The 70,641-nt window shown below is 38.6% G+C and overlaps 1 pseudogene and 2 gene segments (V, D, J or C); all 3 read left to right on the forward strand.

The window, feature by feature from the left end:
- The first annotated feature begins 31,994 nt into the window (after positions 1-31,994).
- LOC130882862 (Ig heavy chain V region MC101-like) lies at positions 31,995-32,528 on the forward strand. The segment is given in 2 exon segments: positions 31,995-32,040; positions 32,125-32,528. Coding segments are annotated over 2 exon segments (450 nt in total).
- Positions 32,529-40,602: 8,074 nt separating this feature from the next.
- LOC130882863 (immunoglobulin heavy variable 3-23-like) lies at positions 40,603-45,508 on the forward strand (annotated as a pseudogene).
- Positions 45,509-50,982: 5,474 nt separating this feature from the next.
- Positions 50,983-54,987, forward strand: LOC130882377 (immunoglobulin heavy variable 3-48-like; the record flags this gene model as incomplete). The annotated part of the segment is given in 3 exon segments: positions 50,983-51,049; positions 51,151-51,461; positions 54,979-54,987. Coding segments are annotated over 3 exon segments (366 nt in total), but the record flags the coding sequence as incomplete, so codon positions are not given.
- Between the last annotated feature and the right edge of the window lie 15,654 nt (positions 54,988-70,641).

The following is a 70,641-nucleotide window of genomic DNA, read 5'->3' on the forward strand; positions in this document are numbered from 1 at the left end:
TATGGAAACCATGAAATCCAGAAAGTCCTGGAAAGATGTACTGCAGAAAGTAAGACACCATGGATGCAAGCCTAGACTACTATACCCAGAAAAGCTTTCATTCATTATAAATGGAGAAAACAAAATTTTCCAGGATTAAAACAAATTTAAACAATACGTAGACACAAATCCAGTCTTATAGAAAGTAATAGAAGGAAAATCACAAACCAAGTAGTCTAATAATGCCGACGATAACTCAGACATCTACCAACCCTTCACCAGAACAACTCAAAGAGAAATGCACAAACGTTACTATCAAAAAAAAAAAAATGACCGGAGTTAACAACCACTGATCATTAATATCACTTAATATCAATGGAATAAACTCACCTATAAAATGGCACAGGCTAAGAGATTGGATATGAAAACAAGATCCAGCATTATTTTACAAGAAACACACCTCAACAACAAAGACAGACCTCTACTCAGAGTAAAGGGTTGGGAAAAGTTTTATCAAGCAAATGGACCTAAGAAACAAGTGGTTGTGGCCATACTAATTTCTAACAAAGTTGACTTCAAACTAAAATCAATCAGAAGTGATAGAGAGGAACATTTTATACTCATAGCAGGAAAAATTCATCAGGATGAAGACTCAATTATGAATATCTATGCCCCTAAAACAAAAGCACCAACTTATGCAAAAGAAACATTACTAGAACACAAGGTAGTCATCAAACCACACACATTAATAGTAGGAGACTTCAACACTCCTCTATCACCAATGGACAGGTCAATCAGACAGAAACCTAACAGAGAAATAAGAGAATTAATGGAGGTAATGAATCAAATGGACTTAACAGACATCTATAGAACATTACACCCAAATAGGAAAGAATATACCTTCTTCTCTGCAGCTCATGGAACCTTCTCAAAATTGACCACATACTCGGTAATGAAGCAAACTTCCACAATTACAAAAAAATATTAGTAACCACCTGTGTCTTATCGGATCACCATGGATTAAAGTTAGAATTCAACAACAATGCTACCCCCAGAAAGCCTACAAACTCATGGAAACTGAACAGTGAAATACTGAACCACACCTGGGTCAAGGAAGAAATAAAGAAAGAAATTAAAGTCTTCCTTGAATTAAATGAAAAGAAAGACACAACACACTCAAACCTATAAAACACTATAAAAGCAGTGCTAAGAGGAAATTTCATAACACTAAGTGCCCACTTAAAGAAAACAGAGGAAGAACACATTGGAGACTTAACAGCCCACCTGAAAGCTCTAGAAAAAAAAAAGAAGCAGACTCAACTAGGAGGAGTAGAAGACTGGAAGTAATCAAACTGAGGGCTAAAATCAACAAAATAGAAACACAGAAAACAATCCAAAGAAGCAATGAAACCAAAAGCTGCTTCTTGGAGAAAATCAACAAGAATGACAAAGCCCTATCCAAACTAATCAAACGGCAGAGAGAGAACATGCAAATTATTAAGATCAGAAACAAAAAGGGGGACATAACCACAGACACAGAGGAAATTCAGAGAATTATTATATCTTAATACAAAAGCATGTATGCCACAAAACTGGAAAATGTAAATGAAATGGACATTTTTTTAGATGAGTACCATATACCAAAGTTAAACCAGGACCAGGTGAACAATCTAAATAGACCTGTTAGTTGAAAAATTAGAAGCTGTTATCAAAAACCTCCCACCAAAAAAAAAAAAAAGACCAGGATCAGATTATTTAAATGCAGAATTCCACCAGAACTTCCAAGAAGATCTAATACCTATTCTCCTTAATGTATTACACAATATAGAAATAGAAGAATCATTGCCAAATTCCTTTTATGAAGCTACAGTTACCCAGATACCAAAGCCACACAAAGAATCAACTAAGAAAGAGAATTGCAGGCCAGTCTCACTCATGAACATCGATGCAAAAATTATCAATAAAATACTAGGAAACTGAATACAAGAACACATTAGAAAAAATTATACATTATGTTCAAGTAGGCTTCATCCATGAGATGCAGGGCTGGTTCAACATATGAAAATCTATCAATGTAATCCATTATATAAATAAACTTAAAGAAAAAAACATATGATCATTTCTTTAGATGTTGAAAAAGCATTTGACAAAATACAACACCCCTTTATGATAAAGGTCTTAGAGAGATTAGGGATACAAGGGTTATACCTAAATATAATAAAAGGTATTTACAGTAAGCCGACAGCTAACATCAAATTAAATGGATAGAACCTCAAAGCCATCCCACTAAAATCAGGAACACAAAAAGGTTGTCCACTCTCTCCATACCTCTTCAATATAGTGCTTGAAGTTCTAGCAATAGCAATTAGACAACATAAGGGGATCAAGGGGATTCGAATTGGAAAGCAAGAAGTTAAACTTTTGTTATTTGCAGATGATATGATAGTGTACATAAGCGACCCCAAAAACTCCACCAAAGAACTCCTACAGCTGATAAACACCTTTAGTAACGTTGCAGGATACAAGTCAACTCAAAAAAATCAGTTGCCCTCCTATACACACAGGATAAAGAAGCAGAGAGGGAAATCAGAGAGGCATCAGCTTTTACGATAGCCACGAATAGCATAAAATATCTTTGGGTAAATCTAACCAAGGAAGTGAAAGACCTATTTGACAAGAACGTTAAGTCTTTGAAGAAAGAAATTGAAGAGGATACCCGAAAATGGAAGGATCTCCCTTGCTCTTGGATTGGCAGGATCAACTTAGTAAAAACGGCAATTCTACCAAAGGCAATTTATAGATTCAGTGCAATCCCCATCAAGGTCCCAACAAAATTCTTCACAGATCCTGAGAGGACATTAATCAACTTTATATGGAAAAACAAAAAACCCAGGATAGCCAAAACAATCTTATACAATGAAGGAACTTCTGGAGGCATTAACATCCCTGACTTCAAACTCTATTACAGAGCTACAGTATTGAAAACAGCTTGGTACTGGCATAAAATAGAGAAGTCGACCAATGGAATCGAATAGAAGACCCGAATTTTAACCCACAATCCTATGAACATCTGATTTTCAATAAAAGAGCTAAAAGTATACAATGGAAGAAAGAAAGCATCTTCAACAATTGGTGCTGGCATAACTGGATGTAAACTTGTAGAAGAATGAAAATAGATCCATTTCTATCACCATGTACAAAACTCAAGTCCAAATGGATTAAAGATCTCACTATCAATCTGAACACACAGAACCTGATAGAAAAGAAAGTGGGAAGTACCCTACAACATATGGGCACAGGAGACCACTTCGTATGTATTACCCCAGGAACACAGACATTAAGGGCAACATTGAATAAATGAGACCTCCTGAAACTGAGAAGCTTCTCTAAAGCAAAGGACACTGTCACTAAGACAAAAGGACAACTATTGACTGGGAGGAGATCTTCACCAACCCTGCAACAGACAAAGGTCTGATCTCCAAAATATATAAAGAACTCAAGAAACTAGACTTTAAAATGCTAATTAAAAAATGGGGCACTGAACTGAACAGAGAATTCTCTACAGAATAAGTTCAAATGGCCAAAAGACACTTAAGGTCATGCTCAACCTCCTTAGCGATCAGGGAAATGCAAATCAAAACAACTCTGAGATAATGTAATCTTACACCTGTCAGAATGGCTAAAATCAAAAACACCAATGATAGCCTTTGCTGGAGAGGATGTGGAGTAAGGGGTACACTCATTCATTGCTGGTGTGAATGCAAACTTGTGCAACCACTTTGTAAATCAGTGTGGTGGTTTCTCATTATTCTGGATCAACCTACCCCAGGATCTAGCAATACCACTCTTGGGAATATACCCATAGATGCCCTATCATATTACAAAAGAATTTGTTCAACTATGTTCATAGTAGCTTTATTTGTAATTGCCAGAATCTGAAAATAACCTAGATTCCCTTCAATGGAAGAATGGATGAATAAAGTATGGAATATACACATTACAGTACTACTCAGCAGTAAAAAACAATGATGTCTTGAATTTTGCATGCGAATGGATGGAAATAGAAAACACTATCCTGAGGGAGTTAACCCAGACCCAAAAAAGATGAACATGGTATGTACTCACTCATTACTGGTTTCTAGCCATAAATAAAGGACATTGAGCCTATAATTCATTATCCTAGAGAAGCTAAATAAGAAGGTGAACCCAAAGACAATCATATAGTTATCCTCCTGGATATTAGAAGTAGACAAGATTGCCGGGCAAGAATTGGGAACTTAGGGGTGGGGTGGGATGGGGGTGAGGGATAATGGGGAGATAAAAGTGAGAGGGGGAGAATGGGGAGAGCTTGGGGGAATGGGATAATGGTATAAAGGAATGGTGGATATGGGAATAGGGAAGTATACATTTTAGTTAAGGGAGCCATCTTAGGGTTGGCAAGAGACTTGACTCTAGAGGGGCTTCCAGGTGTCCAGGGAAATGTCCCCAGTTAGTTTCTTGGGCAGCTGAGGAGAGGGAACCTAAAATGGCCCTATCCTATAGCCATACTGATGAATATCTTGCATATCACCCTAGAACCTTAATCTGGCGATGGATGGAGATAGAGACAGAGACCCACCCGGAGCACCGGAATGAGTTCCCAAGGTCCAAATGAGGAGCAGAAGGAGGGAGAACATGAGCAAGGAAGTCAGGTCCGTGAGGGGTTGACCAGCCACTGAGACAATGGGGCTGATTTATTGGGAGGTCACCAAGGCCAGCTTAACTGGGGCTGAAAAAGTATGGGATAAAACCGGACTCTCTGAACATGACAGACAATGGCACTGGGTTTTGATCTTACTGCATGTCCTGGCTTTGTGGTAGCCTAGCCCATTTGGATGTTCACCTTCCTAGACCTGGATGGAGGGGGGAGGACCTTGGACTTTCTACAGGGCAGGGAACCCTTACTGCTCTTCGGACTGGAGAGGGAGGGGGACGGGAGTCGGGGGAGGGGGAGAGAAATGGAAGGCAGGGAGGTAAGGCAGAAATTTTTAATAAAAATAAATAAATAAAACAACAAAAGAAGTGAGTAGCAGAGTAAAGAGGGAAAAGGAATGACCAATTCATTGATTAGCTTGAATACGTTTTATTCTGTTTAAATCTACATAAAATTTCTCCTTCTGTAACAAATTCCCTTTTCTTGTTTCAAATGAAATATTTTCCAGTTCCTTCCTCAACAATATAAAAGAAATTGTGCCATTCTAATGTCAATAAAATGACACTAGAGACCTGCCTACAGGCCATTCTTGTGGGAGCATTTTCATCTAACTGAGGTTTGCAGCTCCTAGATAATCGTAGATATTTTCTACAATGATAAATTCTAACCACATATAAACATAATATATTGTGCTGTCATTGTAACAGGAGCCAATAACTGAACGTTTGTGAAATCTAAGAGATATGACAGAATAAATGACTAAACAAACTCAAGTATAAGGATGCACCTCTCAAATAGAAAATAATTGTAAGTAATGTGCATCTTTACACTGAAGGCATTCCATTTGAACACTTTTTCTTAGTGATTCCTCCTAGAGCGTTTCATGGAGAACTGGAGCCCTAGAAGCATTAGACAACAAAATGTGGACACAAATACTGTCTGATGTAACAAAAGAAAAAATTCTTGAGTCAGGGTTCACATACTAGTTCTCCAAAATGTTATGAAAAAAATGTGCAGTTATTCTTTGATCTTTTGCAAGATCCAAAAAGAACAATGAAAAATCAGACAAAGCAAAGATGAGATACACTGAGCATAATGTCTGAAAACGTTCTAACAAATAGTGCATCCTGAACTAGGTTGAAAAAGCACTTACAGGGGTAGATGCACATCAGAGGTTGCAGAGGATTGTTGGACCCCAATGTTAAGACCTGTCTCCACCACTGATACTCACATACAGAATATACTCAAAGGAATAAGGGACACAGCATATGGGGTGTCCAATGTGAAAGAATTAATGGGTAAACTCGGATTTACTGAAAATATTGTTTTGAGCTATTCTCTGTCATTCCCTGATTATTTACATTACCGAGGCATGGAGAAAATTCCTAAATCACTTTTCTCTATGGTGATCTTCACCACAAGACAATCAGTTCCCATTGTTCAAGCATGTCCTCCTTTTCTTCTTGTCATCACTTGTGGTTCACTGTCTTTTTATTGCTTCAGGTAACATAACTCTGAATACTGGTACCATGCAACTGCTTTTTATGAGGTGTCATGAAGAGGTGACCTTCCATCCCTCGCCAATGCAGCAATCATAATTAGGAACGTGCTTTTGCAATGTGCTTCAAGTGATAAAGAGACAAGAAAGGAAATGCAAAAGTACACAGTGACAGAGAAACAGACAAGCAGAAAATAGGAACTAGGAAATATCCAGGTGTGGTGTCCCTGAGTGGGCAGGTGAATACTCTGAGACCACTTATGTGTATGTAAATCAATCCTTTGAATCTTCTCTCAGATAAAAAATTAAAATGACATGCCCCTAGGGAGTTCTTATCTCTACCAATGCTCAGACTAAATGGGGAAGATCCTGTCTCTACAAATGTTCTGACTGAATGCTTTTTCTCCAAAACCTCAGACAGCCTCTCTTACTGTATCTTCAGACTACATCTGAGCTCTTGTCTCCTCCTGTCTTATATTCCTCTTCTGCCCATCCATGTCACTCCTGTCTCTGCCTCCCTATTGCTAGGACTAAAGGCGTATGATCCCTGGTGCTGGGATAACCTTTGTCTGAACTCTGTTTCTGTTTTGTGCAGATTCAGTCTCTTGTAGCCTAGGTTAAGGTTGCACTCACAGAGATCCATTCACCTCTTTCTTCCTAGTGCTGGGATTAAAGGTGTGTGCTACCATTTCCTGGCCTCTACGGCTAACTAGTGTCTTAGTTCTGCAGTCTGATCTTCAGGAAGCTTTATTTGTAAGATCAAATACAAAATATCATTACACCCGCAGGAGCTATGTTTTCATAAACCTGAACAATCTGCATACTTCAGACACAGCCGTGTATTACTGTTCCAGAAGCAAAGTGAGAGAACTCCAGCGTGAGGTTGGACAGAAACCTCACTACTCAGACCAGCATGGGATTTTGAGGACAATCAGAAACTCCAAGAAAGAGTGGTGGTCACTTAAGAAACTAGGAAGTTCTGTAATATGCTTCATTTACACCTGTTTGATGTCATATTCTTCCTTTTCACACAAGGAAATCTTCTAGAGTACCCTTTACTTGTAATAACATATTAATCTTGCTTTTTAATTACACACTAAACATCTTTGTTCCCCCACAATACTCTAAGATGTCAAATTGCTTCTTATCAGATGAATCGGCACATTATATAGTCCACATATGAAGAGGATATATATATATATATCAACAGATGTCTGAAATTATGAAATTTGTTTACTGTAAATTTTGTAAGACCGCCTGGGAATTTTGAATAATATTTAAGTCATCCTCATTATTTTTAGACTTGTGGTAGAGAAACCAGTTACCCTGAACTGATGTTAATTTCCACAGTTATCTTAGAAAAATGACACATCCACAGTTTTCTACTTCTAAACTAATAGGACCATTAAAAAGTGTACAGTTGTTAAAATTCTTGCAAGATTCTATTTTTGGCCGGGCGGTGGTGGCACACGCCTTTAATCCCAGCACTTGGGAGGCAGAAGCAGGTGGATCTCTGTGAGTTCGAGACCAGCCTGGTCTACAAGAGTTAGTTCCAGGACAAGCTCCAAAACCACAGAGAAACCCTGTCTCGAAAAACCAAAAAAAAAAAAAAAAAAAAAAAAAAAAAAAAAGATTCTATTTTTGAGCCTTTGTATTTTGGTAAAAATCAGCATGCACCTTGAAGTCCAAGCTAATGATTCCTCTGTAGACTAATTGTGCAATCAGACCACAAAATTCTCAGCCTCAAATATGCACATCCCAGCAGACAACGGCTCCGGTCCCTGGTTCATCTCTCTTCAGCCCTTCCCATAGACAACTGAGTTCTATGATTTTCACAGTTTGTGCTTTTGTTGGTAATTTTGTTGCTCTCAGAATTACTCCTCTGCACTATATGCTTTTGACTAGAAGGGCCTGGTGTCTCATGTTTGAGCTAGAGAAGTGTCCTTCAGAGAAAATGTGTAGACTGTGGGCTCCATGTCAATGGATCATAGACTTTGGGCAGGTATAAACGGAATAAAGAATCTTTCCATCTGAGGCTGAGGTTTATCTGTAAATTTATGCATTGACACAAATAGCATGAGACGAAGCTTTGGAAACTGCATTGACTATATTATTAGAATCCTGACAGCATAACACATAACAGTGAATTGACTAACTCCACACTATGTTGAACTCAAAGGTTCCACTGTCGCATTTTCCAGGGTCAGTGTGAGGATCAGCTTACAATGTTGCTTCTGAAATGGATGAACAGGGTAAAACTTTTAATGAGTTTCTTGGACATAAAATATATCAGAACCAATACCTTTATTTTAATAACAAGAATTTTACAATTGACCAAGAATATCTAGAATTTTTATGGAGAGCCTACCAGTATAAATTAAAAGACTTCACATATCTATATAATCCACATAAATCATTGAACAAGTAGGCACAGGCAAAGTTGTCCCTCTGGAGTAGAAAAGAAGTAACAATTGTTTATAGAGATGCCCTTGAAATTCTCTTCTCTTCAGTATGTCCTCTGATTTGTTCTAGATAATTTTAAAGAAAGGAGGATACCTAGATAACACACACACACACACACACACACACACACACACACACACATATATATATATAATATAGCACCAGAATAACTATTATTGCAGCATGAGCCCTGAAAAGGTAGCAAAAATTATATGTATTTCTCCTAATTCTGATTGATGATGAGATGTTAGAGTAAAGTAACAGCTAAACAAATGTGAAAAGATATTTTACAAATAATGTATAGGATTATCTGAAAATGCATTTTTTTTTCTTTTTTTGTATTTTTTTTATTCTTTTTTACTTAAAATTTCCAACTGCTCCCCGTTTCCCATTTCCCTCCCCCTCCTCCCACATATTGCCCCCTCCCCCCGCTCCCCTCCCCCTATCCCCACTTTTTAAGAAATAAGTAAAGGACACCACCAGCTCTTAGTTGGATGGGAAGATGGTCCCAGATAAAGTTTCCTACCAAGTTATTTGATATTTAGCAATGTTCCTTAATCATTTGCTTTCTGAATTTATTGTTTTGAGCCTCAGCTATATAGGTTTTACTATTTTTCTTTATTCTTTAGGGTCTCTACGTGTGGTATTTTTCCATCAAGCTCCTCCTGTATATTCCAAACATGGGGCCCTACCAACCTTATACATATTTAAGCACAATTAGTGCATGAGTGTGAATATACCAGTGACCATACCCTCAAACATACCAGTGACCATACCCTCAAAAAAGACTGACTATATCCCTTGTCCAGAAAAAATACATTTCCAACTGCTCCTCAGTAAGAAGTTGGGACAAGGAACTATCAGCTCTATCTATGTCAGGGTTTTGGCTGGCTTGGCCCTACTTACATAATACAGACAACAGCAGCCATTATGAGACCATGATTGTCATATCCAGAAAACAGCATTTCACAGCTGTCTCCCTGTGCTCCACTCCTTGGATTCTTCTCGACTCCTCTTCATCAATCTTCTCTGAGCCTTGGAGGAACGTGAATGATACTGGATATCTGATATCGCACAACATATTGAAGATTCTGGAAGACAGTTTCTGCTTTATAGAGAATCCAGAGTGTGTTTTTGAGACTCTTTGTATGTGGTGTTTTGGCTTCTGTTTTGTAGGCTTGGATCTCGAATGGAAGTCAAGACAGGAAAAGACACACTAAATGAAGAACAAGAGGGAAATAACACTGGATAATACAGAGGTTTTGAAAGGAAAACTTGGGTGTAGTGAGAGAAAAGGTCTGAATGGGTAGAAAGCATGAAAATTTGGAAAAATAAAAACAGTCTTCTGCAAATACCAAAGTGATGCCAAATTTCTGTCTTATGTTATAAAAATTTATTAAATTCTCCATTATGCTGACTATATAAATATGCAGAAATAAAAACTGACCTAAGTCAACATGAAGGCAGCCATGTGTTGCCTGGTATCAGGTTTGGAAAAGGAAAGGCACAGTGAGGAGTAAAAGTGATCATAGGGAAATCTTCAAGATGAAAACAATGGAGTGCTGCACATATAAATATGTCTCCATAGCAATCACTGAGAGGAAGACAAACAGCAACAAGAAATGTCTCATTTGCAAACATCCTGGGTCCATAGGACAGGATCTCTCAGAACTGAGGAAAATTCAGAAAAATCTCATGTGTTCCTGTCACAAAAATGGAGTTCCACTTAGAAGCAGATGTCACCCTACCCAAAATCCACCTCAGTATGAAGCCAAGTCCAGTAGAGACAAAGGGACAGAGAGTGATAATCATATCTAGGAACACAGCTATGTAGAGCTTTTAAATTTCACATTGATCCTAAAAAGACATGATGTGTGAGAACACAACATTTACTACGCATGTTGGTAAAGGGAAGAAAATACAGTGTGGAGAATCCCTAACAAGGATAATGTGTACTCAGAGCTATGTTATTGCTTCAATTTCCATAACTGTCATCAGTGTATATGATGTCTTATATATGCTCTGAGTACTGCCTTCTGCCCATGTCAAACTACAGAGCCTGCTATAACAGGAAGGTAAGCAAATAAGGCTTCTTTGTACCCATAAAAACTAGGCCTGCCCTGACCCTGCAGCTTTGGTTGAAGAGACCAGCCCAGGATTCCCAAATCCTCCCAGTCAGGGTTCAGCACTGAACACAGGCCACTCACCATGGACTTAGGGCTCATATTGGTTTTCTCTGCCCTTATTTTAAAAGGTAGTTCATAAAGATGAGATGCTGTGTGTTGTGTGGACATGAGAAACAGAAAAAATGTCTTCTGTGTCAGTTTTCTAACCATAATTCTTTCGGTTTACAGGTGTCCAGTGTGGGGTGCAGTTGGTGGAGTATGGGGGAGACTTCGTGAAGACTGGAAAGTCCCTGAAACTCTCCTGTGCAGTCTCTGGATTCACCTTCAGTGGTTATTATATGAGCTGGGTCCACCAGGCTCCCGGGAAGTGGGTGGAGTGGGTCGCAGCCATTAGTAATGTTGGTACCACCTACTATGCAAACTCTGTGAAGGGCCAATTCACAATCTCCAGAGACAATGACAAGAACATTCTGTACCTGTTAATGAGCAGTGTGAGGTTTGAGGACACAGCAGTGTACTTCTCTGCAAGAGACAGAGTGAATGAATGTTACTGTGAGCTCAGACAAAAACACCACTGTGGGATTCACGGACCAGTAGGGAGCGCTGAGAGCGCTTAGAAAACTGGGTCAGAGACTTAAAGTTCTTGTCAAATAGATCCTTCACTTCCTTGGTTAGGGTTACCCCAAGATATTTTATGCTATTTGTGACTATCGTGAAGGGTGATGCTTCTCTGATTTCACTCTCTGCTTCCTTATCCTTTGTGTATAGGAGGGCAACTGATTTTTTGGAATTGATCTTGTATCCTGCCATGCTACTAAAGGCACAGATCTTGAGAGGACATTAATCAACTTTATAAGGAAAAACAAAAAACCCAGGATAGCCAAAACAATCTTATATAATAAAGGATCGTCTGGAGGCTTTACCATCCCTGACTTCAAACTCTATTACAGAGCTTCAGTATTGAAAACAGCTTGGTATTGGCATAAAAACAGAGAAGTGGATCAATGGAACCGAGTACAAGTCCCTGATTTTAACCCACAAACATATGAACACCTGATTTTTGATAAAGGAGCTAAAAGTATTCAATGGAAAAAAGAGAGCATCTTCAACAAATGGTGCTGGCAGAACTGGTTGTCAACGTGTAGAAGAATGAAAATAGATTCATATCTATCGCCGTGCACAAAACTCAAGTCCAAATGGATTAAAGACCTCAATATCAGTCTGAACACACTGAACCTGATAGAAGAAAAAGTGGGAAGTAGTCTACAACATATGGGTACAGGAAATCACTTCCTACGTTTATCCCCAGCAGCACAGACATTAAGGACAACATTGAATAAATGGGACCTCCTGAAAATGAGTAGCTTCTGTAAAGCAAAGGACACTGTCACTAAGACAAAAAGGCAACCCACTGACTGGGAGAAGATCTTCACCAATCCTGCAACAGACAAAGTTCTGACCTCCAAAATATATAAAGAACTCAAGAAACTGGACTTTAAAATGCTAATTAACCCAATTAAAAAATGGGGCACTGAACTGAACAGAGAATTCTCAACAAAAGAAATTCAAATGGCCAAAAGACACTTAAGGTCATGCTCAACCTCCTTAGCCATAAGGGAAATGCAAATTAAAACAACATTGAGATACCATCTTACATCTGTCAGAATGGCTAAAATCAAAAACATCAATGATAGCCTTTGCATGCAAATGGATGGAAATAGAAAATACTATCCTGAGTGAGGTATCCCAGACCCAAAGAGAGGAACATGGGATGTACTCACTCATAATTGGTTTCTAGCCATAAATAAAGGACATTGAGCCTATAATTTGTGATCCTAGAGAAGCTAAATAAGAAAGTGAACCCAAAGAAAATCGTATAGTCATCCGCCTGGATAGGGGAAGTAGACAAGATTGCCAGGCAAAAACTGGGAACTTGCGGGTGAGGTGGCATGGGGCTAAGGGGAAATGGGATGAGAAACGTGAGAAGTGGAGGATGGGAGGAGCTTGAGGGATTGGGATGGTTAGGATATAGGAAGGGTGGATACGGGAGCAGCGAAGTATATATAATAACTAAGGGAGCCATCTTAGGGTTGGCAAGAGACTTGACTCTAGAAGGGCTTGCAGGTGTCCAGGGAGATGTCCCCAGCTGGTACCTTGGGCAACTGAGGAGAGGGAACCTGAAATGATCCTATCCTATACTGATGAATATCTTACATATCACCTTAGAACCTTCATCTGGCGATGGATCGAAATAGAGACAGAGACTCAATTTGGAGCAATGGTCTGAGCTCTTAAGGTCCATTTGAGGAGCAGAAGGAGGGAGAACATGAGTAAGGAAGTCAAGACCACGAGGGGTGCACCCACCCACTGTGACAGTCGAACTGATTTATTGGGAGCCCACCAAGGCCAGCGGGACTGGGACTGAATAAGCATGGGTTGAAACTGGACTCTCTGAACATGGCGGACAATGAAGGCTGATGAGAAGCCAAGGATAATGGCACTAGGTTTTGTTTTTTTTTGTTTGTTTGTTTTATTTATTTATTATTATTAATTTATTTATTTAATTATTAAAGATTTCTGCCTCTTCCCCACCACCACCTCCCATTCCCTCCTCCTCCCCCAATCAAGTCTTCCTCCCTCCTCAGCCCAAAGAGCAAGCAGGTTTCTCTGTCCTGTGGGAGGTCCAAGTACCACCCACCTCTATCCAGGTCTATTAAGGTGAGCATCCAAACTACCTGGGCTCCCACAAAGCTATTACGTGCAATAGGATCAAGAACCCATTGCCATTGTTCTTCAGTTCTCAGTAGTCCTCATTGTCCATTATGTTCAGCGAGACCGGTTTTGTCCCATGCTTTTTCAGACCCCGGCCAGCTGGCCTTGGTGAGTTCCCGATAGAACATCCCCTTTGCCTCAGTGTGCGGGTGCACCCCTCGCGGTCCTGAGTTTTTTGCTCCTGCTCACTCTCCTTCTGCTCCTCCTTTGGATCGTGAGACTTCAAACATACAACAAAAGTATACGCTCGACTATGTTCATAGCAGCATTGTTTGTAATAGCCAGAACCTGGAAACAACCTAGATGTCCTTCAATGGAAGAATGGATGAAGAAAGTATGGAACATATACATATTAGAGTACTACTCAGCAGTAAAAAGGAATGACTTCTTGAACTTTGCATACAAATGGACGGAAATAGAAAACACTATCCTGAGTGAGGTAAGCCAGACCCAAAGAGAGGAACATGGGATGTACTCACTCATATTTGGTTTCTAGCCATAAATAAAGGACATTGAGACTATAATTCGTGATTCTAGAGAAGCTAAATAAGAAGGTGAACCCAAAGAAAAACATATAAGCATCCTCCTGAATATTAACCTTCATCAGGCGATGAAAGAAGACAGAGACAGAGACCAACATTGGAGCACTGGCACTAGGTTTTGATCCTAATACATGAACTGGCTTTGTGGGAGCTTAGCCTGTTTGAAGGATCACCTTCCTGGACCTAGATAGAAGTGGGAGGACCTTGGTCTTCCCTCTGTGGAGGGAATTTGTACTGCTCTTCAGTAGGGAGAGGGAGGGGGAATGGAATGGGGGGAGGAGAAGAGGAGTGGGGATAGGGAAAGGGGAGTGGGGGGAGGGGCAATATTTGGGAGGAGGGGGAGGGAAATGGGAAACGGGGACAGGTGGAAACTTTAATTTAAAAAGAATACAAATAATGGACAATGAGGACTACTGAGTACTCAAGAACAATGGCAATGGGTTTTTGATCCTACTGCATGTACTGGCTTTGTGGGAGCCTAGGCAGTTTGGATGCTCACCTTACTAGACCTGGATGGAGGTGGGTGGTCCTTGGACTTCCCACAGGGCAGGGAACCCGGATTACTCTTAGGGATGATGAGGGAGGGAAACTTGATGGGGGAGGGGGAGGGAAATGGGAGGTGGTGGCGGGGAGAAGGCAGAAATCTTTAATAAATAAATAAAAAATAATAAAAATAATTAAAAAAATAAAGACTGTATGCAACAAAAAAAAACAGGCTTTTAGTGTTTGTGACATAATTCATTAGAGAAAATAAATAAAAGTTCTTGCCATAAAAAAAAATGAAAGAAAACTGGGTCAAAAAAGAGCCTGCTCAGAGAAGCAAGGACGACTGGACTCCTCAGTGTCTGCACAGCCTCGGATTTTCTCTACAGGTGTAGAGTGTAGTACTCCTTGAATGTCCAAATATTTATTCCAATTTTTGTTTCCTGTTGTGTTGTGTGTGTTTATTTATTACAGTGTTTCTGTTTCCCTTTATCTTTCTGTCTACCTGTCTCTGTCTATGTTTTTCTCTTTCTCCTTTTCTTTCTTTCTTACTCCTCCCCATGTATGTGTGTGTTGACATATGATACATTTCTCTAACAATCTATACCACATATAGCGAGAAAAATTCTATCAAATTCTATGGGCCTGGATCTCAACGACTGGATAGTCTGGTTGTCCAGTGAGTCCCAGTGACTGTTCTTTCTCCACATTTCCTATACAATATGCCTGGTTGGCTGCCACACCCATTTCTTGTTTTAGCTGTGGATTCTGAGTTCTTTCTTTAGAACCCACTGAAAGCTCCTTGTGTGGCAAAAACGTGATTTTCACAGCCCTCTTATAGTTTCTTTTAAACTTAAAATGTGCTTTTACCTGAACAAAATGAAAAACATCACACTGGACCAAGGTGATCCTGTGTAGTGGTCAGCATCCATTCCAGAAGGAGCCAAAGAAGATTGTAAACTCTAAAATATGCTGGCGGCTCAGAACCACATGAGTCTAGAAGACCCTGTGCCATCTGTTTATCTCTATTAACAGTACACTACCCACACAGAAGCTTATACTCCTAATTAAAACAGTGTATTTTTTTTATAAAGTTCTCATTCAATGCTTTGATTTAGCCCAATGGTTTAGTTCTTGTATAGTTTATATGAGACCTTGATTAAAGTGGTAATATTTCAAAATTTTATTTCTCATATTGAATAATAAATACTGTGTTTGAAACATCACTACTCACTGTTAAAGGATATAACATGGCTTCTGTCATCCAAGAGAACAGCTTGATTTTTCTTTGTAAGAAATTCATTTCTCTCATTTCCCTGAGTTCTGAGTCAGTAGGTTAATAGATAGCTCCAGGAATGCAGAGTTGAGAGGTGACATCCTCATGAGCAGACATTGTTCTGCCCTCTTTTCCCTGATTGGAATGCTTCATATTGACCAGTGAAAGTGGTCAAAAAAGGTAGCATAAAGTTAACATTCTGATAACTAAAGGTATGGATCTTAAATACTAAAGAATTAGTTGCCTGTAACCATTGATATGAGTGCCATTTACCCAAGGAAAGAATGAGACAAACTGTTATGGGAGTAGATGGTATTGGATGCCTGTGCTGTGGAAATGGGAATGTGGTTCTACTAAGACATTATAAAAACTGTGGGTGTACCTCAAAGAATTACAAAAGATGATGTGACCTGGAGTGGCTACCAGATGCTCAGGGCAATGTCCTCAGTTAGTTCCTTGGGCACCTGACGATAGGAAACCTGAAATGAACCTATCCTATAGCCATACTGATGAATATCTTGCACATCACCAAAGAACCTTCAACTAGCGATGGATGGAGATAGAGACAGAGACCAACACTGGAGCACCGGACTGAGCTCCCAAGGTCCTAATGAGGAGCAGAAGGAGGGAGAACATGAACAAGGAAGTCAGGACCACGAGGGGTGCACCCACCCACTGAGACAGTGGGGCCGATCTATTGGGAGCTCACCAAGGCCAGTTGGACTGTGACTGAAAAAGCATGGGATAAAACCGGACTCTCTGAACATGGAGGACAATGAGAGCTGTCAAGAGGCCAAGGACAATGGCACGGGGTTTTGATCCTACTTCATGTTCTGGCTTTGTGGGAGCCTAGACAGTTTGGATGTTCACCTTCCTAGATCTGGATGGAGGCGGGAGGACCTTAGACTTTCCACAGGGCAGGGAACTCTGACCACTCCTGGGACTGGAGAGGGAGGAGAAGAGGAGTGGGGGGAGGGGGAGAGGGGCGGGAGGATGGGGAGGGAAATGGGAGGCGGGGAGGAGGCAGAAAATTTTTTTTTCAATAAAAAAAAAAGATCCCAGTGAATTCCAAAACACCAGAAGCAGAGAACACAGCTTAGCAGCCTCTACCTTACTCTTTATAGTCTGTGACAGACACTGTTACTCATCTATGTAGTCTGTTCTTATTTTACCTTTTTTTTATGCTCATGTTATTTTATTATTTTTTTCAGTTCTTTTTATTGTTTATTTATTTATTAAAGATTTCTGCCTTCTCCCCGCCACCACCTCCCATTTCCCTCTCTCTCCCCCTCTCCCATCAAGTCCCCCTCCCTCATCATCCCTAAGAGTAATCCAGGTTCCCTGCCCTGTGGGAAGTCGAAGGACCACCCACCTCCATCCAGGTCTAGTAAGGTGAGCATCCAAACTGCCTAGGCTCCCACAAAGCCAGTACGTGCAGTAGGGTCAAAAACCCATTGCCATTGTTCTTGAGGAACCAATGAGTTCTGAGGACTCAGTAGTCCTCATTGTTCATTATGTTCAGCAAGTCCGGTTTTATCCTATGCTTTTTCAGACCCAGGCCAGCTGGCCTTGGTGAGTTCCTGATAGAGCATCCCCATTGTCTCAGTGTGTGGGTGCACCCCTTGCGGTCCTAAGTTCCTTGCTCATTCTCTGTCTCTGCTCATGATTTGGACTTTGAGATTTCAGTCCGGTGCTCCCATGTGGGTCTTTGTCTCTGTCTCCTTTCATTGCCGAAATGTTTTTCTTTGGGTTCATCTTCTTAATTAGCTTCTCTAGGACCATGTATAATAGGCTCAATGTCCCCTATTCACGGCTAGAAACCAAATATGAGTGAGTACATCCCATGTTCCTCTTTTTGGGTCTGGCTCACCTCACTCAGGATAGTGTTTTCTATTTCCATCCATTTGCCTGCAAAATTCAGGAAGTCATTGTTTTTACTGCTGAGTAGTACTCTAATATGTATATATTCCATACTTTCTTCAGCCATTCTTCCATTGAAGGTCATCTAGGTTGTTTCCAGGTTCTGGCTATTACAAACAATGCTACTATGAACATAGTTGAGCATATACTTTTGTTGTGTGATAGGGCATTTCTTGGGTATATTCCCAAGAGTGGTATTGCTGGGTCCAGGGGTGAGTGGATCCTGAAATTACTGAGAAACCGCCACACTGTTTTCCAAAGTGGTTGCACAAGTTTGCATTCCCACCAGCAATGGATGAGTGTACCCCTTTCTCCACAACCTCTCCAGCAAAGGCTATCATTGGTGTTTTTGATTTTAGCCATTCTGACAGGTGTAAGATGATATCTTAAAGTTGTCTTGATATGCATTTCCCTGATCGCTAGGGAAGTTGAGCATGACCTTAAATGTCTTTTGGCCATTCGAAATTCTTCTGTTGAGAATTCTCTGTTCAGCTCAGTGCCCCATTTTTTAATTGGGTTGATTAGCCCTTTACTGTCTACTTTCTTGAGTTCTCTATATATTTTGGAGATCAGACCTTTGTCTGTTGCGGGGTTGGTGAAGATCTTCTCCCAGTCAGTGGGTTGCCTTTTTGTCTTAGTGACAGTGTCCTTTGCTTTACAGAAGCTTCTCAGTCTCAGGAGGTCCCATTTATTCAATGATGCCCTTAATGTCTGTGCTGCTGGGGTTGTATGTAGGAAGTGTTCTCCTGTGCCCATGTGTTGTAGAGTACTTCCCACTTTCTCTTCTATCAGGTTCAGTGTGTTCGGACTGATATTGAGGTCTTTAATCCATTTGGACTTGAGTTTTGAGCATGCTGATAGATATGGACCTATTTTCATTCTTCTGCAGGCTGACATCCAATTTTGCCAGCACCATTTGTTGAAGATGCTTTCTTTCTTCCATTGAATACTCTTAGCTCCTTTATCAAAAAATCAGGTGTTCATAGGTTTGTGGGTTAAAGCTAGGGTCTTCTATTGGATTCCATTGGTCGACTTCTCTGTTTCTATGCCAATAATAAGCTGTTTTCAATACTGTAGCTCTGTAATAGAGTTTGAAGTCAGGGATGTTAATGCCTCCAGACAATCCTTTATTGTATAAGATTGTTTTGGCTATCCTGGGTTTTTTGTTTTTCCATATAAAGTTGATTATTGTCTTTTCCAGATCTGTGAAGAATTTTGATGGGATTTTGATGGGGATTGCATTGAATCTATAGATTGCTTTTGGTAGAATTGCCATTTTTACTATGTTGATCCACCTGTCCCCGTTTCCCAATTCCCTCCCCCTCCTCCCAAGTATTGCCCCTCCCCCACTCCCCTTTTCCTATCCCCACTCCTCCTCTCCTCCCCCCACTCCATTCCCCCTCCCTCTCGTTACTGAAGAGCAGTACAAATTCCTTGCCCTGCGGGAAGACCAAGGTCTTCCCACTTCTATCTAGGTCCAGGAAGGTGATCGTCCACACAGGCTAAGCTCCCACATAGCCAGTTCATGTATTAGGATCGAAAGCTAGTGCCATTGTCCTTGGCTTCTCATCAGCCTTCATTGTCCGCCATGTTCAGAGAGTCCAGTTTCAACCCATGCTTATTCAGTCCCAGTCCCGCTGGCCTTGGTGGGCTCCCAATAAATCAGTTCCAATGTCATAGTGGGTGGGTGCATCCCTCGTGGTCCTGATTTCCTTGCTCATGTTCTCCTTCCTTCTACTCCTCATTTGGACCTTAAGAGCTCAAACCATTGCTCCAAATTGAGTCTCTGTCTCTATCTCGATCCATCGCCAGATGAAGGTTCTAAGGTGATATGTAAGATATTCATCAGTATAGGATAGGATCATTTCAGGTTCCCTCTCCTCAGTTGCCCAAGGTACCAGCTGGGGACATCTCCCTGGACACCTGCAAGCCCCTCTAGAGTCAAGTCTCTTGCCAACCCTAAAATGGCTCCCTTAGTTAGGATATATACTTCGCTGTTCCCGTATCCATCCTTCCTATATCCTAACCATCCCAATCCCTCAAGCTCCTCCCATCCTTTCCTTCTCACATTTCTCATCCCATTTTCCCTTAGCACCAAGCCACCTCACCCGCTAGTTCCCTTATAGTCATCTGCCTGGAAAGGGGAAGTAGACAAGATTGCCGGGCAAAAACTTATTTTACCTTTTCATTCAGGTGTGTATTGTTGAACATGAGTAGTGAGATTCCAGCACATTCTGTGTTTCAACTACACAGTAGTCCTGAAAAGGTCATTGAGTCCAGACTCAGAATAAGGGTCACCAGCTGAGGGAGAAGTTTCCCTCTACTTCTCCTTGTCCTCTTCCTTCTGTTTTCTTTGTTTGGTTTGATTTATCCTCACTACTCCTGCATTCTCAAGATCCATGCTCGGTAAATTGATCCTTTACAAAATAAGTTATAAGTGCTGGGCATCAAAGAAGAATTTGTGGTTCTTGGTTTTTATTCTAGTAGTCCATAAATGCAGTCATCAAAAATCATTTTCTGTAGACAATTTAATGTTTTAAAAGATTGAACTAGGCTTGTAGCTCTGTGGTAGAATGCTTTTGAGCATGTGAAAGACCTTAAGTTTAAGAACCAAATTCACTTAAAAATAGGAATTAAACACTTAGACAAATATCATTTCTCACTTTCATAGTCTTAAAGGAGCCGCTCTCATGGCTGAAAGTCCCCAGAATAGGAAGTGCAGTTGTAACGCTGTAGAGATGGAACAAGTCTACAGGAGTTAATCTCTCATGTTCCATATCAAGCAGCTCATTCAAGGTCTGAAGTGGCCATGACAAAGTTCTAAATAACTACAAACTGTGAATCCAATGCAGGGTATGGACAATGTTCTAATGGTTGAAACTGCTAATTGGCTAGAACATGTGTGCATAGTACAAGGTTTTCATAGGTGTCTAGAGGCTACAATTGAGTTTGAGTATGTTTACCAGTTGATTTCTATCTTATTTTTGAGACAGGGTATCACAGTGCATTGCAAATCTTAGAGTATATCCAGTCAGAACACTCCTAGTGTGCTGGGAATAGAGAATAAACAATCACACCCAACCTCTAAGATAAGTGTTGATAATCCAGCTTAAGATACCAATACTGGGAGACAGATATTGAGCCAACTCTTGAGCCCTGGATATTATCACTATACATTGATAAAAGAATTGCCATCTGTAGAAAATATGTGTATTGTATAAGAATTTAAAAAGAGAAAATTCATTGCCAATTATCAATTTTTAAAACATTAACAGTCTTTATGAAAATGAATGTCTTCAATCAAAACCCTTATATGTCTTTTTATAAATGATCCTTTAAATTCTGCCTGTCATGGAATTCTGGTATTTGGGAGATGGGCAAGATTGGCAAAAAAATGGAGAAAGGAAATAATTATCAGAATATACAGTGTTGAATGTTTTTCAGGGAAATAAATTAATTAATTATCAACAACACTGTATTTATTTGGCATGATTGTAGTAAGGAGGCCATTTGTGCATTTCCCATTTGCCCAGATCTGAAATAATAACACAGAAACAGTATTAATTAAATCACCACTTGGCCTATTATCTCAAACATTTTATCTGCTAGATCTTACATATTAATTTAACCCATTACTAGTAATCTGTGTATTGCCATTTAGCTGTGGCATACCAGCAGAATTTCAACTAGTGTCTGTCTCTGGGAAGACTACATGGCTTCTCCTGATTCCACCCTTCTTTTTCTCAGCATTCAGCATAGCTTTCCAAACCTAGCTAATTCTGCCCTGCTATAGGTCCAAAACAGTTTCTTTATTCATTAATGGTAATCACAGCATACAGAGAGAAATCATACATCATCTCCCCTTTTCTGTTTAAATAAAAAGGAAGGTTTTAACTTTAACATAGAAAAAATACATATAAAAAGATATAAAGTGAGAATTGTAGTTACAACTTTTTCTTTTATCACAACTAAGAAAAATTATAACCATAATTATAAATTCTTCAATTTCATCAAAGACTCCAGAAGGACATAATATTACCTAAGTAAGCAGAAAGTGCATTGTAAGTAACTTCCAAATCTCTAGAATTAACAGAGACATTTTGCTGCTTGGACATTCACCCTAAGTACTTATGTAATGTTGTGGCATCCATCTTCAGTCTACAGGCAATATTATCCAGCAGACATTTCCATGAAGCAGGAAATTTCAAAGACAATTTCATTCATATTGGCAGTTTGTCAATCACTTTCTTCAGTGACCTCGGGAATGTCTCGTAGACTCTTTCATGAAGCAGGAACCCTGAAGAACCATCTCACCTTTAGGCAAGTTCATTTCTCTGTGGGTCCTACATGTCCAAAGCATCAAGCAGTCCAGGCAAGAACAGTTTCTTGCCCAAATGGCAAACCAACTCCACAAAAAGCTTTTTCAAAGCCCATCTTCCTCTTTAAGTAATTGGTGCTACAAGGAGCAGATGTGTCTCATTGTCATAAAATTCCCATTTGAAACATTTTAAATGCCATATTCTGAAGGTCTCTGAAAGATTTGAAGAATACCTATCTAACTGAAATATATATCTAGATATCTAACTACCATTACTACAAGCTTGACTATTATAGATGATTATCTATTAACCTGTATTTCTTAATTATACATTACATTTTTAAATGATGTACGCAAACACAATACCTTAATCAAGAGCAGAAATATACATATAACAAAATTGACCTAAAATTTGTATCAATATACCAAGATCCACATCAATGCAAAGTATTCATCTCTATAGTATACACCCTTTTAAATGAAAAGAAACATTTTTAAACAGTATTTGGAAATATGGGTGTAGTTCTTCTCCAAACTACTTCCTGCTGTTTATTGGGGAAAGTGATTTTGGGGGGTGTTCACGGTGACTTTTGAGAAGGTCTTGGTCCATCAAACCATATTAGTCTGGAAGTATCCCATAGGTTCTCATCTTCTGTGAAAAGAAAAGAACATCTTTTCCAAAGCAACATAATCTTAAGGTTATTTTAATGATTCTTGATTTGTCATCTAAAATATATTTCAAACTGTTAATTTTTGCCATGTTCACTTTAATTTTATCATCTTCTTTTTTTCCATGTGTATAAAAATAAAAACTTGTTCTGTTAACACCTTCACAGTGATTGCATCTGTAGCCGTTGCTGTTTTAGAAAGTAATTGTGACTCCATGGTTACTAGCCAGCACATGACTGAGTCAATCAGATCCAAACCAGCAACTTCCACAAAATGTAGTGTATAACTAAATCTATGTTGTTCTATTTCCCAATAAAGACTCAGAAGCCAGAAGCTGAGCTGGCAACCCACTAGTTCAGAGAGTTGAGGAGCTAGCATTTACTATTCATCATGGTCTCATAATTGAGAGCATCCTACAATGCCATCAACTCAAAAATGATGGCCACCATCAAAGTCACCTCTTACATCTACCTGTACATCTCTGTATCTGGGCAAATATAATTCAGTTCTCAAATCCTAATACACCATCAGCAGGGACACCTCAAAGAGACGAGTTTTCTTAAAATGCAACACTCTGCAACCTGAGGACATGGACATGTATTACTGTGACTGACACACAGTGAGGGAACTACAGTGTGAGCCTGCAGAAAGCCCCTCTTCAGAGAAACTTGGAAACAGGAGGGGTTGCAAAGGACCAACAGGACTTCCAAGACCATTAGGGGTCACTTCAGAAATATGGAAATTATAGACTATGCTGCATGCAATCTTGCTTTAATTTTCAAATGTGAGATTTCTTCTTTCAGTCAAAAATGTCCAGTTGAAGCCAGGCGGTGGTGGCGCACACCTTTAATCCCAGCACTCGGGAGGCAGAGGCAGGTGGATCTCTGTGAGTTCGAGGCCAGCCTGGTCTACAAGATGTAGTTCCAGGACAGGAACCAAAAGCTACGGAGAAACCCTGTCTCAAAAAATACAAAAAAATAATACAAAAAAAAAGTCCAGTTGAGATCGGTCTCAACTGTTGAAGCCTATCAAGCTTCCTATTTTTTTCCCAAGGTAGAACCAATCAATGGATTGTACCTACAAATCAAATCATCTGAGCTATAAATTTGCTTCCTCTTGTCAGACAGATTGACATAGAATTTTATATGTGCCATGAATTTATATATATATATATTTCCATTTAATTCCATTCAATACATTGTGTGTGTGATTGTGTGTGTGTGTGTGTGTAAATGTGTATTTCAAAAGGAGACTGTAAGTTAGGACAATTTTTAAGTGTAAGTTTATTAAGTCTGCTTTGGAATATACATCAATCTGTAATTTTTTGGAATTTTTTTGTAGACATGATGAAAAAACTAATTTTTTTATCGTTTCTCTTTTTTTTTAATTTTTTTTATCCTTTTTTAATTAAAATTTCCACCTGCTCCCCGTTTCCCATTTCCCTCCCCTCCTCCCAAATATTGCCCCCTCCCCCACTCCCCTCCCCCTATCCCCACTTCTCTTCTCCTCCCCCCACACCATTCCCCCTCCCTCTCGATACTGAAGAGCAGTTCAAATTCTCTGCCCTGCGGGAAGACGAAGGTCTTCTATCTACGTCCAGGAAGGTGAGCTTCTAAACAGGCTAAGCTCCCACAAAGCCAGTTCATGTATTAGGATCGAAACCTAGTGCCATTGTCCTAGGCTTCTCATCAGCCTTCATTGTCCGCCATGCTCAGAGAGTCCAGTTTCAACCCATGCTTATTCAGTCCCAGACCAGCTGGCCTTGGTGGGCTCCCAATAAATCAGTTCCACTGTCACAGTGGGTGGGTGCATCCCTCGTGGTCCTGATTTCCTTGCTCATGTTCTCCCTCCTTCTGCTCCTCATTTGGACCTTAAGAGCTCAGACCGTTGCTCCAAATTGAGTCTCTGTCTCTACCTCGATCCATCGCCAGATGAAGGTTCTAAGGTGATATGTAAGATATTCATCAGTATAGGATAGGGTCATTTCAGGTTCCCTCTCCTCAGTTACCCAAGGTACCAGCCGGGGACACCTGTCAGAATGGCTAAAATCAAAAACACCAATGATAGCCTTTGCTGGAGAGGTTGTGGAGAAAGGGGCACACTCATTCATTGATGGTGGGAATGCAAACTTGTGCAACCACTTTGGAAATCAGTGTGGCGATTTCTCAGGAAATTTGGGATCAACCTACCCCAAGATCCAGTAATACCACTATTGGGAATATACCCAAGAGATTTCCCATCAAATGACAAAAGTATCTGTTCAACTATGTTCATAGCAGCATTGTTTGTAATAGCCAAAACCTGGAAACAACCTAGATGCCCTTCAATGGAGGAATGGATGAAGAAAGTGTGGAATATATACATATTAGAGTACTACTCGGCGGTAAAAAAACAATGACTTCTCGAATTTTGCGTGCAAATGGATGGAAATAGAAAACATTATCCTGAGTGAGGTATTCCAGACCCAAAAAGAGGAACATGGGATGTACTCACTCATAATCGGTTTCTAGCCATAAATAAAGGACATTGAGCATATAATTTGTGATCCTAGAGAAGCTAAATAAGAAAGTGAACCCAAAGAAAATCGTATAGTCATCCGCCTGGAGAGGGGAAGTAGACAAGATTGCAGGGCAAAAACTGGGAACTTGTGGGTGAGGTGGCATGGGGCAAAGGGGAAATGGGATGAGAAACATGAGAAGGGGAGGATGGGAGGAGCTCGGGGGATTGGGATGGTTGGGATATAGGAAGGGTGGATACGGGAGCAGCGAAGTATATATCCTAACTAAGGGAGCCATCTTAGGGTTGGCAAGAGACTTGACTCTAGAGGGGTTCGCAGGTGGAAAAACTATTTGTACCCTGAATTAATGTTCTTTTCACAAGACATCTAGGAAATTTAATTATTTTCTTATTCTAAACCATCAGGACTTAGAAGTGTTCACTTCATTATAGTTTCTGACAATTCACATTTTTATGTATTTCCCTCTTGCTAAAATTTACATTTCACATAAAAATACAAAGGACTGGTTCTTCTGCAGTTGTGTCCTAAACCCTCAAATCACAAAATTCTCAGCCTCCAGTCTTCATGTTTCCCCAGATGTCAGCTCCAGTCCTTGTCCCCTCTATCATCAGCTTTTATCATACACAGCTGCAGTGACACCAGCAGTGAGTGTTGAAGGTTTGGATAGATACAGAAGTGTCTAGATTCTTAGAATCTTGATATTATAACTTATAATAATGCATTGAATAATTAGACACAAAGTAGAAAGCAGATTATTCTGCCTCATGTTACCCAGGGTCAGGCTGAGGATCAGAATTCATGGCTGCTGGGGACTACTTTTGAGCAGGGAGAGAGTTTTCAACAATTTGGTTATAACTAAAATATACCAAAGCCAATATTTTGAGGTTCTAGTTCTAAGCATTTATATTATGATAAAAAATATCCATAACAAGATACTGAGAAATATACTATATCCCAAAGGACTGTTCACATATCCATATCAGTGTCAGTAAATTAACAAACAAAAAGTAGAAGTATTCTCTGAAATACAAGAGAAAAATTAAGTACATGGAAAGTCCCTTGAATTTGTCTGCTTTTGACTGTCTAGGAATTTGTTCCAGGGAGTTATAAAGGAAATCATAACTAGATGTTATGAGTGTAGAATAATAGCATGCACAATCTCAAGGTCAAAAACACTACAGTAGGTTCTTATAACATGTGTCCTGATAGTGTGTGACTAGAGCACATAGATTCCTATACTGTTCTTTCCTTAATTCTGTGTGACAACCAATTTGGTGTCAATTATAAAAATAGACAAATTAATGCAAATAACTATTTTATAAATTATGTATAGAATTTTTTCTTAAATAGTTCCTATACAAAAAACTGAAGAATCTTACCAGTTCCCCATTGCTCCAGAAGATGGTCCCAAAATAATTGGCTCACCCTGGTTCAGTCAGAACAGACATGAAAATACATTTCATCAGTGCCTGGTAGCTCCAAATATATTATATTCTTTTCACACTTTAAATCATTTTATTACTATTCTTACTGTAAACTTGTTTGAGTGATTCATAGGCTTTGTGAATTTTTGTCTTACTAGGTAAAAAATAAAATTATTGATATTTCTAAAATATTGTAATTGATTAGAAGAAGTCTAGAAATTGAGAATTTGATTGATTAACATTATAATTATGAATCTAATAGTAGTACAATCAGAAATATAATAAATTATTGTTTACATCTTAAAATTTTTAAATATAAGCAAATGGTGCTATAATTTAATAATGTAAAATAAAAATTTGTACAGCTGACATTTATGATGAGACCTCACTAGGGTATGATCTAACTTATAATCAGAGAGAAGTTCATAATGCATTTATTTCTCTTCTGCCTGTATTTTTAGTAATGGTCTTATACTTGAAACTTTATTTACCCTGTCCAACATTAAGTTGTAACATATGTGTCCACTGTTAAGTGACTACAGAGTTATTGTTTGGGGAGATATCTCAGAAGATCAAGTCACTCCATAGATGAACATAATATTATATTAACTGTGGTCAACATCCATACAGTTCATTGTTAGAATAATCCTCCCAATATAACAGTTTGGACATCTCAATCTACAGTGTGAAAGCCAGGGTCAACCTTCCCTCAGTGTTACTTAACCCTGAGGTCAGTTTTCTCAGGTTACACTTGATAAGAACTCCTTTTGTCTTCTTGGTGTTTGGCTTTCACTCAAACAATGTCTTTCAGGTTCATTCAGCTCAATGTTATGTTTAGGTCTTTGTGAAAAGAACTGGAAAAAAACATGAAAGGAAAGGCTTTGATTGTTCATCTAAGTACTGGAGAAACACCTAAGTGGTTGAGAGAACATACTGTTCTTGTAGAGGATCAGCTCCAGTTTCTGACAACCACAATTGGAAGCTCATAACCACCTGCAATTCTTGTGAACACTGTTCTACTCACCATGAGTACTATATTGTTTATTAAGAGAAATATATGCGTTATCAAAAATAAAATATTTTTTTAAAATTTGCTTGAAGAGTTCTTGTCTAGTATATAAGGCCCTGATTCAAATGGTGATATTTCAAAAACATGCTCATTGTTTTCATTAATAAATATTGTGTTTGAATTATTACTCCCTGTTAAAGGTTAGAATACTGTTAGTGACATCCAAGAGACAGGTTTCATTTATCTTGACTTTAAGAATTTATTTTTATCACTTGTCTGAGATGTGAATCCAAAGGATAACATATAGATTAGACATCACATGAGCGAAAGGTGTTGTTCTCTTGGGCAAACATCGTCCTGCTCGCAATCTAGATTGGGTCTTTTATCTTTGCCAATGCATTTGGGTAGAAGTGATTATATTAAGGCATCATCTTGGGGAAGAGGTCACATCTTTATTTCCATAGGAAATAAAAAGTTTATTTATGGCTGGAAACCAATTATGAGTGATCCTATACATAATAATTGCATTAATAAGGGATAGGAAATTTGGTTGAGAATAAAATTTCAGGAAGCACAGTAGTATGCAACTAGTCTTGAGAGTTATGTTAATGAAAGTAAAAAATAAGGAAGAGAAGCTGAACCACTACAAAAGTGGAGAAATAGGCAAATATGAATACCATGAACACCTGTCTTGAGTTGTAGATCACCATAGAGAACAAGAGTTTATAGAGCATTCATCCATGCCTTGGTAATATAAACCATAGAGGAAATAGAGTGCAGAGCTGGACCCACCCTGATCAATCAGCATTTAGAGAATATCTGTTTATTATTTGGTATTGGATATTTCACATTTTAAATCCCTTATTTGTGTGTGCATAATCTTTGTACTAGAGTGGCAGTGGTAGAGAAAAGTCTTAACATGAGGGATTCAGCCATGTTTTACAAGCTCTGCTGGTCACTTCCAATACGAGTGCTGTGTTTCACATATTCTTTGATAGGAATGTTAAAATATTTTTTAGACATAATCTCAGTATGTTTCATATTGGGTTTATCTTATATTTTCATTGTATTAACAAAAGTTTGGGAAGGAGTATTACATAAATAAATGTGTATCTCTCATACTATATTGGAGAACTTAGCCTTTCATTCTGTCAGAGGTAGTTCGTGTCTGTACTCTGAATGTTCTTGCTCATTGGGTTTTACTTTTCCCTGCATTCCCTAATGAAAGTCACTAAGCAAATTATTTTTATAAGGATAAGAATTCATGGTAAATCCACCCATTGCATATAATTATATTCTACTTTATAGGTAGATTCTAATCCTTTTGCCTTTTAACAGTTATTTGTTTATTTATCTGGGGGACACATGGATACTCTCTTAACGGGTCATGTTATAATGACAGTACCAGCTTGTACATTTGTGGTGTGGTTAGAATACACTGAACATAATACAAGCTACAGTCATCAGGGAAGAAGGGACTTCATTTGGAAAAATCTCCGCCACCAGGTTGATCTTTAAGAATGAATGCAGGGTCATTTTCTTGAATAATGATTGATGAGTGAGGGTTTAGACACACAGGGTAGTGCCATCCATGGAAGTTGTTCCTGGTTTGTATAAGCAAGCATGTTGAACAACCATGGAGTGCTGGCCAATAAACAGGGTTCTTTATGGTTTTCTATTCAGCTTCTACCTTCAGGTTACTGCTCTAAATTCATGTACTGATAAATCTATATGAGGGACTATAAGCTTTGTTTCACGCCTGTATCTTCCAGATCTTTGCCTAATGGTTGAACCTATGAATGCACAGCCCTCTCTTTGCTATTTCTCCAGAACTCACAGGATGTGAATATGTTACAGTCACAGCTATTCCATTATTACAGGCAACAAAAGTCCATGATTTTCTGAAAAGATCTAGATCATTTCACAGGTGACATCGTGCTTTGATTGAAGAAACAAAATCACTTGGCTTCCAATGCCCACCTACTCTTTTGTAATGAAAATTTATATGATTCCAGCATGCTATTCAGAATACTGCTTTCTTCCAACTTTTGTCACCTAAATCATCAGAGCTCTAGATAAAGAACCTCAGTTCATAATTAGCCAAAGGTGTTATACACTATAATTTTTGAAAAACAGTATAAATAGGACTCTTAGAAACTTCTAGGAAAGAAAACTCATTGCACACATTAAATTCTGCTGAAATTTCACAAAATGAACTTTAACACACAAACAGGAAAGAAGCAAAGAAATCGTGTTATGTATGAGTGGGTTAGTATCTGTTTTCAACTAACTGAAGCTCAGTGAGTATCACTAGATACATTGAGTTCACAATCTCAGTACTGGAGCTTCACATACATTTTATTACTAGAACTACAGTTGATTCAAGGCTAGGTCTGTTTCCCAGTCTGTGTGATGATGACTTACAGTCTAAAGGCAATCTGTGTTCATGGTTCACTGACACTGAATGGTTCCCTTATTGGCTCTGACATTAAATAACACAGTGCTCTAACTAGGGAATATTACTGAGTTTCTGGTCATAGACTAGGGTTACACAATCTCAAGGGTTCTTTGCTTCTTCAGGATCTGAGTCTGGCCCTCTTATGGCCCATTCTGCCCTGTGTGATGATCTACATTTTGTTCAAATCAGAGTATATCCTACATTTAAATACCCTAAAGTGTTCTATGGAGATAGCTCTGTGATTCAAGTTTTTACCACATAAACAGAAGGAACTTTGTTTAGTTCTGTGATACTCAATCAGTGAGAAAAATTCTTAGACATGGAGACAGTATGATCATTGAGACTAGTCTAAGCAATTGGTGAAATCCGTGCCCAGTGATGGAACTTATACTAAAATTATCATATAGACATATAGAGGAAACCATCTCATGTCAACATATACACAAACACAAAGAAAAAGACACACAGACAGACATAGATTTAGCAAGGGATAGACATACAGACAAAAACAGTGAGACAGATAGAAATAATATAATAAATAATAAATATATAGACACAGATCTCAACAGAAAACTGAAATTTCAATAAATCAACCTCTGGAAACTTCAAGGATTAGTACACACTCCCTCTAGACAGTATCCATGAATGTAATATGGATTCACAGCCCGAATCCAGAGTGGTCCAGCCCTGTATTCCCAGAGCTCTCTTCTTCTCCTAATTGCTGCAGGGAGTTTGAGTCTAAGCTCACAGTAGCATCTACCTATTGTGTCTCTTGCACAGTTATATGTTACACAGGCATTCTCTAAATGCTGATTGATCAGTGTAGGTCCAGCTCTGCACTTTATTTCCCCTTTGGTTTGTGTTACCAAAGCAAGGATGTAAGCTCTACAAACTCTTGATCTCTATGGTGATCTACAATTCAATGCATGGAGTTCCCCATATTCATAACTGCCTACTTCTCAACTTTTTGTGATGATTCAGCTTCCCTTCCCTATTTTTCACTTTCATTAACACAACTCTCAAGACTAGTTGCATACTACTGTGCTTCCTGAACTTTTATTGACAGCCAAATTTCACATCCCTTATAATGCAATAATTATATAAAGGAACATGTGTTTTCCTGTATTACTGGCTAAAAAGAGAGATAAAAGTACATAGAGAAAGGTAGACTGACATATGTCAAGAGGTACTAAAACCAGTCCCTCGATACTATGTTCCAAAATGAGAAAATGAATAAATTGAGCCACATGAGGTTGGAACCAAAGAAGTCTCTTGGGTATCCTCTCAGATAAACACTTGGATTCACATGTAATAATGTTAGTGAGCTTCATCTTTGCAAGTTATCTTCTAGACAAGTGATGAGAATAAAAATGTTTTCAGTGACACCAAGTAAATAAATTTTAAGTTGATTCATAAAGTAGGGTTACTGATAACTAAGAGTCCCAAATCCATACTAAATTTAGTGCTACAATTTATAGATATATACAAATGCATTTGTGTTATGGTACACTGTTCTGCCTACACTGCATAAATGTGGACTCACTTAGGGTAAACACTCCTATGTTTTGCTTGTCAGGTTTACACAGTGTGATTCATACTAATTGCCATTTGTCAGGGTTTGGAAATACAAACAATAACAAGAAAATATTCCTAAGTTCCCATATTCAAATCCTCTAAGAAACATAAGACGAATCTCATTCACCTGAGGGAAGTAGAAACCAAGTTCTGCGTTTTCTTTTGTCCCCTCAGGAGTGTGTGCCCATGCAAAGCAGCCCTCAGACTCACTATAAAAGCCCAGGCCTAGCTGAGAGGCCCCACCTCCTTCTCACTGGAGCTCCAGCAAAGCATGGCTGTCCTGGTGCTGCTCCTCTGCCTGGTGACATTTACAAGTTGTAAGTGTTTCAGGGTTTCAGGAGAGGGACTCAGGCATGTCATCTATATGATGTATGACTGATCATGATGTTGTTTGTTTCCAGGTGTCTTTTCCCAGGTACAGCTGAAAGAGACAGGACCTGGCCTGGTGCAGCCTTCACAGACCCTGTCTCTCACCTGCACTGTCTCTGGATTGTCCCTAACCAGCTATCATATACACTGGGTTCGCCAGCCTCCAGGAAAGGGTCTGGAGTGGATGGGAATAATGTGGGCTGGTGGAAGCGCAGAGTACAATTCCGCTCTCCAATCTCGAATCACCATCAGCAGGGACACATCCAAGAGTGAAGTCTTCTTAAAGCTGAACAGTGTACACACTGAAGACACAGCCATATATTACTGTGCCAGAAACACAGTGAGGAAACTCCAATTTGAGCTTACACAAAAAGTACCTCCTTGTAGAGACATCTGCGACCAGCAGAGGTCACTAAGGATGAACAGGGATTCCTGAGACCTCAAAGTAAGGTTCTCTTCAGAGGCTAAGGCTTCATGACTTTGAATTTTAATATCAGAACCTGTGGTTTGCTCTTCCAGCCAAGCTTATCCTGAGGCCCCTCTCCTTTGTCTTATTATAGTCAACCTTTTATGTGTGCAAACATGAGATCAAAATTTTTTCTAGATACTCTCTATGTTATCCAGTTGCTTCTGATTAACAGAAAGAATGGCATCTAATTTAATATATTCTGTGGTGTTCTCTCTCTCTCTCTCTCTCTCTCTCTCTCTCTCTCTCTCTGTGTGTGTGTGTATGTGTGTGTGCGAAATAATAATTCAAAAGTAATCTGAAATTGTGACACTTGTTGACTTAAATTTCAATGTAAAGCTTTGGAATTTTTAATATTTTTGTAATTAATCTTTTTTGTTTTTGAACATGTGATGGAAAAACTACAGCTTCTCTGTAAAATACACTTTCCAAGGGTAGATTTTAAAATGAAATATATGATATTTCCTTCTTCTAAACCAAGAAACTTTAAAAGATTACACTTGGTTATCATTTGTGAAAGATTCTAATGTCAACCATTTGCATCTGGTTAAAATTAGTATGCACCCTAATTTTCAAGAAATTATTACCAGTAGACATATTTGCATGCTCTAAGTGTGCAAAATTCTCAGCCACTAGTGTGCACATCCCTACTGGTATAAGCTCCATTACTGCCTCCAAGTGTCACCAGTCTTTCCATAGCATTGGAGTTCTATGAAAACTGAGTTTCAGTTTGCAATTTGTTGATGCTTTTACTGGTAACAAAGATTCCCAGAGTTACATGCTTCTCCTAAGCACCCTTACCTATAAAGAATTCCAAATTCCTATCCACTGTCCAATTACTATCTTGTATTTCTCTTCCTGGTCCCTCTTTCTTGAGGAGTCCCTGAATTAAAAGCACAAACTATCAAGGGCCCTCCATCTACAAAATATTTATTAAAAACAACGTCTATCACCTTGCCTGGATGTCACAAATGGCTAGACTGGTAAACCAGGGAGCTCCAGTGATTATCCCATCCCCACATCCCTCAGATAAGATAGGGATGTCTCTAGCATTCATAGAGACAGAACAGATTTAAAAGACTTCAATTTGTGAGGGTAGGAAGGCACTGCTGGTGAGCCAGCTGCTCATCAGAACATTGGTGTACAAGGCCTTTAATGTTCTACAGTGATGGACTTTTAATACACTACACTATTTTGAACAGATTTTTTAAGTATGTTTTTGAGAACTCATACACATTTGCAACTTATCTTGGCCATATCCTCACTCAATATTTTCTTCCAATTCCCACTCCTTGGCCCTCCCAAAACATCTTCCTGCAAAATTCTTGTCTTCATTTATGACTCAACAAATCCAAACAGTATTTATCATAAGTCCGTTGGTGTGGACAAAGGCGAAAACCAATAGCTACACCTGAAAGTAAAATGAATCTCCATCTCCCCTGAGGCATCATTGAATGCAGAGAGTTTATGACTGTTCACTGCTGAGAATAGACAACTGTGTGAGTGCTTCTCCACAGACAGAACGTCTATATCAAAACTTCCGTATCCCTCACTTCCGTACCTCTCCATATGCCTCCCACAAGGCACAAGTAACATCACTAAAGAGTGGGTTGAAAGAGTGAAAGTACCATAAAATGGGGTAAAGTTCTGTGGGATGGTCACTTCTGGAAATCACATGGTCATTACACACATAAACTGTTTGTGTTCATGTACAATATATCTATGAAACCTAGCGACTGAAATGGTCAAGCATGTAGAGGAGAGGGACGCCACATGCCACACAAACCTGAGATCCTCGATATTTTTTACAAAGAAAATCATCCTTCAAAATTAAAACATATTTCAACATTTAAAAAATTAGAACACTGAAATGTTCAAAAACCATCAGTACAAATGTCACAGTACTGCGAGAAAATCCGCTATTGGTGTTTTGTCAGGGAGCATATATTAAAACTGTCTTTTGTACTTACACCAATATGTTAGTGCTTCTCTCAATCTTGGTCAGTGAAGTCTTTCTAAAGTGTGTGATGTGTAAAGTATGTACCCATGACTGACCTAATATTAAAAACAAGTGATTGCTGAATATTCACTCCAAAACAAACATATTATATATGTTCTAAAGCCCAAGAAAGGTAGCAAGAAAGTGCTAGAGGAATGTGATGGACTTGACTACTGCCTTTTAGATATGGTGTAGCCATAACAATTATGCACTTATAAGCGAAACAACTTGCTGCATATAGCGAGAAACAAGGAAATGGAAGGAAGTGATCAAAGAAAGGATTGGGAGAGATTGAGAGGCAAGAGGAGAGAGGAAATGAGGAAGGAGACATTTAGCATGGAGGCAGGGAGAGAGGGGAAGAAGGAAAGGAAAGAAGAGACAGGAAAGTAGGAGGGGTCAGAAAAGGTTATCACAAATGAGCAGCAAAAGAAAGAGGGTAGTAAAAATGACTGATTCATAGATTAGCTTTAAAAAGTTCTATTCTATCTAAATCTTCATAAAATTTCTGCTTCTGTAGTATATTCCCTTTTCCTGTTTCAAATGAAATATTTTCCACGTCCTTCCTCAAAAATATAAAGGAAATTGCGCCACTCTAATGTTGTTAAAATGCTGCTAGAGACTCGCTTACAGGCCAGTCTGGTGGGTGTATTTTCTTCCAACTGAGGTTTGCTGTGCCCAGATCATCATAGTTTTTCTCTATATTGAGAAATTTCTAACTATCATATGAATATAAAATATTGTACTTTCATTGTAACAGGAGCCATTAACCGAACGTTCATGAGTTCCCTAGACATGACTGAATAAATGACTAAACAAACAAAGTATAAGGATGCAAATATCAAATAGAAGATAATTGTGAGTAATGAGACAAGGAAGAAAATATAAAAGTGGATAGTGACAGACACACAGACAAACAGAATACAGGAACTAGGAAATATCCCAGTATGGTATCCCTGAGTGGGCAGGTGAATACTCTGAGACCACTTATGTGTATGAAAATCAATCCCATGAATCTCTTCTCAGATAAAAACATGAAAACACATGCACTAAATGTTTGTGAGTTGCATTCTCACAAGTTGGATTTCAAGGTGAGAGATAAAAAAATAACTTCAATGACAACAGAAAATATTTTTAGTAGTTCCTTAATCCTGATTTCACATCAGGAAGAGGCTAGAGTGCATCTTATGACTAAATTCCATCTAAACACTCTGCTGGGATTTACAGGGATATGCACTGAGGATGTTGTATTCTCTGTTATCTGCACAGCATGATTGTGGAGTCACTTAATGTGACTGCATAGTGTGAATCATACAACTTCCTATTTATATGCAAGTGGGAATCAAGTGTCGGAAAAATATTACTCATTTTCTATCACCAGGTCCTCTAAAAAACACAAGGGCAATCCTAAGAAACATGAGGAAAATGAGTAAACCTTTCCCTGTGTTTTTCTAATTTTCTCAGGAACCTCCCTCAATGAAAAAGAAGCCCTCCTGCTCAGGATAAAATTCAGGCCTAGATGAGTGGCCCAGTCTTTTCTCACTAAAGTATCCAGCAGGGCATGGTTGTCCTGGTGCTCTTCCTCTGCCTGGTGCCCTTTCCAAGCTGTGAGTGTTTCAGGGTTTCAGGAAAGGCACTCAACCATGTCATCTGTGGGATGACTGTACCATGATTATTGTACCTGCTCCCAGGTTCCCTGTCTCAGGAGCAGCTGAAGGAGTAAGCACCTGGTCTAGTACAGCCCTCACAGACCCTGTCACTCACTTGAACTCTATGTGGATTGTCATTAACCAGTTATGGTGTAAGTTGGGTCTATCATCCTCCAGGACAGTGACTGAAGTGGATGTGAAGAATCTGGAGTGGTGGAAGAACAAATTATAATTCTGATCTCAAATCCCAAGTTAACATCAGTAGAGACACCTCCTATTTCATGAATTCTAATTGTTCTTAATGATAAAAATCCTGAGTCAGCTACCAGGGGCAAAAACTGTAGGATCAGAAAAGCAGAGTATTCAGCCACTAGAGAGTTCTCTCCTCTACCAATGCTCAGACCAAATGGGGAAGATCCTGTTTCTACAAAGCCTATGACTAAATGCTGTCTCTCTAAAACCTCAGACTGCCTCTCAGAGTGAATCCACAAACTGCATCTGAGTTCTTGTCTCCTCCTCTCTAATATTCTTCTCTCTGCCCATCCATGTCACTCCTGTGTCTTTCTCTGGTGCTGAAATTTAAGGCATATTATCTTAGGTTCTGGTATTAACTTTGTGTGAGCTGTGTTTCTAATTTGCACAAATTAATCTCTTTTAGCCCAGGAGAGATTTGTACTCACAGAGATCCATCCACCTCTCTCTTTCTAGTTCTCAGATTAAAGGTTTGTGCCACCATTGCCTAGCCTCTGTGGCTAACAAATGTCTTAGCTCTGCACTCTGATCTTCAAGGTGCTTTACTTGTTAGATCACAAACAATCACTACACATCCAAGAGCTTATGTTGTCATAAAACTGAACAATCTTCAAACTTCGGACATGTATTACTATGCCAGAGGAACAGTGAAAGAACTCCAGTGTGAGCTTGGACAGAAACCTCTCTCCTCAGACCAGCATGGGATATGGAAGACAAACAGGTACTCCCAGAAACAGAGGTCATCTGGAATATGCAGCATTTGCAACTGTTTGACTGTTTGGTGTCAAACACTTGTTTTTTTGCCTTTTATACAAGGTAATCCTCTAGAGTACACTTTACTTGTATAATTGCTTTTTAATTATACACTAATCATCTGTGTTCCCATACAATCCTGTAAGATGTATAATTGTTCCTTGTCAAACAAATCAGCACTAGATAGGGAGATAGATAGATAGATAGATAGATAGATAGATAGATAGATAGATAGATAGATAGATAGATACAGAGAGAGACAGAGAGAGAGACAGAAAGACAGACTGATTGATTGATAGAGTGATAGATAGGGAGATAGATAGATAGATAGATAGATAGATAGATAGATAGATAGATAGATACAGAGAGAGACAGAGAGAGAGACAGAAAGACAGACTGATTGATTGATAGAGTGATAGATAGGGAGATAGATAGATAGATAGATAGATAGATAGATAGATAGATAGATAGAGACAGAGAGAGACAGAGAGAGAGACAGAAAGACAGACTGATTGATTGATAGAGTGATAGATAGGGAGATAGATAGATAGATAGATAGATAGATAGATAGATAGATAGATAGATAGAATCTGAAATTATGAAACTTTGTAAGACAGCTTTGTAAGAATTCTGGGTAATCTTTAATTCATCCTCTTTATTTTAAACTTGTGATAAAGCACAAATTCCTTGAATTGATGTTACTTTTCAAAGTTATTTAAAGAAAAATCAACCACCCACAATTTCCTACCTGTAAACTAATAGGACCTTGATAAAAGTGTACAATTGCTATAATTGTTGCATGATTGTATTTTTGAATATTTGCATTTTGCTAAATATTAGCTTGCATGTTGAAGTCCAAGCTAAGTATTCCTCTTTAGGTACATTGTGCAATCAGACCACAAAATTCTCATCCACGAATATGCACATCCCAGCAAAAATCAGCTCTGGTCCCTGGTTCATCTCTCTTCAGCCCTTCCCACAGACAATTGAATTCTATGATTTTCACAGATTGTGCTTTTGTTGGTGCTTTTCTTGCCTACAAAGTCTCTCAGAATTATTCCTCTGCATTCTTTGCTGTTGCTAACTGGAAGAGACTGGTGTCTCGTGTGTGAGCTAGAAAAGTGTCCTTCAGAGAAGCCACATTGCCTAGGGACTCCATGTTAATAGGTCATATATTTGGGGAAAACAAACAAAGGAAAAGAGAATCTATTTATATGAGGCTGAGGGTTCTCTGGAATATCAGGCTGTGACACTAATAGTGTGTGATGAAAGTTTGGAGACCACATTGACTACATTCTTAGAATACTGACGGAAGAACAAATAACAGTGAATTAAATACCTACACACAATGTTGAACACAAAGGTTCCACTGTCATATTTTCCAGGGTCAGTGTAAGGAACAGCTTACATAGTTGCTACTGAAATGGATGGACAGGGTAAAATTTTAATGAGTTTGTTAGATTTAGTCTATATCAGAACCAATATGTCTATTCTCATCCTAAGGATTTTACTTTTGACCAAGAATACCCAGAACTTTTTTGGAGAGCTTACCAATAAAAATGAAAAGGATTCACATATTCACATTTAAGGTAAATAAATTATTGAACAAATAGGCACAGGCAAAGTTTTCCTCTGTAGTAGAAAAGAAGCAGCACATGTTTATAGAGATGCCCTTGAAATTCTCTTCTCTTCAGTATGTCCTCTGATTTGTTCTAGATAATTTTAAAGAACAGTTGATACCTAAAAGACACATATGTATAATCTAACACAAGAAGAACTGTTCCTGCAGCATGAGCCCTTCAAGGGTAGAAAGAATGATATGTTTTTTTCCCTAACTCTGATTGATGATGGAATATTTTCATTATAGAGAACAGTGACAGCTAACCAAATAAGGAAATATACTTTATAAATCATGAATAGGATTATCTGTAAATGGATTTTTTTAAAAAAATAAGTGAAGGACCCCATCAGTTCTGAGTTGGATGGGAAGATGGTCCCTGATAAATTTGCCTACCAAGTTATTTGATATTTACCAGTGTTCCTTAATTGGCTTCTGAATTTATTGTTTTGAGCCTCAGTTATACATATTTACTATATTTCTTTATTCTTTAGGATCTCTACATGTGATATTTTTCCATCCAGCTCCTCCCTCATCTTCCAAACATGGGGCCCAACCAACCTTATCCTTATTTGAGCACAGTTAGTATTTCCCATATCTGCATGTGTTTGAACCCAAGCACTGAAACATAGAAAACATACCCGTGACCATACCGTCAAAAAATGGTTACTATGTCCCTTGTCCAGAAAAATAAATTTCCAACTCCTCTCAGTAAGAAATATGACCAAAGAACTATCAGTCCTATCTATACCATGGTTTGGGATGGTTTGAACCTAGTTGGGTTCATATAGACAACAGCAGCCATTATGAATCCATGATTGTGATATCCATGTCATGTCCAGAAGACAAAATTTCACAGTACCCCTCCCTGTGCTCCACTCCTCACATTCTTCCCACATCCTCTTGTTCAGGGTTCTCTGAGCCTTGGAGGAACTTAATGACACTAGAAATCTTATCACACAACATATTAAAGATTGGGAAGTGCAGTTTCTGCCTTACAGAGAGAATCCAGATTGTGTGTTTGAGACTCTATGTGTTTGGTGCTCTGGCTTCTGTTCTGTAAAGTTAGAACTAGAATGGAAGTCAAGACAGAAAAGACATCTTAAATGAAGGGTAAGCGGGAAAAAACACAAGGTAATAAAGAGGTTTTGAAAGGAAAAGGTTGGTGTAATGAGAGAAAGGGGATGAGTGGTTAGAAAGCATGAGAATTTGGGAAAATAAAAACAATGTCTTCTGAAAATATAAAATTCATGCAATAGTTTTGTGTTTTGTTACAAAAATGCATTAAATGTCCCCATTATGCTGACTATATAAATATACAGAAATAAAAACTGACCTAAGACAGCATGAAGACAACCATGTGTTGCCTGGTATCGAGATGGGAAAGGGGAAGGCAGAGTGGGGAGTAAAAAGTGATCATAGGAAGAATTACAGGATGCAAACAATTGAGTGCTGCAAATCTAAATATGTCTTTACAGCAATCACTGAGAGGAAGACAGACAGCAACAAGAACATTTTCCATGCATATGGTGAAAAGAGAACTAAATAAAGTGGGTTGAATCCCTAACAAGAAAAATGTATACACAGAGCTACATTAGTGCTTCAATTTCTATAAATGTCATCAGTGTTTGTGGTGTCTTATACGTGCTCTGAGTACTAGTTTCTTCTCAGGTCCAACTACAGAGCCTGTTATGGCAGGAAAATATGCAAATAAGACTTCTTTGTGCCCATAAAATCCAGCCCTGTCCTGACCCTTCAGCTCCTGCAGAGGAGACAAGTCCTGGATTTCCAAGTCCTCCCAGTCAGGGTTCAGCACTGAACACAGGCCACTCACCATGGACTTATGGCTTATACTGGTTTCCATTTTCCTTATTTTAAAAGGTGATTCATAGAGATGAGATGCTATGTGTTGTGTGGACATGAGAAAGAGAAAAAATATCTTCTGCGTCAGTTTTCTAACCATAATTCTTTGTGTTTACAGGTGTCCAGTGTGAGGTGCAATTGCTGGAGTCTGGCGGAGGCTTAGTGCAGCCTGGAAAATCCCTGAAACTCTCCTGTGCAGCCTCTGGATTCACCTTCAGTGATTATTACATGGACTGGATCCGCCAGGCTACAGGGAAGGGACTGGAGTGGCTCGCACATATTTAATCCAAGTGGTGGTAGCACCTGGTATACCGATGCTGTGAAAGGCCGGTTCACAATCTCCAGAGACAATGCCAAGAACACTCTGTACCTGGAAATGAGCAGTCTGAGGTCTGAGGACACAGCCATGTATTATTGTGCAGGAGACACAGTGAGTGAATGTTACTGTGAGCTCAGACAAAAACATCCCTGTGGGGAACACAGAACCAGCAGGTGGCGTTGAAAGCACTTAGATATCATAGTCACAGAAGATACTGCTCATAGAAGCATGGAAGACTGGACTTCTCGGTCTGCACTGCCTCTCCATACCACACTTAGGGATTTTCTCTGCAGGTATAGTGTGTAGTAATCCTGAGTGTCCAAATTATTTAAATTTCTGGTTCCAGTTGTGTTGTGTGTGTTTATTTATTATAGTGTCTCTCTTTGTTTCCCTTTATTTCTCTCTGTCTCCCTATCTGTGTCTATGTCACAGTCTCGATCACTCTTCCTCTTTTTCTCTCAATCTTTCTTCTGAGTCAGAAGGTTAACAGATAGCTTTGAGAACCCAGAAATGAGAGGTGATGTCCTCCTGAGCACACAGTGTTCTGCCCTCCATCCTCTGTTTGGGAAGATTCACCTTGACCATGGAAAGTGGGAGAAGAGGATGCATAAGCTCAAAAGAATTAGTTGCCTGTAACTAATGATATGAGTGCCATTTACCAAAGAAGGAAGAGACCATATTGGAATGGAAGAGAAGGAATGCCTGTTCTGTGGAAATGGCAATGTGGTCCTACTAAGACATTATAAAAACTGGGGGGAGGGGTTTCCTCAGAGAATTACACAAGATGATGTGACTCTGCAGTCTCACTCCTTGATAAGCAGAAAAAGAAGCAGAGTTGGTATAGGAAGGCAGGAAAAAGGGGAGAAAAGAAGAGACATGACAGTAGGAGAGCACAGAAGGTTCAAAGGAGTGAGAGAAAAAGGAGAGAAGATAGTGGGATGAATCAATGTAATTGCAATACATTATTAATGAGCATGGTTATTTGTTTTTAAGTAGAATGAATGACAAAGGTGGGAAAATAGTATTTTCAAATATCATATGAAGTTAATATACATGTATCCATCTGCCCTTCTAAGTTTGTTTTTTGGGAAGGATTGTCTCTGTTGTTGTATATCTGTCTGTGTGTATATGTTTGAGTGTCTGCATCCTCGCTTCAGTGATGCATACTTTTCCATCATCTATAAATAGTTTACATTACAGAGGTTACCATAACATCATCCCCACAGAAACCTGCTCTCAGCAATACTGGGATTCAGGGTTTGACTTCAGGCTCAGGGCCTCCATTACCCTGAGCAAGCCTCTGAATACATTCCAGTTCCCATTCTTCCTTAAGATCCCAGTGATTCCCAAAGCATCAAAGGTAGAGAACATAGACCAAGAGGACCCATCTATGTTTTTTAGACGTATGACACACTGTTACTCATATGTGCAGTCTGCTATTATTATTCTTTTCATTCAGGTGTGTGATGTTGAACATGAGTAGTGAGATTCCAGCAAATGCTGTGGTTCAACTACACAGTAGTCTTGAAAAGGTCATGGAGTCCAGAATGAGAATAGGAGTCACCAGCTGAGGGTACAGTTTCCGTACTGCTTTTTCTTCTCTTCCTTCTGTTTTCTTTGTTTGTTTTGATTTATTTCTCAATAACCCAATATTCTCAAAATCTATGCTTATAAAACAAATCCTTTTTGTTTTTTGTTTTTGTTTTTGTGTATTCGAGATAGGATTTCTCTGTAGCTTTGGAGCCTGTCCTGGAACTAGCTCTTGTACACCACGCTGGCTTCAAACTCACAGAGATCTGCCTGCCTCTGCCTCCCAAGTGCCTGGATTAAATGCATGTGCCACCACTGCCTGGCCGTAAATTGAATCAGTTATAACTTTACAGAATCAGTTATAACTGCTGGGTGTCAAGAAAGAATAATTTGTGGTTCCTACTGTTTATTTTAATAGTGCATAAATGCAGTCATCAAAAAATATTTTCTGTAGAAAAATGTGATGTTTTAAAAGATTGAGCTAGGCTTGTAGCTCTGTGGTAGAGAACTGTGTCATCATGTAAAATTTCTAAATTTTAAGAACCAAAATCACTTAAAAAAGGAATTAAGCTCTTACAAAAATATCATTTCTTGTTTTCATAGTCTTAAATGAGTCACTCTCATGGATGGAAATGGAATGGAAGTCTCCAGAGTAGTAAATACAGTTGGAAAGTTGTGGAGAAGGAACAAATCTACAGGAGTTAATTTCTTGGGTTCCATATCAAGCAGTTAATCCAAGGTGTGCAACATTCATGACACAGTTCTAAATAAATACAACTGTGAATCCCATGTGGGGTAAAGACAATGTTTGGATGGCTGTAAATGCTAACTGGCTAGACTGTGTATGCATAGTACATGGTTCTCACATGTGTTTGGGGGCTAGAGTTGAATTTGTCTATGTTCACCATGTGATTTCTATCTTATTTTTTGAGGAAGGATACCACAGTGAATCTGAAGCACAAATATGCAGATAGAATCTTTGGATGGCAAGACTTACAGGACTTCCAGTCACATTGCCCCCAGTAATGGGAATATAGGATAAACCATAACACCTAGCTTCCAAACAAAGAGTTGTGAATCAAGCTAAGATACTAATAATGGGAGGTAGGCACTGTACCACTAGCGAAATCTTGAGCCCTGAATTTTATCACTATATATTAATATATGAATTGTATTCTGTGAAATCAAACATGTATATTATATAATTTTTAATTATTTTGAATTACTACTGTTTTATTTTTTAATATTAATAACATTTAAGAGAGAAAATGTATTGCAAATTATGGATTTTTAAAGCATTAACTGTCTAACTGGAAATGAATGCCTCATGTCCAAATCCTTATATGTTCTCATAAATGACCTTTAAAACTCTGACAGTTTATGAAATTTGGAACTAGGGAGATGGGCAAGCTCTGCAAAAGGTGAGAGAAAAGAAATAATTATCAGAATATATTGTATTGAGATTTTTCAAGAAAATTAATTCATTAATTATTGACAACACTGCATTTGATGGTTGGACATGGGGAAACATAGTCTTAGTCCATTCAGTAGGGAGACAGAAACAAAACTGTCTCTTATAGCTTAGTCTATAAAGAAAGTCCAGGCCACCCAAATGATCCTGTCAAAAAAGAAGAAAGTCATTCCCTCTACCTGTATATGGGAGAGTGTTTCTACTGTGGGTGTGTTGGATGGGTATGGGACTGTATCTGGAAGTGGGACTCTCATTCTCTCTGTATGTGTCTCTGTCTGTGTATGTTGGAATCTGTGGCTGTATCAAGAAGGGGAACTCTGTGTGTGGCTGAGGTTGAAGTTGGACAGCCTGTCATGTCTCCTATTTCCCTAATTTCATGAGATGAATTTTCAAAAGTCCTACCTTGTGATCTTTTAATGTGATAGACACCATGAACAAAACCAACATGAAAATTAAAGGGTTTCTGTAATGTTAACTCTCACAATCCATCATGAGGAAAATCAGGACATTAAATCTAGATAGGAATCTTAAGGTGGGAACTGAATCAGAAATTCTGATTTACCAGCTTGGTCTCCATGCTTGTTCAGCCTGTTTTCTTATACAAACCAGGAATGCTTTCTCATGGATTTTCTCATTCTCCTCAACATCAATATTGGCCCTCCCATATCAGTCATTAAACAAAAAATGGCTCTCATAGTTTTGCTTGAAGACCAAAATTATAGAGGCATATTTTATAGCTGAGTTCCTTTATTCCCTGGTGACTCTCTTGTATTATGTTGATGAAATTTTAACAACAAAATTGGAAAGATTGGTATTGTCATGATAACATGACCCATTAAATCAGTGTCATTTGTTTACTGCATAAGAAAAAAATGACTAATGTACCATTTAAGAATAAGCATCCGCTTCTCAAAAAGAAGATAATTATAAATAAAGTGTGACTTTACCATCAACTCATTCCTTTTACAAGTGACTTTGCCTTAGTGATTTTATTCTAGACAGATTCACAGAAAAAAGAAGCTTGGGGATCAAAAGAGTACAGAATATAGATACAAACTATCTCTGCAGTAACCAAAGTAAACATACCTGAACAAATCAACCTATAGCAAGTGCCAAAATGTAGTATCAGAAATGTTTCACTATTTTGGTGATAATCCTCCTGCAATTTTTGTAACCACAATTAGGATAACAGACAAATCCAAAATGAGATATGGACTGTATGCTAAGAATTACTAGGAATAATATCTCCTCTGGGAATGGCAAGAATAAGATGACTCAGCCTTTATGTTTATGTAGAAGGTGTGGCAAAGGCCAACATTAGACCAATGAATGCAGATCAACAACAGAGTGACAAGGCAATCTGATTTACAACTAGGTGGGACCTCTGAGTTAGAAGCACAATAACCTTGAATGAACTAAAAACTCTCAAACTCTCCTACCTAAAACAAAAGTCTAAGGATCCAAGTAGTTTTAGTTCCCTTTATGGAAATAATTTGTGATTCCACCCAGTGAGGGGTTTATCTTCAGAGTGTTTCGTCTAAACCATGAGTCAAGGGCGTGAGCAGTGAATGTACCCAGTGGCTTTCAATTTGTATGTTAATGCAGGTCTTTTGTCTTACTCCTACCTTTTGGGTCAGGGGTATATTAACCAGTTGGAAATTAAACATGGGCGAATTTTCAGTACTCACTTAAATTCCCTCCAGATATTATACTATATATTTCTGCATTTTATTATTTTCATTCAGATCTTCCTATCCTTTACTGTATTTCTAAGCTGACAACCAACACTACTCAGCCCCAAAATAATTACACAGAAACTGTATTAGTTAAATTGATGTTTGGCCCATTAGCTGTAGCTTCCTTCTTATTGGTTAAATAACATATGTGGAAAGTCATTGATCCTGAGAAGGCTTCAGCATGGAGACTAGGAGAACAATGCAGCTGCTGAAAGCAGTTGAGCCTCAGGTATTTGTCCTACTCACCAGGTAAGGCATCTCTGTGCCTCACCTCCCTTTTTAAGAAAGCTGTTGTATCACTCTGTTGGTTGGAGTTTGCAGGATCTTCTGTAATGTGTATTGTAATAATTTCTCCTTTCATCTTTCTTTTATATAATTTCACATATGCTTTTTCACTACAGACCACTGAATTTATCAGCACTAAAAAATTTTCCTTGTAACATAAATTCATTCTTTCCCTTAGGTTTTCTCTTTCACACACCTTCACTTTATATCTGTTCCCATGAGGATAGACTGTGTGGTGTCTACGTAGGAACTGAAGACTCAGGTCCTTAATCTAAATATAAAATCATATTTTAATAAACTATGATACGCATTATTCATATCTTTTCTGAAGGTGATGGATAGTCTCAAATTAAAAATTGTATAATTTTGATATGTGTTCATTTGTAACAAAAATGATAAAAAAGGAAGGATGGAAAGAAAGAAAGGAAGAAAGAAAGAAGAAAGAAAGAAAGAAAGAAAAAAAGAAAGAAAGAAAGAAAGAAAGAAAGAAAGAAAGAAAGGAAAAAGCCTTGCTTGCTTCATTTGGAAAAGAATCATAGATAGGGGAGGAAGAAGTTGTAGCAGTTGTGAGTATCCAAAGAAATATTGACAGATTGGAGCAGAAGGAAGGAAAGTGAGAAGAACTTTTCGTGGAGTCTCTGCATCTCCTGGAGTTCTGGGAATAGGTTAAAGAAATTGTGCTCAAGGCACAGGAGCCAATGGAATTTAAATATACTATACTATTTTGAAAAGAATTTTTTATGTTTTTTGAGAACTCATATACAATTTCAAAGAATCTTGGCCATATTCTCACTGAACGTTTTCCTTCCAATTCCTTCTCCTTGACCCTCCCACACGTTTTCCTCCCAAATTCATGTTCTCTTTTGATTACTCAACAAATTCAAATAATATTGATCATATGCCTATGCATGTGTACAAAGACAAACAACCAGTAGCTACACCTGCAAATAAAATAAATCTCCATCCCCCAGCTGCTGTCATTGTATGCAGAGAGTTCACGACTGCTCACTGCTGAAAATAGACAATTGTGTGAGTGCTTGTCCACAGACAGAATGTCTACATCAAAACTACCATATCCCCTACTTTCTTACTCCTCCATATTCCTCCCACAAAGCCCAAGGTACATTATTGAAGAGTGGATTGAAAGACTGATAGTGCCATAAAATAGGGAGGATTTCTGTGAGAAGGTTACCTCTGGAAATCACATGGTCATTACACACTAGAATTTTTATGGGTTCCTGTACAATATATGTACAAATTCAAGCCAATTAAATGGTCCATCATACAGAAGAGAGGGACAGCACATGCCACATCCACCCACCTGAGATCCTCAATATTTTTTACTGAAATAATCATGGTTCAAAATTAAAACATTTTGAACATTTTAAAAATTAGAACACAGAAATGTTCCAAAATCAACAGTGCAAAGGTCACAGTTCTATAAGAAAATCTACTAACGTGGTGCTTCTCTAAGCCTTGGTCAGTGAAGCCTCTTTCTGAAGTGTATGACATGAAAGTATATAAACATGACAGCTCTAATACTGAAAATAAGTTACCTCTGAATACTCACAGCAAAACACACATATTATATATGTTATGAAAGCCAAGAAAGGTAGCAAGAGACTGCTGGAGGAATGTGATAGAATTGGTGCTGCCTTTTAGATCCAGTGTAGCCATAACAATTATGCACATATAGAAGAAACAACATGCTGCATATAGTCAGAAAAAAAGGAAATGGAAAGAAGTATGAACGAGAGGATGTTGGAGAGAAAGAAAGAAAGGAAGAAAGAAAGAAAGAAAGAAAGAAAGAAAGAAAGAAAGAAAGAAAGAAAGAGACATTAGAGTAGGAGGGGCCAGAAACAGTCATCAAAAGTGAGTAGAAGAGGAAAGAGGGTAGTAGGAATGACTGATTCATAGATTAGCTTGAATACATTTTATTCTGTCTAAATTTTCATAAAATTTCTACTTCAGCAATAAGTTTTCTTTTCCTGTTTCAAATGAAATATTTTCCTGTTCCTTCCTCAAAAATATAAAAAAAATTGCACCATTCCAATGTTGCTAAAATGCTGCTAGAGACTTGCCTACAGGCCAATCTAGTGGGAGTATTTTCTTCCAACTGAGTATTGCAATTCCCAGATTATCATAGCTTTTTCTACACTGAGAAAATTCTAACCAGCATATGAATATAAAATATCATACTGACATTGTAACAGGAAGCACAAACTGTACGTCCATGAATCCAGGAGACCTGACTGAATAAATGACTGAGCAAACTCAAATATAGAGATGCACCTCTCAAATAGAAGATAATTGTAAGTAATGTGCCACTTTAATCTAAAGACATTCCATTTGAACACTTTTTCTTAGCAATTTCTCCTGGAGAGTTTCAAGGAAAGAGAACACAAAATGTGGACACAAACTCTGTCTGATGTAAGCAAAAAAAAAAAAAAAAAAAAAAAAAAAAAAAAAAAAAAAAAAAAAAAAAAAAACCTTGACTAAGAGGTCACATACCAGCACTCCAGGATAGTATGAAAAATATGCAATTATTCACAAGACCCAAAAAGCACAATGAAAAATCAGATAAAGCAAAGACGAGACACACGAGCATAATGTCTGAAAATGTTCTAACAAACAGTGCATCCTGAACAAGTGCAGGAGAACACTTATATTGGCAGGTGCCAATCAGAGCTTTCAGAAGATGGAAGGATCCACAATGTTAAGACCTGTCTCCACCACTGCTACTCACAATACACAATATAAACAGAGGGAAAAAGAGCACAGTATATGTGGTGTCCAATGTGGAAGAATTGGTGGATATTCCCCAGGATTTACTGAACAGATTGTTTTGAGCTATTCTCTGCCATTCTCTGAGGATTTACATTACCAAGGCATGGAGAAAAGCTTTAAATCCCTTTTCTTCTATGGTGATCTTCACCATAAGACAAACAGTTTCTATTGTTCAAGCAAGTCCTTTTCTCCATTTCTTGTTAACACTTAGGGTTCTCTGTCTTCTTATTGCTTTGAGTAATATAACCAACCATGAAGACTGGTTCCATGCAAGTGATTTTTATGAGATGTTATGAAGAGGTAACCCTCAATTCCTCACCAATACCACAATAATATTTAGGAACCTGCTTTTGCAATGTGCTTCAAGTAGTAAAGAGAAAAGGAAGGAAATAAAAATGTACATAGTGACAGACGCAGACAAACAGAAAATAGGAACTAGGAAATATCCATGTGTGATGTCCTTGAGACCACTATGTGTATGAAAATTAATCCCTTGAATCTCCTATCAGATAAAAAAATAAAATCACGTGCACTAAATGTTTGTGAGTAGCATCCTCACAAGTTGGATTTTCTAGGTGAGTAATAAAAAGATTAACTGCAATGACAACAGAAAGGATTTTAAGTACTTCCTTAATCCTGATTTCACATCAGGTAGAGGCTGAAGTGCATTATGACTAATTTCCATCTAAACACTCTGCTGGGATTTACAGGGACATGCACTGAGGATGTGGTATCCTCTGTTGTCGGCACAGCATGAATGTGGAGTCACTTAATGTTTTCCATCAAAGATCTGCACAGGGAAATTATAAAATTTCCTATTTATATGCAAGTGGGAATCCAGTGTCAGAAAAAAAAATGTTACTCATTTTTTTTATCACATACCCTCTAAGAAACATAAGGGCAATTCTCAGAAACCCAAGGGAAAAGTTTAAACCATACCCTGTGCTTCCTTCTATCCTCTCAGGAACTTCCCACAATGCAAAGCAGCCGTCTGTCCTGCTCAGGCTAAAAGTCCAGGCCTACATGAGAGGCCCCATCTCTTTCTCACTTAAGCTTTCAACAGAGCATGGTTGTCCTGGTGTTGCTCTTCGGCCTGGTGCCCTTTCCAAGCTGTGAGTGTGTCAGGGTTTCAGAAAAGAGATCCAGGCATGTCATCTGTGGAATGACTATACCATGATTATTGTACCTGTTCCCAGGTTCCCTGTCCCGGGTGCAGCTGAAGGAGTAAGGACATGGTCTAGTACAGTTCTGATAGATCCTTTCCCTCACCTGAACTGTCTATAGATTCTCATTATCCAGTCATGGTGTAAGCTGGGTCTGCCAACCTCCAGGAAAGTGTCTGAAGTGGATGTGAAGAATCTGGAGTAGTGGAAGCACACATTATAATTCTGATCTCCAATCCCAAGTCAACATCAGCAGGGACACCTTCTGTTTCACAAATTCTAATTGTTCTTAATGACAAAGAGCCTGAGTCAGCTACCAGGGGAAAAAGCTGAAGGATCAGAAAAGCAGAGAATTCAGCCACTAGAGAGTTCTTACTTCTACCTAATGGTCAGACCAAATGGGGAAGATCCTGTCTCTACAAATCGTCTGACTGAATGCTGTCTCTCCAAAACCTCAGACTGCCTCTCGGACTGAAACCTCAGCCTGGATCTGAGCTCCTGTCTTATATTTCTCTCTCTTCCCAGCCATGTCAAGCCAGTCTATACTACCCTACTGCTTGAATTAAAGGCATATGAGCCCAGGAGAGACAGAGGGACAGACAGAGCTAATATCTAGACACACAACAGTGTGTCTAGCTTTTAAATTTCACATTGGTCCTAAAGAGACATGACAGTGTGGAAACATAACATAACATAACATAACATTTTCGATGCATATGGGGAAAAGGGATCTAAATACTGTGTAGTGAATACCTAACAAGGAAAATGTTTACACAGAGCTACATTAACGCTTCATTTTCTATAACTCTCACCTGTGTATATGATGTCTTATATCTTCTCTGGTTCCTGCCTTCATCCAGATCCAATTACAGAGTATGCTATGGCAGGAAGATATGCAAATAAGGCTTCTTTTGCCCATAAAAACAAGTCCTCTCCTGACCCTGCAGTTCTGTCAGAGAAGACAAGCCCTGGGTTCCCAAGTCCTCCCAGTCAGGGGTCAGAACTGAACACAGGCCACATACCATGGACTTAGGGCTCATATTAGTTTTCTCTGTCCTTATTTTAAAAGGTAATTCATAAATATGAGATGCTGTGTGTTGTGTGGACACGAGAAAGAGAAAAAATATTCTTCTGCATCAGTTTTCTAACCAGAATTCTTTGTGTTTACAGGTGGACAGTGTGAAGTACAGTTGTTGGAGTCTGGTGGAGGCTTAGTGCAGCCTGGAAAATCCCTGAAACTCTCCTGTGCAGCCTCTGGATTTACCTTTAGTGACTATGGAATGAACTGGGTCCGCCAGGCTCCAGGGAAGGGGATGGAGTGGGTTGCATACATTAGTAGTAGTAGTAGCGACATCTACTATGCGGACACTGTGAAGGGCCGGTTCACAATCTCCAGAGACAACGCCAAGAACACTCTGTACCTGGAAATGAGCCGTCTGAGGTCTGAGGACACAGCCATGTATTACTGTGCAAGAGACACAGTAAGTGAATGTTACTGTGAACTCAGACAAAAACACCGCTGTGGAGAACACGGGACCAGCAGGGGGCGCTGAGAGCACTTAGAGATCTGGGTCACAGAAGAGCCTGCTCAGAGAAGCATGGAAGACTGAACTTCTCTGTGTCTGCACTACCTCTCCATATCACACTTTGGGATTTTCTCTACAGGTATAGTGTGTAGTAATCCTTGCATGTCTAAATGTTTATTCGGATTTCTTTTTCCTGTTGTGTTGTGTGTGTTTATTTATTACAGTGTTTCTCCCTGTTTCCTTTTATCTCTCTACCTACCTCTGTCCCAGTCTCTCTTACTCTCACTCATTCTCGCTTACTACTCTGTGTGTGTGTGTTTACATATGAAGTATTTCTCTAAAAATCTGCACTACTTTTTTGAGACAAATTCTATCCTAGGGCCTGAATCTCAATGACTGGATTATCTGATTTTTCAGTGAGTCCTAGTGATTGTTCAGTCTCCACATTCCCTATATGGTATACCTGGTTGGTTGCCACACACATTTCTTTCCTTTCCTTTCCTTTCCTTTCCTTTCCTTTCCTTTCCTTTCCTTTCCTTTCCTTTCCTTTCCTTCCTTTCCTTTCATTTTCTTTTCTCTTCTTTTTTTTTTATTATAGATTCTGAGTTCTGTGATTAGAACCAAATGAAGGGTTCTTGTGTGTCAAAATCCTGATTTTTCACAGCCCCATTTATTGCTTTGAAATTTAGGATGTGCTTTTACCTGAACAAAACGTAGATCATCACACTAAGCTAGAATGATCCTGTCTTTTGACCTGCATCAGTTCCTGAAGAAGCCAAAGAAGATTGTAAACTTCAGAAGATGCAGGCAGCTCAGAACCACATGTGAGTCTAGAGGACTTTGTGCTCTCTGTTTGTCTCTATGAGCACTACACTACCCTCACAGAAGTAAATATCCCTAATTAAAACAGTATATTTTTAAAAAGTTCTCATCCAGTTCTGTGATTTAGCCCAATGGTCTAGTTCTTGTGTAGTTTATATGAGACCTTGATTCCTAATTTTTAATAATTATATTTCTCATATTGAATAATAAATACTGTCATTGAAACCTCACTACACCCTGTTAAAAGTTATAGCATCGTATTTGTCATCCAAGAGAACAGTTTAATTTTTTTCTTTCCAAGAAAATTTCCTTTATTCCACTTCTCTAAGTTCTGAGTCAGGAGGTTAACAGATAGTTCTGGGAACTCAGAGTTGAGAGGTGATGTCCTCATGAGCACACATTGTTCTGCCCTCCATGCTCTGATTGAGATGCTTTACCTTGGCCAGTGAAAGTGGGCAGAAGAGGTAGCATAAAGCTAACATTTCTAGCAACCATAAAAATGGATCTTAAGCCCAAAAGAATTAGTTGTCTGTAACCAATGATATGAGTGTCATTTACCCAAGGAAAGAATGACACCAAATGTTATGGGAATGGAGGAAAGGGATGCCTGTGCTGTGTAAATGGGAATGTGGTTCTACTAAATTCTATGGGTCCCTCGGAAAATTACACAAGGTGCTGTGACCTGCAATCCTGCTCTCAGATGAGCAGACAAAAGAAGCAAAATTGGTGCAGTAAATCAGGAAAGGAGGGAGGAGAGAAAAGAAAAGACACGAGAATAGGAGAGGACAGAAGGGTCAAAGGAGAGAGAGAACGAGGACAGAGGATAGAGGGATCAATCATTGTAATCACAGTACATTATTAATGAGCATGGGAATTTGTTATTCAGCAGAATGAATAACATAGGTGGGAAAAGAAAATTTTCAAATAGCACAGGATGTTAATATAGATATACCCATCTGCTCTTATGTGTTTTTGGAAAGATTTTCTCAGTTGTTGTATATCTGTCTGTGTGTATATGTCTCCATGACTGAGTACTTGATCAGTGATGCATACTGTCTCATTATCTATATATAGTTTACATTACAGAGGTTACCACAACATCATCTGACTACAGAAACCTGCTGTGAGGTCAGGTGAGCAGCAAGGCTGGGATTCAGGGTTTGACTTCAGACTCAGGGCCTCTCTTACCCTGAGCAAGCCTTTGAAGACATTCCAGCTCCCTTTCTTCTTTAAGATCCCAGTAACTCTCAAAACACCAGTCAGAGAACACAGCTCAACATGCCCTGCTTCCTCTTTACTGTCTGTGGAAGGCATTGTTACTCATATGTGCAGTCTGCTCTCATTTTTACCTTTCATTCAAGTGTGTGGTGTTGAACATGAGTAGTGAGATTTCTGCACATGCTGTGGTTCAACTACACAGTAATCTTGAAAAGGTCATGGAGTCCAGATTCAGAATAGGAGTCACCAGCTGAAGGTGAAGTTTCCCTCTACTTCTCCTTGTCCTCTTCCTTCTGTTTTCTTCATTTGGTTTGATTTATCTTCTATATCCAACATTCTCAAAATCTATGCTCAGTAAATAGATCTTTTGTTTGATTGTGTTTTTGTGTATTTGAGATAGGGTTTCTCTGAGCCTATACTGCAATTAGCTCTTTGTCCCCCGAGTGCTGGGATTTTAGGTTTGCACCACCACTGCTTGGCTGTAAATTGATCCTTTACAGGATCAGTTATAAATGCCGGGTGTCAAGGAATAAGTAGTTGTGTTTCCTGGTGTTTATTTTAGTAGTGCATAAATTCAGTCATCAAAATTTATTTTCTGTAGAAAAATGTGATTTTTAAAAGAATGAACTACGCTTGTTGCTCTGTGTTAGAGTTCTTTGTGCCAATATGAAAGATCTTAAGTTTAAGAACCAAATTCATTTAAAAATAGGAATTAAGCAATTAAAAATTAAACTCAATTAAAAATAGGATTAGACAAATATCATTTCTTACTTTCATAGTCTTTAATGTGCCACTCTATGACTGGAAAAGGAATGGAAGTGCCCACAGTAAGAAGTACAGCTAAAAAGCTGTGGAGAGAAAACAGGTCTGCAGGAGTTTATCTCTTGGCTTCCATGGCAAGCAGTTCATCCAAGGTCTACAGCATCCGTGGGACAGATATGAATAACTACAAACCATGAATCCAATGCCACGTAAGGACAAAGTTAGAATGGCTAGAAATGCTAATTAGCTAGACTGTGTATTCATAGTACATGATTTGCACATGTGTCAGGAGACTAGAGTGGAGTTTGAGTATGTTTACCAGCTGATTTTTATCTTATTTTTAAGTAAGGATATCACAGTGAACCTGGAGCACAAATGCTCAGACAGAATCTTTGGCTGGCAAGACTTAGAGTAACTCCAGTCACACATATGCCTCCATTGCTGGGAATATAGGATAAAAAATCACACCCAGCTTCTAAGCTAACTGTTGTAAGTCAAGCTAATATTTTAATACTGGGAGGCAGGTGCCTTACCACTGAGCCAACTTTTGAACCCTGAATATCACTGTACATTGATAAAAGAATTACAATTATATAATTAAATATTATAATAATAATTTTTAAAAGAGAAAATATATTGCCAATTATGGATTTGTTTTTGTATTTTCGAGACAGGGTTTCTCCGTAGTTTTTGGTTCCTGTCCTGGAACTAGCTCTTGTAGATCAGGCTGGCCTTGAACTCACAGGGATCCACGTGCCTCTGCCTCCCGAGTGCTTGGATTAAAGGCATGCGCCACCACCACCTGGCCCAATTATGGATTTTTAAACCATAACTGTCTATATGGAAACGAATACCTCATGTCCAATCCTTTTTATGTCTGCTGGCAAATTAAGTTGTTACGATAAGTAACCAGGCTAGCTCAAGTATAACAAGAATAGTTTTTGTTTGCGAGCTACCTGGCCAGCAAGGAGACCTGATCTCAGTACCAGAAGATCCATGAGTGGGGTGAGTGAGTTCCCAACCCATGGCAATAGCCCAAGAGATGGAGCACAGACATTCCTGATCACCCTATACTTCCTAGGCTTCCTGCAGGGGCTATTATCCCCGGTTATTGCCTCTCTCTTCCTACCCCACACAGCTTGCATCCAGAAAACCCCCCCCTTCTGCCTTCCCTCTTCGAGCACATAACATCCCCCAGCTCAGCCTGTTTGGGCATTGAGACCAGGTTGTGAGTGCAACTGGGCAGGCGGGAGTGCCATTGTTTCAATAGCCTGCCTACAGAAAGGTAGGCCTTTTGTCTGTGAGCTCCCTGGCCAGCAAGGAGACCTGATCCTGTAAAAGAAGATCCATAGGGGAGCATTCAGAGGAAGAGATGGGCAGGCGCCAATGCAAGAATTCCTCCAACAATCTGAAAAACAACATGAAATCACCAGAACCCAGCAAACCTACCACAGGAGGACTTGAACACCTTAATCAAGAAGTAGAAAAAATTGACTTTATGAACATGATAGAGGCCCTTAAACAGGAGGTGAAAAACTTCCCTTAAAGAAATGCATGAGACGGATAACAAAAAGATTGAAGAATTGAGTAAATCTGTAAATGATATCCTAGGAAACCAAGGAAAAGCAATCAAACTGATAATGGAAACAATTCAAGACCTGAAAACTGAAATGGAGGCAAGGAAGAAAATACAAACCAAGGGCTGGCTGGATATGGAAACTCTAGGAAAACAAATAGAGACTACAGAAAGAAGCATAACCAACAGAATACAAGAGATAGAAGAAAGAATCTCAGATTCTGAAGATACCATTGAGAAAATAAATACGCTGATCAAAGAAAACAGCAAATCCAACGAATTCTCATCACAAAACATTCAGGAAATCTGGGACACAATAAAAAGACCAAACCAAAGAATAATAGGGGTAGAAGAAGGAAAAGTACAGCTCAATGGTCCAGAAAATATATCTAATAAAATTATAGAAGAAAACTTTCCCAACCTAAAGAAATATATTCCTATGAAGGTTCAAGAAGCATACAGAACACCAAATAGACGGGATAAAAAAAATCCCAGCAATATGTAATAATCAAAACACAAAACACACAGAATAAAGAAAGAATAGTAAGAGCTGCAAAGGAAAAAGGTCGAGTAACTTATTAAGGTAAACATATCAGACTTACACCTGACTTCTCTAAGGAAACTGGGAAGGCCAGAAGGTCTTGGATAGATATACTGCAGAAACTAAGAGACCACAGATGCAAGCCTAGACTACTACACCCAGCCAAGCTTTCATTCACTATAAATGGAGAAAACAAAATTTTCCAGGATAAAAACAAATTTAAACAATATGTAGCCACAAAACCAGCCTTAAAGAAAGGAATAGAAGGAAAATCACAAACCAAGGAATCCAACAATACCCACAAAAACTCAGATATCTAGACACCGTTCACCAGCACAACTTGAAGAAGGAAAACACACAAACTCTACTACCCAAAAAAATGACTGGAGTTAACAACCACTGGTCATTAATATCACTTAATATTAATGGACTCAACTCACCTGTAAAAAGGCACAGGCTAAGAGATTGGATACAAAAACAGGATCCAACATTCTGCTGTTTACAAGAAACACACCTCAACCACAAAGACAGACATCTACTCAGAGTAAAGGGTTGGGAAAAGGTTTATCAAGCAAATCGACCTAAGAAACAAGAAGGTGTGGCCATACTAATTTCTAACAAAGTTGACTTCAAACTTAAATCAATCAGAAGAGATGGAGAGAAACATTTTTTACTCATAACAGGAACAATTCATCAGGATGATGTCTCAATTTTGAATATCTATGCCCCTAATATAAAAGCACCCACTTATGTAAAAGAAGCATTACTAGAACTCAAGGCAGTCATCAAACCACACACACTATTAGTAGGAGACTTGAACACTTCTTTTTCACAAATGGACAGGTCAATCAGACAGAAACCAAACAGAGAAATAAGAAAATTAATTGAGGTAATGAATCAAATGGACTTAAAAGACATCTATAGAACATTCCACACAAATAAGAAAGAATATACCTTCTTCTCTGAAACTCATGGAACCTTCTCGAAAATTGACCACATACTCGGTAACAAAGGAAACCTCCATCGATAAAAAAAAAAATATCAGTGTCTACCTGTGTCTTGTCAGATCACCATAGAGTAAGGTTAGAATTCAACAACAACCCCAAGGAAGCCAACAAACTCAAGGAAACTGAACAGTCAACTACTGAACCATGCCTGGGTCAAGGAAGAAATAAAGAAAGAAATTAAAGTCTTCCTTGAATTCAATGAAAATAAAGACATAACATACTCAAACCTATGGGACACTATGAAAGCAGTGCTAAGAGGAAAGTTCATAGCACTAAATGCCCACTTAAAGAAAACGGAGAAAGCACACATTGGAGACTTAAAAGCCCACCTGAAAGCTCTAGAAAAAAAGAAGCAGACTCACCTTGGAGGAGTAGAAGACTGGAAATACTCAAACTGAGGGCTGAAATCAACAAAAAGAGAAACACAGAAAATAATCCAAAGAATCAATGAAACAAAAAACTGGTTCTTGGAGAAAATCAACAAGATTGATAAACCCCTATCCAATCTAATCAAATGGCAGAGAGAGAACACACAAATTAATAAATTCAGAAATAAAAAGGGAGGCATAATGACAGACACATAATGAATTCAGAGAATCATTATATCTTAATACAAAAGCATGTATGCCACAAAATTGGAAAATGTAAAAGAAATGGACATTTTTTTTAGATAAGTACCATATACCAAAGTTAAACCAGGACCAGGTGAACAATCTAAATAGACCTATTAGTCACAAAGAATTAGAAGCCATTATCGAAAACTGGAAAATCATATATCAATCTGTTGATTTCATTGGGTAATTAATAAAGAAACTGCTTGGCCTGGTAGGTTAGAACATAGGTGGGTGGAGTAAACAGAACAGAATGCTGGGAGGAAGAGGAAGTGAGCTCAGATGCCATGCATATCCTCTCCAGGGCAAATGCTATGTACCAAGCCACCATGTCAGACATGCTGAATCTTTCCTGATAAGACTGGTTCTATACAGATTATTAGATATGAGTAAAAGCAAGGTGTGAGAGTTAGCCAGTAAGGGGCTAGAGCTAATGGACCAAGCAGTGTTTAAAAGAATACAGTTTGTGTGTTGTTATTTCGGGGCATAAGCTAGCCAGGTTGCCAGGAGCTGGGCAGCAAGAAAACAGTCCGCAGCTCCTTTTACATCTCCCTACTAAAAAAATCCCAGGACCAGATGGTTTCAATGCAGAATTCTACCAGAAGACTTAACACCTATACTCCTTAATGTATTTCACAATATAGAAACAGAAGAGTCATTGCCAAATTCCTTTTATGAAGCTACAATTACCCTGATACCAAAACCACATAAAGACTCAACCAAGAAAGAGAATTACAGGCCAATCTCACTCATGAACATCGATGCAAAAATTCTCAATAAAATACTGGCAAACCGAATCCAAGAACACATCTAAAAAATTATCCATTATGATCAAGTAAGTTTCATCCCATAGATACAAGGCTGGTTATTCATATGAAAATCTATCAATGTAATCCATCATATAAATACACTGAAGGAAAAAAACATATGATAATTTCATTAGATGTAGAAAAGGCATTTGACAGAATTAAACACCCCTTTATAATAAAGGTCTTGGAGAGACTAGGGAAACAAGGTTCATTCCTAAATATAATAAAAGCAATACACAGCAAGCCAAGAGCTAACATTAAATTAAATGGAGAAAAACTCAAAGCCATCCCACTAAAATCAGGAACAAGACAAAGGTGTCCACTCTCTCCATACCTCTTCAATATAGTGCTTGAAGTTCTAGCAATAGCGATAAGACAGCATGAGGAGATCAAAGGGATTCGAATCAGAAAGGAAGAAGTCAAACTTTTGTTATTTGCAGGTGATATGATAGTGTACATAAGCGACCCCAAAAACTCTATCAAAGAACTCCTACAGCTGATAAACACCTTTAGTAATGTGGCAGGATACAAGATCAACTCCAAAAAATCAGTTGCCCTCCTATACAGAAATGATAAAGAAGCGGAGAGGGAAATCAGAGAATCATCACCTTTCACGATAACCACAAATAGCATAAAATATCTTGGGGTAACTCTAACCAAGGTAGTGAAAGATATATTTGTCAAGAACGTTAAGTCTTTGAAGAAAGAAAATGAAGAGGATACCAGAAAATTGAAGGATCTCCCTTGCACTTGTATTGGGAATTTTCATAGTAAAAATGAAAATTCTACCAAAAGAAATCTATAGATTCAATCAAAATCCAAACAAAATTCTTCACAGACTTTCAGAAAACAATAATAAACTTTATATGGAAAAACAAAAAACCTAGGATAGCCAAAACAATCCTGTAAAATAAAGGTACTTCCAGTGACATTATCATCCCTTACTCCAGACTCTATTACAGAGCTACAGTAATGAAAACAGCTTGGTATTGACAGAAAAACAGAGGTGTTGACCATTGGAATCGAGTAGAAGACCTGGATTTTTACCCACAAACCTATGAACACCTGATATTCCACAAAGGAACTAAAAGTATACAATGGAAGAAAGAAAGCATCTTCAACAAATGGTGCTGGCATAACTGGATGTCAACCTGTAGAAGAATAAAAATAGATCCATATCTATCACCATGCACAAAACTCAAGTTCAAATGGATCAAAGACATCAATATCAATCTGAACACACTGAACCTGATAGAAGAGAAAGTGGGAAGTACTCTACAACATATGGGCACTGTAGACCACTTCCTATGTATAACCCCAGCAGCACAGACATTAAGGACAACATTGAATAAATGGGACCTCCTGAAACCGAGAAGCTTCTGTAAAGCAAAGGACACTATCATTAAGATAAAAGGTAACCTATTGACTGGGAGATCTTCACTAACTCCACAATAGACAAAGGTCTGATCTCAAAAGTATATAAAGAACTCAAGAAACTAGACTTTAAAATGCTAATTAACCCAATTAAAAAAATGGGCCACTGAACTGAACAGAGCATTCTCAACAGAAGTACAAATGGCCAAAAGACACTTGAGGTCATGATCAACCTCCTTAGCAATCAGGGAAATGCAAATCAAGACAATTTTGAGATACCATTTTACACCTGTCAGAATGGTTAAAATCAAAAACACCAATGATAGCCTTTGCTGGAGAGGATGTGGAGGAAGGGGTACACTCATCCATTACTCGTGGGAATGCAAACTTGTGCAACCACTTTGGAAATCAGTGTGGCGGTTTCTCAGGAAATTAGGGATCAACCTACCCCAGGATCCAGCAATACCACTCTTGGGAACATACCCAAGAGATACCCTATCATATTACAAAAGCATTTGTTCAATTATGTTCATAGCAGCATTATTTGTAATATACAGAACCTGGAAACAACCTAGATGCCCTTCAATGGAAGAATGGATGAAGAAAGTGCAGAATATATACATATTCGAGTACTCCTCAGCGGTAAAAAACAATGACATCTTGAATTTTGCATGCAAATGGATGGAAATAGAAAACACTATCCTGAGTGAGGTAACCCAGACCCAAAAAGATGAACATGGGATGTACTCACTCATAATTGGTTTCTAGCCATAAATAAAGGACATTGAGCCTATAATTCGTGATCCTAGAGAAGCTAAATAAGAAGGTGAACCCAAAGAAAAACATATAGTTATCCTCCTGGATATTGGAAGTAGACAAGATTGCTGGGTAAAAAATTGAGAATTGGGGGTGGGGTGGGATGGGGGTAAGGGGAAATGGGGAGAGAAAAGTGAGAAGGGGAGGATTGGGAGAGCTTGGGGGAATGGCATGGTTGGGATAAAGGAAAGGTGGATATGGGAGCAGGGAAGTATATATCTCAATTAAGGGAGCCATTTTAGGGTTGGCAAGAGACTTGACTCTAGAGGGGTTCCCAGGTGTCCAGGGAGATGTCCCCAGCTAGTTCCTTGGGCAGCTGAGGAGACGGAGCCTGAAATGGCCCTATCTTATAGCCATACTTATGAATATCTTGCATAATACTATAGAACCTTCAAACCTTCATCTGGCTATGGATTGAGATAGAGACAGAGGCCCACATTGGAGCACCAGACTGAGCTCCCAAGGTCCAAATGAGGAGCAGAAGGAGGGAGAACATGAACAAGGAAGTCAGGACCGCATGGGATGCACCCACCCACTGAAACAGTGGGGCTGATCTATTGAGAGCTCACCAAGTCCAGCTGGACTAGGACTGATTGAGCATGTGATCAAACCGGACTCTCTGAATGTGGCTGACAATGAGGGCTGATGAGAAGCCAAGGACAATGGCACTGGGTTTTGAGCCTACTGCATGTACTGGCTTTGTGGGAACCTAGGCTGTTTGGATGCTTACCTTCCTAGACCTGGATGGAGCGGGGGAGGGCCTTGGACTTCCCACAGTGCAAGTAACCCTGACTGCTCTTTGGACTTGATAGGGAAGAGGAAAGGAGTGAGGGGAGGGAGAGGGAAATGGGAGGCGGGGAAGAGGTGGAAATAAAAAGAAACAAAAAAAAAAAAAGAAACAAAAAAGAATAACAGGAATACTTTAATGATTAAAAAGGGGAAACTTACACTATAAGAATGAGAGTTCCGAAATCCGGTAGGTCCAGAAGGCGCTGCACAGAGAGAGCAGCATCTCCTGGTTTTTCTACCTGGGCTGAAGGCGGCCACACCTTATTCAGATGTGATTGGTTGAGCTTCCCCATTATCACCCCCTTTTGTCTAAACAAGATTGATTCAAACCCAATACATATACAATAGGAACATATACCAAATATAAAATTACAAGCAATAAACAATATTAAGCAAGGAACACAAAACAAACAAACAAAAAATAACAAAAAAACCCCACCTTAATCAGATGTGATTGGTTGAGCTTCCCCATTATCACCCCCTTTTGTCTAAACAAGATTGATTCAAACCCAATACAACTATATACAATAGGAACAGAACTACATATAAAATGACAAGCAATAAACAATATTAAGCAAGGAACACAAAACAAAAATTTTACTAAGCATTCTATTTTAAGAAGTCTAAATAATGTATTGAAATTAAGTTTAGCTAAATCATGATGAGGGTAACTACAATCATCTAATCTTCAACTCCATCAAAGATCTGAGAAGGGAAGTAATATTACTTGAGTAAACAGGAAGTACAATCAAGAATCTTCCAAATTATGCAACAAATTTTGGAGACAACTGACAACCTGGTCAATCACCCAAAGTCTCATTTTCAGTGTTGAAGTAACCAACTTTGGCTAAGTCCTAACATAACTGACATACCATTTTCAAAGGCAAGAAACTTTTCAAAACTATCTTACCCTGTCTTGGCAGGATATGACAGTCCTGTTTTATCCATTTATGGACACTCTGTATCTCTGTCAGTGGTTGAGGTATGAGCATTTTTTTGCCCAAAGGCCAGTTCTGCCAAGAAAAATGGATCCAGGTGGAGTGTTTGGTGCTCAACATTCTCTAAGGAATAGATTGGAATTGCCAGGAGCAATTGTGTCTCATTACCATGGAACTTTAAGTTATATTAAATGCCATTTTCTAGAGCTCTTTGAAGAGGTTGAAGACTATCTATATATACTGAATATAATCTCCATGTGTCTAAAGAACCTGATTAGCCTAAATATAAATATGACTATTAATCTATAATTCTCAATACCTATCTAACTTAAAGATTAAGACAATAAACAACTGTGCAATAAAGAAGAACAATGACCTTCAAATGTAAACAATATATAAGTATCTTGATCAGAGGTAGTAGTGTACACTGAAATATGGTAAATATATATGTCAACACCTAAACTATGTTTCAAACAGAGGAAAAAGCATACATGCACACAATATTCAATATAATTTAACATCATATCAATATACAGGAATCAATACCAATATATTTGTCTAAAAAGAATAACTCACAAATGCCAATCTATTATCCCATCATCCAATTATCCCTCTTTTTTTATTTCAAGAGTAACAGGAATACTTTAATGGTAAAAGAGGGAAAACTTGCACTATTAGAATGAGAGTTCTGAAATACGGTAGGTCCGGCGGGCACTGCACAGAGAAAGCATGCACTTGGATCTTCCGGTTTTTCTACCTGGGTTTCAGGTGGCCACACCTTAACCAGATGTAATTGGTTGAGCTTCTCCTTCATAAGTCCTCATAAATGAATCTTAAAACTCTTTTTATGAAAATTTGGAATTGGGGAGATGGCAGGATCTGCAAAAGAAGATAGAAAGTAAGTAATTAACAAACTATATTGTGTTGAAAGTTTCTCAAGAAAATAAATTCATTAATTATTTACAAAACTGCATTTGATGGTTGGGCATGGTGAAATATAGTCTTAATCCATTCGGTTGGGAACAGAAGCAAAAGTTAGTCTCCTGAAAAAAAAAGGGGGGGGGGAACCTCCTGGGTTTTTTTTTTATCCTTTCAGAAACCTCCCCAAATGCAAAGTAGCCCCCAGGCTCAAAATGAAAGCCAAGACCTAGCTGAGAAGCCCCACCTCCTTCTCACTTAAGCTCCAGCAAAGCACGGCTGTCCTGGTGCTGCTCCTCTGCCTCTTGACCTGTCCAACCTGTAAGTGTTTCAGAGTTAAAGGAGAGAGAACCAGGTACATCATGTATGGAATATTTGACTGAGGGTGATGTTGCTTTTCCCCAGGTGCACTGTCCCAGGTCCAGTTGAAGGAGTCAGTAACTGACCTGGTGCAGCCATTACAGCAGGCCAAGACACTGTCTCTCACCTGCACTGTCTCTGTGTTCTCATTAACCAGCTGTCATGTTCACTGGGCCCACAAGTCTCCAGGAAAGGGTCTAGAGTTAATGGGAATAATACAGCATAATGAAAACACTGATTATAATTCAGTTCTCAAATCCTAGATCACCTTGAGCAGAACATCTCCAAAAGCCAAGTTTTCTTAAAACTGAACAGTCTGAAAACTGAGAACAAACCCATATATTACTCTACCAGAGACACTGTGATGGAACTCCAGTGTGAACGTGTATGAAACCTTCTTACAGAAAGCTCAGGGCCAGCAGGCAGTACTAAGGGTCAACAGAGACTCACCATTGCAATATTCTAGATCTTAGTTTTTACTAGTTTTTAATGCATCTGAATATTTTTGAAGTGCTATTTTCCACTGTAATGTTTATTTTTCTACACAATTTGCGATCTCATCTAAACAAGATAGAGAGCAACAAACAGGGCAGACATGGCTATGCTGTGGGTACCAGGATCAATTTGGAAGAGATTCAGAGATCAATGGGAGTGGGGTCCCTAGATTTGTAACAGAGCTTCAGTTAATTCTTCAGTTAGAATAAAATTTAGGATTTTAGTAAGAACCAAAAGATCATGCTGGAATACCTCGCTAGGACGTATAAACTATTAACCTTGATTTCCTCCATCTCTCTATCAACCTCACATGAAACATGAACATCTATTTCATCATCAATCTTTGCTATACTCTAGTACTTATACCATGGAACTAAAGCAACTAAGTATAGCAACTGAGTTTCAGGAGCCTGAAGGATATTCTTGGTTAACATCCTGCTTAAGGTATCCTTGAGCCTCAAGTCCCTGTCTGGAAATGCTGTCAAATTGCGTTGTAATTTGTAGGTCTTAGGATCTATTTTGGTCTTCTCAGGTACCTGGTGTGTAATCAATTTGTTTTTGGCTAAAATAAAATATCCTACCTCTACCAAGGTATTCAAACACATTTTAAAAGTTTACAGGATTTTAATTTTATCATGTAGATACATTTCTTCACTCTTTCCTCCACAGACTTCTTACTTACCCTGATCTACTTCCAAATAAGTTTTGAGGTCACTGCAATGATATCAGAGTCGCAGATCCTTGATCTGAATGTCATATTTCCCAGGTTATGACATTCAGGGATTCAGAGAAAGGCTTATATGTTGTGGGCTATTCTCCATCACATTATGGTGTAGTAGGTCCTTCTGTTTTTGTGTTGCTTTCGTTGGTTAATCAATAAATAAACTACTTGGCCTAATAGGGCAGATCTTAGGGATGTGAGAAGACAAAACTGAATACTGGGAGGAAGAAAGCTGACAGAGAGCCACCATGGAGATGCCAGGTCAGACATGTTAAACCTTTCCCAATAAGCCATGACCTTGTGGTGAACGCAGATTAATAGAAATGGGTTAAATTAAGATGTGAAAGTTAGCCAATAGGAGGCTAAATCTAATGGCCAAGCAGTGTTTCAATTAATGCAGTTTCTCTGTAATTTTTTTCAGGTGTAATCCAGCCAGGCGGCAGGAACAAATATGGGGCCACCACTCCCTGTAACAGGAAAGTCTAGTGCCCTTCTTACTACATCTAGGTTGAACAAGGTATACATCCAAAGAGAATAGGGTTCCGGGAAGCCAGTACATGCAGTAGAGGCATGTCCCAGTGTCACTACCAGTGGCCCATCAGTCTTCCACAACTATCACCCACATTCAGAAGGACATGTTCCCATGCTTATTCACTCCCAGTCCTGTTGGAGTTGGTGAGCTACCATTTGCTCGGGCAAACTGTCTCAGTGGATGAACCCCTCATAGTATTGAATTCCTTGCTCGTAGTCTTACTTCTTCCACTCTTCAGCTGTACCTTGGGAATTCAGTCCAGTGCTCCAGTGTGGGTCATTGCCTCTCTTTCCATTTTTTGTTGGAAGAAAGTACTCTTAGGTCCCCTCAGTATTGGAGCAGGCTGTATAGCAGGGTTCCACGGAGCTCACAGCCCCATGGTCTTTATTCTATGTGTCATTAGCATCAAGCTTGTCCATAAATAAAAGTGGAAACATAATTTTAAAAAGAAATCTATTGAGGCATTTTCAGCATACTATAATCTCTGATAACTAGTGTATATCTTGTTGTACATCACAATAACTGTTTTGTGAGTAAACACTGACGAAACCATTGTCCTCTAAGATAGTAACACCTTCATTTCTCCCCAATGTACCCAACAATATTACATCATACAATTTTATTAGTCACTTTGAGGTTTATATACTGAAATAATTAAGTTTCTGGATGATTTCTCCTGTCTTTTTCCTCCTTAGAGGGATGCTAACTGAAAAATTTATGATGGATTTTATAATTTTTATAATTTTCTATGCTCATAACTTGCTTGTCTTCAGCTTTCCTGGTCAAACACCTATGTCTTCTATGGTGGGAAATCTATGGTATAAATGATCTTTGCTTCCCACTATCATGAAACTCATCAGATATTCAAGAAATGTTAATTAGATCTATTTTTCACAAATTCATAAAGCATAAAAAATATGATTATTCTCATCTTCTTCCTCTAGAGATCCTTCAATTGTCTCATAGGCCTGGGAGGCCCAGTAACATACCTCCTCCTCCTAATCACTCTTACTGATGGGAATCCCAAATGCCCATCCATGGTTCAACCAGTATCTTGTATTTCTCTTCCTGTTACCTCTTTATTGAGCAGTGCCCAAATAATAAGCACAAACTATCAAGGGTCTTCCATTTGTGTCACTAAGCCAGCACAACAATACAATGAATGATCATGCACATTTTATTCTGTTTACATCTCCACAAAGAAATCTCCCCCTCTTTCTCTCTCTCTCTCTTTCTTTTTCTCTCTCTCTCTCTGTCTCTGTCTCTGTCTCTGTCTCTGTCTCTGTCTGTCTCTGTCTCTCTCTGTCTCTCTCTCTCTCTCTGGTTTTATACTGGTCCCAAGATGAATTTATTATCATGGTACTGCAGTGTAGCACCTGTAATAATGTGTATTACACCTTCATTAGCATTAATTTTACTGAGGGTTGCCTTGACTACTCCCTGTATATCACATTTAGCAAAAGCTTACTTAAGCACGTTTTGGAGATTTGTTTTGGCTTTAAACCATTCCGTTATTCAGTAGGTATTATTTTTTCTTTATTTTAAAGAATTGTGTACTCTTCTTGTATACAATTAAAATGATCACACGTCTATGCTGTTTCCCCTTCAACTCTCTTCCTTATCCTCACCAATGTAAGTTTCTCATCACTTCATGACATGTACAAGGTCAGTTAATGTTGGCAATATGTGCATGTGTGTGGAGGCAAACAGTGCCACATAGGAAACTACAAATGACTACAGTCTCAAAAAAGAAGCTTTTTTCCTCTTCAGGAATTGTCTACATCCACCAGCTCCTCAGTAAGTGGTAAGATAAGGAAATAATCTCCATGAGGGTTTTAACTTGCTTGGTCTTATATAGGGTTTAAACATGAAACAGCAGTCATTGTGATTCATAAATGTGAGAAGACTAATAAAAAATTAGAAGAAATTAATAAATCCCTCAAACATACCCAAGAAAATCAAAAAAAAAATAAAAAAAAGCAGTCAAACAGGTAACGGAAATAGTTCAAGACTTGAAGTCCTAAATGGAGGCAATAAAGAAAACAAAAACTGAGGGATGGCTGGATATGGAAAATCTGGGTAAACAAACAGGAACTACAGAGAACAGTATAACCAACAGAATACAAGAGACAGAAGAAAGAATCTCAGGTGCTGAAGATACTATAGAGGAAATAAACTCATTGATCAAAGAAAACAGCAAGTCCAACAAATACTTAACAGAAAACATTCAGGAAATCTGGGACACCATGAAAAGACCAAATCTAAGAGTGATAGGGGTAGAAGAAGAAGAAGAATTACAGCTCAAAGGCCCAGAATACATATTGAACAAAATGATAGAAGAAAACTTTCCCAACCTAAAGAAGGATATTCTTATGAAGGCACAAAAAACATACAGAACACTGAATATACTGGATCAAAGAAAAAAATCTCCTCCCCATATAATAATCTAAACAGAAAACATACAGAACAGGGCAACCTGGATTACTCTTAGGGATGATGAGGGAGGGGGACTTGATGGGGGAGGGGGAGGGAAATGGGAGGTGGTGGTGGGGAGAAGGCAGAAATCTTTAATAAATAAATAAATTAATTAAAAAAAAGAAAGAATATTAAGAGCTCCAAAGGAAAAGGGTCAAGCAACATATAAATGTAAACCTATCAGAATTGCACCTGACTTCTCTATGGAAACCATGAAAGCCAGAAGGTCTTGGATAGATGTGCTGCAGACACTAAGAGACCATGAATGCAAGCCCAGACTACTATACCCAGCAAAGCTTTCTTTCAAAATTGATGGAGAAAACAAGATATTCAAGGACAAAAACTAATTTAAACAATACATAGCCACAAACTCAGCCTTAAAGAAAGTACTAGATGGAAAACCAAAATCCAAGGAAGCCAACAACACCCATAATAACACAGACATCTGTCAACGCTCTACCAGCACAACTCACAAAATGGAAACACACTACCACTACCACAAAAAAAAATAAAAACCTGGAGTTAACAACCATTGGTCATTAATATCTCTTAATATCAATGGAGTCAACTCACCTATAAAAAGGCACAGGTTAATAGAATGGATACAAAAACGGGATCCAATATTCTGCTGTTTACAAGAAACACACCTTAAACTCAAAGACAGACACTACCTCAGAGTAAAGGGTTGGGAAAAGGCTTTCCAATAAAATGGACCTAAGAAAAAAGTGGGTGTGGCTATACTAATATCTAACAAAATTTATTTCAAACTAAAATCAATCAGGAGAGATGGAGAAGGACACTTTATACTCATAACACAAAGAATTCATCAGGAGGAAGTCTCAATCCTGAATATCAATGCCCCTAATATAAAAGCACCCACATATGTAATAGAAACATTACTAGAACTCAAAGCATATATCAAACCCCACACTCTAATAGTAGGAGGTTTCAACACTCCTCTCTCACCAATGGACAGGTCAAACAGACAGAAACCTAACAGAGAAATAAGAGAACAATTAGATGTAATGAACCAAATGGACTTAACAAACATCTATAGAACATTTCACCCAAACAGTAAAGAATATACCTTCTTCTCAGCATTTCATGGAACCGTCTCAAAAATTGATCACATAATTGGTAACAAAGCAAATATCCACAGATACAAAGAAATTGTAGTACCACCAGGGTACTATCGGATCAGAATGGAATAAAGTTAGAATTCAACAACAATTCTAACCCCTGAAAGCCTACAAACTCATAGAAGCTGAACTGTCAACTACTGAACCACCCCAGGGTCAGGGAAGAAATAAAGAAAGAAATTAAAGTCTTCCTTGAATTCAATGAAAATAAAGACACAACATACCCAAACCTATGGGACACTATGAAAGCATTGCTAAGAAGAAAGTTCATAGCACTAAGTGCCCACATAAAGAAAATGGAGAAAGCGCACATTAGAGACTTAACAGCTTATCTGAAGGCTCTAGAAAAAAAAGAAGCAGACTCACCCAGGAAAAGTAGAAGACTGGAAATAATCAAACTGAGGGCTGAAATCAACAAAATAGAAACACAGAAATCAATCTAAAGAATCAATGAAACAAAAAGTTGGTTCTTGGAGAAAATCAACAAGATTGACAAACCCTATCCAAACTAATCAAAAGGCAAGGAGAGAACATGCAAATTAACAAGATCAGAAACGAAAAGGGGGACATAACCAGAGACACAGAGGAAATTCAGAGAATCATTAGATCTTACTAGAAAAACCTGTATGCCACAAAATTGGAAAATGTGAAAGAAATGAACATTTTTTTTAATTTTTTTAAATTCTTTTTTAATTGATATTTCCACCTGCTCCCTGTTTCCCTTTTCCCTCCCCTCCTCCCAAATATTGCCCCCTCCCCCCACTCCCCTCCCCCTATGCCCACTCCTCTTCTCCACCCCCCCCACCATTCCCCCTCATTTTTTAGATAAGAACAATATACCAAAATTAAATCAAGACCAGGTGAACAATTTAAACAGACATACCTGTAAGCCATGAGGAATGAGAAGCAGTCATCAAAAACCTTCCAACAATAAAAGCCCAGGACCAGACGGTTTCAATGGAGAATACTACAAGAACTTCCAAGAAGAGCTAATACCTATACTCCTTAATGGATTTCACAAAATAGAAACAGAACAGTCATTGCCAAACTCCTTTTATGAAGCTACAGTTACCCTGATACCAAAACTACACAAAGACTCAACCAAGAAAGAGATTTACAGACCAATCTCACTCATGAACATAGACTCAAAAATTCTCAATAAAATATTGGTAAACTGAATCCAAGAACACATCAAAAAATATCCATTATGATCAAGTAGGCTTCATTCCAGA

This window comes from Chionomys nivalis, chromosome 10 (genome assembly GCF_950005125.1).
Source record: "Chionomys nivalis chromosome 10, mChiNiv1.1, whole genome shotgun sequence".
NCBI classification, from domain to species: domain Eukaryota; kingdom Metazoa; phylum Chordata; class Mammalia; order Rodentia; family Cricetidae; genus Chionomys; species Chionomys nivalis.